Genomic DNA, 57,774 nt, shown 5'->3' on the forward strand with positions numbered 1-57,774 from the left:
TGTCCCATTCTTCATATTAGTAATCTGCGTTTTTTCTTTCTCTTTTCTCTTAATTGATCTTGATGGCATTTTCTGAATTTTTTCATTCTTTTAGAGAACTAACCTTCAGCAGTTTTTTGCTATTCTCCATATGAGTTAGTTAGAATTTTAGCAATGTCACTGATTTCTTCCCTTAGTGTATTATATCATGATTTCTATTTTGTTTGGATTTAATTTGTTGTTAGTTTCCTGGATCTCAATTCCTGGGATATATATATAATGCTTAGTGGTTACCACACAGTTTTTCTTAAAGTTTTTATTCAAGTTCCAGTTAGCTAACATACGGTGTAATGTAAGTTTCTGATATACAGCCGAGTGGTTCAACATTTCCATAAAATAGCCAGTGCTCAACACAAGTGCACTCCTTAATCCCCACCACCCCATCCACGTCTCCTCTGGTAACCATCAGTTTGTTCTCTATAGTTAAGAGTCTATTTCTTATTTTGCCTCTATCTCTCTCTAGAATATTACACTGAGTGAAATAAGTGAGAGAAAGACAAGTACCGTATCATTTCACTCATATGTGAAATTTAAGAAACAAAACAAGAAGCGCACATAGTTGTTTTCAATAAGAGAGGTGATATCAGTACACATTCTCCAGGTTTTTTGTTTTATTTTATGTTATTTTTTATTTTTTAAAATTTACATCCAAACATATTCTACAGGTTTTTAAAGGAATAATAAAAGGTACAGTGATCATAATAAGGCCAATAAGCTCGACACTTTAGATTGAAGGAAAACATTCTTGAAATGATATAAACTACCCAGGGTCCTTAAAAAATAAAGATACATATGCTCAATAGTTCATTTGCATCTCAAAGTAGTTGAATTTATTGTATTATCTTCATACACCCATCCAGAAAACGTTGGTGGTGAATTCTACTTAACATTAAAGAAAAATAATTCTTATTCTCCACAAACTCTTTTCATAAAAGTATTTTTCACAAAAGTAAAACAGAATTGAATATATCTAAACTAATTCCATCTGTCCAGCATTTCTCTGATACTGCTAAATTATGATAGCTTTTCTATACATTCCTTATAATTTTTTTAATTTTTTAAAATGTTTATTAATTTTTGAGAGAAAGAGAGAGAGAGAGAGACAGAGCTTGAGTGGGGGAGGGGCAGAGAGAGAGGGAGACACAGAATCCGAAGCAGGCTCCAGGCTCTTAGCTCTTAGCACAGAGCCTGACACGGGGCTCGAACTCACATGCTGTGAGATCATGACCTGAGCTGAAGTTGGACGCTTAACCAACTGAGCCACCCAGGTGCTCCGTTTCTCAGAATTTTCTATATATACAATTGTTTCATGATGAAAACTGTCAGTTCCACCGCTCTTATGCAACATGAGAGACTTTCTTTTTAATGTGAGCTTAGCCTGGTTGTGACATATAAGATCAATATATAACATCAGTTGCATGGTTTGTACTGGAAACTACCAAACAGAAATTGGATTTTTAAAATTCCTTCTCCAACAGCCTCAAATATACAATGTACCTAAGGAAGAATGTGACAAGAGAGGGGCAAGACACATACTGAAAACTAAAACCTATGTTGAGAATGTACGAAGAACTTAATAAATAGAAAGAAATATTGTGTTCATGGGCCAGACGACTCAATACCATTTAGATGTGAATTATCTCCAAATAGATCTTTAGATTCCAGCAACCCCATATAAAATGTGACCGGGAATGTATTCATTCTTTTTCCAAGGTGGTCTAAAATGTATATAGAAATGTAATGAAGATGAACTCACACAACTGCAAAAAGAAAAAATCTGGAGCACTTACACTATCTCATTTCGAGGTGTATTATAGAGCTGCTGTGTTCAAAATGGCGTGTTGTTTTCACGAAGATAGACAATCCTGTCAATGGGCTGGACCAGAGAGTCCGAAATAGACATGCACATACTGGCCAGCTAATTCTCATTGGAGGTCTGTAGGCAATTTCGTGGAAAAAACATAGTCTTCACCACAAATGGAAGTGAAGTGTTGGACATTCATATGTGCCAACAGCAACAATCCCACAAAAAAACATGTATCACAGCTCGTAAAAATTTATTTCCAAATGAATCATAGACCAAGACGTAGAATGTGAATGCATAAAATAGAGTAAAACATGAGGCAAGGTCTTTGTGATCTTTGCTTAGAAAAACAATTTAAAAAAATTTTATGTTTATTTATTTTTGAGAGACAGAGAGGGGCAGAGTAGGAGCAGGGGAGGGGCAGAGAGAGAGGGAGACACAGAATCTGAAGCAGCTCCAGGCTCCGAGCTGTCCGCGCAGAGCCCCACATGGGGCTTGAACTCATAAACCGTGAGATCATGACCTGAGCCAAAGTCGGACGCTTAACCAACTGAGCCACCCAGGCGCCCCAGAAAAAAAAAAAATTTAAATATAGCATCAATAGAGACACCAGAGTGGTTGAGTTGATGGAGCGTCAGACTCTTGATTTTGGCTCAGGTCATGATCTAACGGTTTGTGGGTTTGAACCCCATGTCTGTCAGTGCACAGCCTGCTTGGGATTCTCTCTCCCTCCTTCTCTCTCTGCCCCTTCCTCGCCTGTACACACTGCCTCAAAATAAATATAAATAAACGTTTATAAATAAATACAGAAACAAAAAAAGTGTCAACAGTGTGGTCCGCATTAAATAAAGATAAAATGCACCTCATCATGATTAAAACTTTTTCAGCAGGGGCGAATTTATGACCGGGGGGCGAATTCAAGATTTGAGGATGTTAATGGAACACCTGTATATGTCTCTAACCGGAGTCCTTGGGCGTGTCTCTTAGGGGAGGGTATTGGAGATGTGACCAGCTATCTTCTCTGGGGACTGATACAGGCCAGTTTGAGTAAAGCTCTGTCAACATGGGGCTTAATGTTGGAGTGGGCGATCCGTAAGTCATCTGGCTTTGATAACCTCTGTGCTTGAGCGCTACATAGGGGATAAAAAACTTCTCCCTTCTTCCCTTTTCCGTTCTCTGGCTGGTCTAACAATTAAATGGACATGAGACAAATTAACAGGAGAAAAACAAATTTTAATTTCATATGTATGGGAACCCCAAAGAAATGAGGTCCCTGATAGGTTTATATGCTATCCTAAGCTATGGAGAAGGGGGTAGGGATTTAATGGGCCACCGAGGGGAATTTGAACCAGGAGGCCCTGCAGAGTCCCCCTGTTTACCAAGCCCACCCCACACTCTTTGTAGTTATCTCCTTCATAGACCTTGTAGTTATCTCCTTCATAGACTCCTTGTAGTTAGCTCTCTTCATAGACCAGACCAGACCCTCCATCTAAATTCTCCAGGGCAGTAAGTGGGGAAGAAAAAACTCCTCTTCAATCCTTTGGGCCGGATTCTTTTCAGCTCGAAACAATCCACATGTCAAAGGGGTACGCTCTGGGACACCTGTCCTGAAACCCTTCAGTTACAATCTTCATATCTCTCAGGATACTAAACTTTCAAGCCTGGAAGCAAGTGTTACATTTCCACATATCCATTTTCTTGCTTCTGTTGCTGACTGGCTGTTTGAACTAGACATTTAACTGCTAGAATCTTCTGTGTTCTTATTTGCATAATAGAAGTAATAATACTTATGTCAAAATATGCATTAGTGGAAACATTAGATAATTTAATGAATTTAAGGTAAGTTGAACCAACCAAGGCTTTTTTGTTTTTTGTTTTTGTTTTTGTTTTTATGTTTATTTAATTTTGAGAGAGAGAGAGAGGGTGAGAGTGAGCTGGGGAGGGGCAGAGAGAGAGGGAGACAGAGGATCCAAAGCAGCTCTGTGCTGACAGCAAAAAGCCTGATGCTCAAACTCATGAACTGTGAGATCATGACTTGAGCTGAAGTCGGACGCTTAACTGACTGAGCCACCCAGGAACCTGATTTTTCCTGACATTTTCAATACAAGAGAAAACTTTAGGTGTGGATTTGTATATGGTAGAGAGGTAGAGACTAATTAAACTCAATATGGGCTGATGAAATGGAGTCTAAGCAACTACTGAATTCTCAGTGACAGAAGAGAGAACTCTATGGTGAAGAATGATGCTTTGCTGTATTTGAATGCTTCCCTCCTCTGAATTGTTTTTTCTTTTTTTTCCTTTCCTTTCCTTTCCTTTCCTTTCCTTTCCTTTCCTTTCCTTTCCTTTCCTTTCCTTCCCTTCCCTTCCCTTCCCTTCCCTTCCTCCCCTCCCCTCCCCTCTTCTTTTCTTTCTTTCTTTCTTTCTTTCTTTCTTTCTTTTTCTCCTACCTTCCAAGTTTCATGGGGAAAGAAATATTTCTTGTTTTATTTTTCCTTCTTTTTGCCTCCCATCATCCAACCGTCTATTCCAACAATGTTAGTCCTGAACAAGAAATAGTTTTGCAGGGTGCCTGGATGGCTGAGTCAGCTAAGCATCTGAATCTTGAATTCGGCTCAGGTCATGATCTCACAGTTCATGAATTTGAGCCCTGCACTGGGCTCTATGCTGATCATTGGGAGCCTGCTTGGGATTCTCTCTCTCCCTCTCTCTGTCCCTCTCCTGCTCACTCATGCATGTGGTCTCTCTCTCTCAAAATAAATAAACTTAAAAGAAAAAGAAATAGTTTTTCACCAGTTCTGATATTGCTGGTCATTGATTTTATTGATCTGTCTATTCTACTCGCATAAGATCTTGATAATGGCTCGCACTTGGACTACAAATGCTTGCGTGTGATTCTCTTGGCTCTATTTCGTCTCACATTCTTCCTGGAAGCTAACCAAATACTGCTACAGGCTACCCTGGTTTCCCTTTGATTATTCAGAAAGCTGGATGAATACAGAACAGTTTCTTGAACTGCTCTATGGCCTTTTTGGGTCTCCAGAGAAATGGTGCCTGAGGCAAGCTAGTACAAAGATGGAAAAACACCCAGGAGAATCAGGGACGTTACTCTGGACAGTGGTTTAGCGATACTTGGCCAGAATCTGTTTAGAAATGCCTTTGGGAATGTAATTATTTACAGCTTTCAAGGAATTATGAACTTCTGTGCTGTCACTTAGGTTTACATTCTATTTTTCCCAACGAAATTTTCTTCAGGGATAGGTATAAAATAGATGATTTTCAGGACCTAAACACTCTTGTTAGCTTTTGCAAGAATTAAAAAATACTTAAAAAGAATTTTTTTTTTAGTGAGCTAGCATTGAGATCTAAAATCATCCTTCAAAATACCTCGCCTGCTTTCGTGGGACAAAGCAATACATTTCTTCATCACGGATAGTTTCAGTAAATGTTTGAAGTCCGTTGTAAACCTGTCGAAGGTTTAAGTCATATTGAGATTTCCAAAATATTTGCAAAGAATTAATCTGGATGTATTGAAATTACTGACTTATCATTCTCTTCATTTTATTCCAGATTTTGATACTAGGGAAGATTTGGCAGATGGAGTATCGGGGGGTGGAATTCTTCCTCATGTAGCCTAAAACCAACCTAACAGCCACTCAGATCCGATGGTTAGAGAGTTACCCATGTCATGTGGGTTTGTTAGGGTCCCGCCAACCATGTGCTTAACTATTTATATGCTCGTATTCCATATAATTTCATTTTAAAGACTGTAACTTCTTTCGCAGTGTGTGATAATTTGGTTACGATAAAAATGGTTTAGCATACGTTAGTTTTAGTTATGCATTATTTATAAGCAAAGTTCTAGTTAAGAAAAATTAAAACATTTTCAAGTTGGCAGTGAATTTCCTTGTGCCCCGTTCTTGGGCTTGTCTACAATCCTCCATATTGCGGCTAAGATACAGCCTTGCTTATGCTTGAATATCTACAATAATGAAGAATTTCCTGTATTTCAAAATACTTGCCATCCTAGAATAGACTAGTTTCATCCGAGTCAACGAAGGTAAGTTCATGCTACATTCTGTTACACTAAGAGAAAATATGAACTCAAGCCAGGAACTGTGCAATCATGACCTGAGCCGAAGTCAGACGCTTAATGGACTGAGCCACCCAGATGCCCCTAACTATACTTTTATAGTGTAAAAAAATCAGGCTAAGGATTGGGGTTAAACATTCCCGAAGAGGACCAATCTGCCATTAAACTAACCTAAATGTTTTCCCTAGCAGATTGTTGAAATTGAGGTTTACCTCATCAGTTATTAAATCTGTGTTATGATTTTTTTTAATTTTCCCACTGGCCTTGGTTGCATATGTGTGCCTGATGCTTTCTGTGGTTCTAAACTAATCACTCAGAGAAGGAAGTTTGTAAAAGAAAGATGAATGTTTTGAACCACGCGTGTCATGGGCTATTTCATATTGCCTCATTTATTCCTCATTAAAATTCTGAATTAGGTCATGATATCTTAATTGTAAAATGAGTAAGATGAAGTTTAAAGAGATGAAGTGATTCTCTCAAGGATCCCCCTGGTCAGTTTATTGAAGGTGCCTCAATGTTTCCACCTCTTTCTCTGTAGTTACTATTCTAACCATTTGTACAATGGTTGGCTGAAGTTCTTTATTCATCAACTGTAACTTTAGTTTTTACACAAGAGGGGTCCTTAATATCTCTGTGATCAAAATGTTTTTATGACAATAACTCTCCTCTCCTGACGTTTCCCTTTTACATATTCTCACCGCAGCGACCATGTCTAATGTTGCATCAGATTACAGGATGAGATACATATTAAGAACTATTGTGGATTAAATGCCAATGATGATTTAGAAACAAATAAGAATTCTGATTTAAGCAATTTACATGTTGGTAAAACTGAACGGACATTGTTTCAAAATGATTAAAAATGAGAGAATTCCAAAAACATGTATATTAAATAGTCCATATATCTTTATTCACATAAATACTCAGAAAGACAGACTGGCTGTCTGTTAACCCATCGTGCATATTCTTTTCTCCCCAGATAAAGATTCAAAATGGTCTTTTCACTGCTGCCCTTTATGACATCCATCGCGTCCCTCTCAGTTGTCCCCATGAAATTAGCCCCAGATTGAGGGAGAATCAGGATTTCTGTCTGCCCACATCTCCAGTGTATTACTTTCACATCCTGAGAAATGCTTAGATTCTCTTGATCTAAGTCTTTTCTATATAAATTCAGAGATTTGGATTGGTCAGGTGAATTCTGCCTTTAATCTGTTTGCAGTCTTATTGTATAATAATTATTTTTAAATCAAATCATTTCAGGTAAATAAATGTATCTGAAAAATTCACATTGTTTCCACTTCATTATCAAAGAATCAACATCAATTGCCATGAGTAGATTTAGGTCAATGAACTCTACCTTCCTAAAACTTGTCAACGCTCTTTAGGAAAGGTGAACTGCTGAATACTCTGTAACTGATAATTATTTTCAAAAAAAGTAGGAACAAACTAAAAATTACTCTTTTGTGAAGTTAGAGTTTTGAATAACAATTTAAAACAGAATTGCTGTCCTACAGTAAGGACCATTTCCTAAATGTCTCTTTCTTAAAAAGAATATATATCTATATCATCTGTATCTAAATCTACATCTGTAGAGATATACTGCACATATATGTGTATATATGTATGTGTATATATAATAGTCTCCAAAACTATGAAATGCATAGATACTGATTTTGAGAATCCCTAGAGTTGATGGTTTCTATATAACTTTGCTACAAAAGCATTCTCTTGTTTTGTTTTGTTTTAAATAGACACTTGATGGCTCAGATATGACTGTCATATCAGGTCTGGAGAAATGTAGAAGGTGCACTAGCTGTCCAAACCCACTGGGGACAGAGAATTCCTCATCAGTGAGGAAGATAACTCCTGGAAGTCCATTCTGTCTCAGTTCTTGACTAATTTTGTACTGATTAAATAATGTCTTAAAATTATGTATCGGATACAAAAGATTCAAATACAAGAGCCATGATGTGTGCACCATTCAAATGTACTTGGGCAACTTATTTTATTTATTTATTTATTTCCTGAGAGAGAGAGAGAAAGAGAACAAGGGAGAGAGGCAGAGGGAGAAAGAGAGGACCTTAGCAGGCTCCACACTCAGCACAGAGCCTGATGCAAGGCTCAATCCCACAACCCTAGGGTCATGACATGAGTCCAAAGGACACTCAACTGAGCCACCCAGGCACCCCCATAATTGGGCAATTTAATGATTTTTATCCAATCTTTAATGTTTGTTATCACAAACAGTATTTGTATTTTTAAAATTGTCTTTAACACATGAAATGTAAATAGAAAAAGGAATGAAATTGCTAAATATTTTCCACAATTTTCAGCCATGAGTTGACATTCTTGTTTTCTTGTATACTTTTTCACCGTTCTTTGCTTTCTAAAATAACAGCAATTCCATTGGTTTAGTATGACCTATTGGCAATGTTTGGTCACATAGCAAAAAAAGAGTGTGCTTTAAACAAATTAAGTTTAGCAATTCGGTCTGGTATATTGCCATTTCCTGAGGATTCAGTGCCAGATAAGTCAGGGAATTTGACCAAAAAATGATAAAAATAGGAACTTTCAACACACATTTAAAATACATGCAACAAAGCATTTTTTGACTTAAGCTCATTTTTAAAACTCTTCTTTGCTACATAATAATGTAATTAACAATGATAAATAGGTTTTAATTTTTAAAATATTTAAATATTTAAAAATCATTACCAGTAAGATTGAGAAAAATACATCATTATTCCCATTATCCCCATTATAGAATTATTCTGCAATACTTTTATAGACTAAAAGACTTAATGAAAATGATAAGACAGCTTAATTTAATAAATTGAGAATAATTAATATTAATATTATATTCATGTCAAGCTACTTAGTAAATTTTATATCATTGTGTTCATACTGTGTCCAACAAATTTATGTTTTCTTTCCTTCAGATACCTAATTCATTTCAGTGTCACATACAGCAAACTCAAGTATATGGAGAGCCAGAGAAACACCTCAGAATTCGTTCTTCTAGGACTTTCGTATGACCAGAACGTACAAATATTTTGCTTTGTGCTCTTCTTATTCTGTTATGTTGCCCTGTTGGCAGGAAACCTGCTGATCCTCGTCTCCATTCGATGCAGCCCTCTTTTCCACCAACCCATGTACTATTTCCTCAGCCACTTATCCTGTATGGACATCTGCTATACCTCTAGTGTTACACCCAAATTCATTGCTGACCTACGAGGGGGGACAAAAACGATCTCCTACGGTAATTGCATGTTCCAGGTCTTTGCTATGCACTTCTTTGGGAGTACTGAGGTCTTTGTCCTCACAGTCATGGCCTTTGATCGCTACGTGGCTATCTGCAAACCTCTCCACTACCTGCTTATCATGAACAGGACAAGATGCAATCTTCTAGTCTTGGCTGCTTGGGCTGGTGGGGCTCTCCATTCTCTTCCTCAATTATCGATGACCATCCAGTTGCCATTTTGTGGACCTAATGAGATTGACCACTATTTTTGTGATATCTTGCCTTTGTTGAAAGTTGCCTGTACTGATACCTACATCACTGGTGTCCTTGTGGTTGCCAATTCAGGTCTGGTCGCTTTAGTGACCTTCGTTGTCTTATTTGTTTCTTATGTCATTATATTGTTTAGTCTAAGACATCGTTCGGCCGAGGGAAGACACAAAGCCCTCTCCACCTGTGGGTCTCATATCACTGTGGTCATCTTATTTTTTGGACCTTCAATCTTTGCCTACCTTCGACCTCCGACCACGTTCCCCCAGGACAAAATATTTGCTCTATTTTACACCATCATCGCTCCTATGTTCAATCCCTTAATCTACACCCTGAGAAATACAGAGATGAAAAGCGCGATGAGAAAAGTTTGGTGTCAAACATTATTTTCGAAGGAAGCACACAATTAATCCGAGGAAACATACAGCTAAGCATCTTTATAAACGAAAAGGGCCTGATGTGACAAGAAAAGCTAAGAAATATTTCTGGGTGGAGCCTGGGTGGCTGATTTGGTTAATCATCTGACTCTTGGTTTTGGCTCAGGTCATGACCCACAGTTCATGAGTTTGAGCCCCGCATCAGGCTCAGCATTGACAGCGTGGAGCCTGTTTGGGATTCTTGCCCCTCCCCCCCACCCTGCTCTCTCTCTCTCTCAAATAAAATTTTATATATTGTTTTTTATTTTTAATGCTTTGTTTATTTATTTATTTATGGAGAGAGAGAGAGAGAGAGAGAGAGAGAATGCACAAGTAGGGGGGAGGGACAGAGAGAGAAACTGAAATAGAATCCGAAGCAGTCTCTGAGCTGTCAGCACAAAGCCCAGTGCGGGTCTTGAGCTCACAAGCTGTGGAATCATGACCTGAGTCAAAATAAGATGCTTAACCAACGGAACCACTCACGTGGTCCAAAATAATTTTTTTTTTTTTAAATGCTGAGATGGGGCGCCTGGGTGGCTTAATCGGTTGAGCATCCGACTTTGGCTCAGCTCATGATCTCACAGTTTGTGGGTTACAGCCTGTGTCAGGCTCTGTGCTGACAGCTCGAAACCTGGAAACTGCTTTGGATTCTGTGCCTCCTTCTCTCTCTGCCCCTCCCCTGCTCGCACTCTCTCTCTGTCTCTCAGCAATGAATAAACATTTAAAAAAAATAAAAATTTAAATAAAATTTAAAAATGCTGAGAAATATTTCATAGACTTTATATAACATCATTATCATGAATAGAATGCATAAGAAAAAGAATTAGAAAGAAATTTAATGGAATAGCTAAATGAATATGAATTCCCACTTACCAGAATTAATTAAAAACTTAATCTTATGGAGTATTAAGGAGGTGTGGATAGAATCACCTGCAGAAAAAAACTGTCTGAGCCAAAGCAAATAAGGCAATGCTATTAAGTCAGTGAATTATAAAGGCAAAAAAATTTTAATGATAATTATAGTAAATAAACTGGGCTTATACACCAGTCCTCAAAATGATACATGTTCTGCAGTAGTGAAGTTGAAATCTACAATTAAAATAATGACTTTAACTCATCATGAATGTCTTTATGATAGAACATTCACTTATTTCTCCTCTAGTGGCACCCAGAAATCATCTGTGTTACAAAGTGATCAATAGTAGAACCTGTTTTAAAGTGCTTCCTGGTGATCAGTTCTTCTGATTTATATTAAAAATAACAAAAATATCTAGTTAAGACAGAACAAGAATCAATAATTTAAGATAATCCAAACATAACTATTTCTTATTCCACCTACTGACTAGAATATAAAACATTTGCCATAAAACTTAAGGGACTGAATAATAAAATGTAAGTGCTGACTAACCCCTACCTGCCTAAAATTGATAAGTGGAAAGTTATTTGATCCAGAACCAAAGACCTTTTCTGTTATAAAGAGAAAAAAAAGCCTAGAAAAAGACAAATTAAGATATAGTCTAACACCTAAAACAAACCAAAGTACATTTTGCAAGCACATTTTTGGCTGCATATGGATGTTTATAGCTGTTTTATTCATAACTGCCAAACCTTGGAAATAAGCAAGATGCCCTTCCATAGGTGACTAGATAAATAAATTGTCATCCATGTGGATAATTATTATTATTATACTGAATATTATAATTATATACTGAATAATATAATTATATATTATAAAGTGAATGAAGACAATCTGAAAAGACTACATAGTTACATGATTTGAACTGTAGGAATCCTGGAAAAGGCAAAGCAATGGGGCAAAGCAATGGAGACATCAAGAACATCAGTGTTTGCCAAGGGTTAGCAGGGGGATCACAAAGCATTGTTAGGTATGTTACTACAGTTGTGGATACATAAAATGTACTACACCAAGGGTGAAGTCTAATGGAAACTATAAATTTAGGGAGATAACGATGTGTCAATGCAGATTCTTCTGATTGTAACTAAAGTATCACTCTGGTGGTAGGGCTTGTCTGTGTGTGGGGACAGGGGGTATATGGAACTCTTTGTACTTTCTGCTCAATTTTGCCGTGAACTTAAAACAACTTTAAAAGATAAAGTTGGGGCGCCTGGGTGGTTCAGTCGGTTAAGCCTCTGACTTCAGCTCAAGGTCATGATCTTGCGGTTCGTGGGTTTGAGCCCCACATCAGGCTCTGGGCTGACAGCTCAGAGCCTGGAGCCTGTTTCAGATTCTGTGTCTCCCTCTCTCTCTGCCCCTCCCCTGCTCACACTCTGTCTCTGTCTCTCTCTTTCTCAAAAATAAATAAAGATCTTAAAAAAAGTAAAAAAAAAAAAAAAAGATAAAGTTTATCGGGGTAGTTAGGTGGCCCAGCGGTTAAGCATCTGACTCTTCATTTCAGCTCAGGTCATGATCTCATGTTTCCTGGGTCTGAGACCCACTTCCTGCTTTGCACTGACAGCATGCGGAGCTGCTTGAAATTCTCTTTCTCCTCTCTCTGCCCCTCCCCCTGCCCACATGTATGCTCTCTCTCTCGCTCTCAAAAGAAACTTAAAGCAAATTTAAAAATATACACTTTATTAATTAAAATATACACTATGGAACGGCAGATACATCAAATCATGTTGTAACTGGAATGAACAGACATCTGAAAAAGACTTTCTACAGAAACCAGAAAAAAAATTATGAAAGACCTTTTTTGCGTGCTTAATAGGGTTTAATTAAAGGTCACTTAAGAAACACAGCAAATATCATTGTGGAGAAGATGCTAGATAACAGAATTTTATTAAAAAGAAGATGGTTATAAAATGGAAAGTGTTTTAGAATATGTAAATAAAATGCAAGAGGTACAATGAGTCTGTAGACAGTGTATAAAGAGGCATAAAGAACAGAAAACACAATGAGGAAGGTAAAATTAACCAGAACTGTCACAGCAGAGAGGAAGTGGAAAGATGGTTTCAGGATTTATTCATAAAGAAATAGGGGCGCCTGGGTGGCGCAGTCGGTTAAGCGTCCGACTTCAGCCAGGTCACGATCTCGCGGTCTGTGAGTTCGAGCCCCGCGTCAGGCTCTGGGCTGATGGCTCGGAGCCTGGAGCCTGTTTCCGATTCTGTGTCTCCCTCTCTCTCTGCCCCTCCCCCGTTCATGCTATGTCTCTCTCTGTCCCAAAAATAAATAAAAAACGTTGAAAAAAAAATTAAAAAAAAAAAATAGACATTAAAAAAAGAAATAAAACTATCGCCAGATTAAAACTCTTCTTCTAGGCATGTTCTAGAATGTTTAATTACTTAGTTGGACCAAATAAAATTGTCACTAAAAATGAAATAATGGTTCAGATAATTAAACAACAGATTCATTTTAATGGCCTCTTTTAAATGGTGGTTATTTATTTTCATGATCATGCTTTCTTAATAACATGACTTTCTCTTTTAAAACATGATTAGTGGTGAAAATTATTATTTGCAATCAATATTGATCTGGTGTTAATGACGTTTTCTGATACAAATCTAGACACACATTCCATGTTAATGAGGCTTTAGCATTCTATAATACTAACAACTTTCATAGAAATCACTTTGGACTTCTTACAGTGAATGTTATGTTTAATAAGTTGAGAGCATTTTCTTTTTTTTTTAAAATAGAGATATAAATGATGTATAGCATTATATTAGTTTCAGATGTACAACAAAATGATATGATTTATTGCAAAATAATCACCACAGTAAGTCTAGCTAACATCCATCCCCACAGATGTTTGCATATTATTTTCTTGTGATGAGAGCTTTTAGATTCTACACTTTCTCACTCATTTTTATTACACAAACTCCTGCCAGAGGATTTGAAATTGTAGAGTTTTTAATTATTCCATATCAGAATTTAAGATACATCTCGAGATTTCAATAGTAAATTCCAAGCATATTTTGCTATCATTTGAGGCTTAAACTATTTACAAAAATTATATCCACTTCTATGTTTATGGATGTGAATATATTGACAAAAATTGCATGTTATAAAAAGAAAGAAAACATAAATGGAAAAAAAAAGAGAAAGACCTATTTTTGACATATAAACTCAAAGGTATTAAAGACTATCCTGTGAAAAGTAGCTAAAGCCTTTTGGGGCAAATTCTTCTTGAGTTGTTAACAGCATTCAAATTCATGCTTGCAACTTTAGAATATCTCAATTTTTTTAAAGTTACACGCAGAAAATATGCTATTTTATATTCATGAGTGAGCTTTGTACAGCGCATCAGCATAAACTGTCAAGGATTTCAGGGCATCAATATGGACTTAAAAGAAGTACTTATATGATACATTTGTATAGAATTTTAAATAAAATATCTTAAACATTGTAATGGCATATTCTCATGAATAAGTTTTTACATGGATTTAATTTTTTAATTAAAAAAATTTTAATGTTTACTTTTATTTCTGCGAGAGAGAGACCAAGTGCGAGCAGGGGAGGGGCAGACAGAGAGGGAGACACAGAATCGGAAGCAGGCGTCAGGAAGATTTTATTTTTTAACCGATTTAGGTTGGCAGAAACATTACACAAAAAGTACAGTGATTTCCCATATAGAAGTTCAGCCCCCTCACAATTTCTATCACCTAACATTTCATATTAGTGCGGTACATTTGTTACCACTGACAAACCAATATTGATGCTGTTTTCCTAAAGTCTGTAGCTTACTTTAGGATTTGCTCTTGGTGTGGTTGGGTTTTGTGGATTTTGACCTATGCATTATATCACATATCCACCACCGTCCAAAACAGTTTCCTTTCCTGAAAAATGCCCTGTGCTCCACCGACTTATCCTTTTTTCTCTCATCCTGAATCTTTATCACCCACTGATTTTCTTTTTTCTTTTTTTTTTTTTTTTACAATTTCCACAGTTTTTCTTTTTCCAGAAAGGGAATTCATAATTCATTTCTGTGATATCAATATTTCTGTTTCAAAACCTAAATATCCTCCTTGGGATTATCTCATGTATTGCTTTAATAATTAATATTTTAAAATTCACTATTGTCTATTGCTTGCACTCTCCCCTTCTGCCACATAAATATGTCAATCGTCCTTAATTTCGTTCATCTATGCTACAGTCCTAATAACTAATATTATAAACAAATTACTATAATTAGTATGATTCAAGGGGAACCTAACACCCTCAAAGTTAGGTGGAATCAGTATGAAATCATGTAGATTTTACCAAGAGGATACAATTATGATAATAAACCCAACCATCAAAGCCTTCCCAGTATCAGAGAACTACCTCAGAAACATGAATTTTCTCACCAACTCCTGTTACTGTTCTAGAAGGATGTCGGTAAACACATCATAAGATTTCAGAATATAACCCCAAGGACTGGAAGGGAGATTATTAGATTGCATACTATCCTTTACAACTTGAAGCTCCTATTATTACTTGAACAATTTCTTTAATAATTATTAATATTTAATACTTTAATAATTGATAATTCAAAATCATTAAATTAATAGTTTAAATTTAAATTTAATAATTTAATAATTAATATTCAAGTAATAATTATTACTTGAATAATAATTACTTGATACTTTCTGTCAAGTCAGGAAGAACAACTAAATTGAAGGTTAACGGTCAGATATGATGAGATGGAAATGCCTGATGAAGGACACTGGATGAGAGAAAGCCTGCCAGTCTGTGGTTGTGAGTCTATAGGGTGGTACAGAAGAGCAGAAGACACCAGGAGTCGACACGAAGAGGGGCAGGGAAAGCACTAGATCAAAACCACAAATTTTTAGACGAGACAGGTGGAGACAGAACGGTGAAGGGTATCTAAGTTGTAGACCTTAATATCTGTTTGTACCTTATGCTAAGCTATTCCTCTACGTAAAACCGACTTAACACCAACCGGTCTGTCTTCAGATTGCTTATTTTCCTGAAAGAAGTAGTGTTCATGCCCCCAGGACAGGATTATATTAGCTCAACCATAAGAAGATTATATTCTTGGGGCATCCGGGTGGCTCAGTCGGTTAAGCGTCCGACTTCAGCTCAGGTCATGATCTCACGGTTCATGGGTTTGAGCCCTGTGTGGGGCTCTGTGCTGACACCTCGGAGCCTGGAGCCTGCTTCACATTCTGTGTCTCCCTCTCTCTCTCTCTGCCCCCTCATGCTTGTGCTCACTCTCTCTCAAAAATAAATAAATAAACATGAAAAAATATTATATTCTTTGTAGGCTTCTAGGTATGCCCAAACTATGAAGAAATACTTGAAACTTCCATTCGTTTTTAGCCATCTGAGATCAACTTCTTGCGCCATAATTTCCCATGGTATTTTTCACTGCTGCATTCTTCAGCATATAAATCAGAGGGTTTAGCAAACATTTCCCATTTGTATAAAACACAGCTATCATCTTTTTTTTTTTAAGTTTATTTTTGAGAGTGACAGAGCGCGAGTCGGGGAGGGGCAGAGAGAGAGAGTGAGACCCAGAACCTGAAACAGGGTCCAGGCTCCTAGTTGTCGGCACAGAGCCGGTGGCAGCCAGAAGCTGCTGGTTGCAGCCCTACGGTGGGGCCTGATCATGGGGCCGGACCCTGGGGCTTGAACTCATGAGCCAGTCTCATGACTCAGGTCAGATCATGACCTGAGCTGAAGTCGGACCCTTAACTGACTGAGCCACCCAGGCGCTCCAATCACAGCTATCATCTTATCCATGGGGAAGGTGGTTGCAGGGCGTGTGTATATAAATAGGCAAGGACTGAAGAACAAGATGACCACAATGATGTGGGAGACACAGGTGGAGAAGGCTTTTCTCCTCCCTTCAGCACTGTGGTTTCTCAGAGAATACAAGATATTAACATAGGAGCACATCAGCATGACAAAACTCAGGGTACAAATGGCCCCGCTATTGGACCAAGAGTAGATTGATTACGTAAATGTCTGTACAGGCGAGTCTCAACAATGGCTGCAAGTCACAAAAATAGTGATCGATCACATTGGGACCACAGAAGGGTAAACTCAAGGCCAGAAAAATCTGAGCTAAAGAACGTACACAGTACCCCACCCAGGCCATAGCCACCAGCACAGCACAGACCCGTCGACTCATGATGGTTGTGTAGTGCAGGGGTTTACAGATGGCCACATAGCGGTCAGCGGCCATGAGGATAAGAATGAAGATCTCCAGGCAGCCAAAGAAATGGAACGAGAAGACCTGTATCACGCACTCACTGAGATAGTGGTCTTTTTTGAAAGGGCATCCACAATCATTCTAGGGGCTACGGAAGTACAGAAGCAGGTGTCAGATAAGGATCGGTGGGCTAGGAAGACTCACACGGGACTCCTGAGTTCCCCGGGGGGCCTTGACAGTGGTAATGATCAGAACGTTACCCAGCAACATGCCCAAATAAAGAAGCAAGAAAATGACAAACACTGTTTTCCTCCTAACAGGATCCCCTGTCAACTGGAGCAGAAAAATTTAACATTATTCAGCTGCATGATCATGAGTGAGAAGGGGAAGTCTGAAAAGATTTGTCTGTGAAAAAATAAAGAAATTGATTTACGGTGTGCTAGGAGACGTTATGGAATATTTTAAGCAAAATAATTCATGATACCGTGTGTGATTGTGGGATATTTTCAGCAAAAATAAATATTCCTATCAGGTACACTTTGTGGGTGTTTTTTTTTTCCATGTCAATACAGTATTTTGTTTTTAATTTTTAATGACCACTTCAATGGGCATTATGAGTCCCAAATTATCTTACTAGTGTGATACCTTTCTCAGCACTCCTCAATGTTTATTTACTTTGAGAGAGAGAGAGAGAGAGAGAGAGAGGGAGGGAGAGAAGGGGCAGAGAAAGAGGGAAACACAAACCAAAGCAGGCTCCAGGCTCTGAGCTTTCAGCACAGAGCTGGACACGAGGCTCAAACTCACAGACTGTGACAGCATGACCTAAGCTGAGGTCAGATGCTTAACCCACTGAGCCACCCGGGGAACCCCTAGCACTCTTCAAATATAGCCCCCTGCTAGATTTGACATGATTCGGATTGATTTTGCCAATTCAGTGATTATAAAATTATGTGGCCCCATACTATTATTTCCTTCTTTATTTATATTTTAAATACATTTAATAAATACTGGGGTCCTGTTTTGCATCGTATATGGCTCAACTTATAGGATTTGACTGTTCTTGGAGGTTCATGAAGATTCATGTGACCTCACATGCCACTCCCAATCTTATAAAGAATGTCCTTTTGATGCATATGTTTATATATCACGTATTTGTTACACGTATTTTTATAAATGTATTATTTGTAAATCCAACATCTTCTGCTTCTCTGCATACCTTCTCACATATAGCAGCTTTAAAGGAGGAACAGGAAATACAACATTTAAATAATATGCCGGAAATTTCAAACATATTTGTAATATGTAGGACTTGATCAATACAAATGAACAGAAGTGAATATTCTTTCATATTTGAAAATATCTCACATATCCCTGTTTCTGTTTTTCTTTCTCCAATTTCTGAATGGCAACCTGAGAGCCCTCAGAGCCTCTGGATATACATTTGTAAGTGAAAGGAGAGAGATAAACTTCATCGTTAATATACTCACAAATCAACTTTTAAAAAAAAAATTTTTTTTAATGTTTATTTATTTTTGAGACAGAGAGAGACAGAGCATGAACAGGGGAGGGTCAGAGAGAGGGAGACACAGAACCCAAAATAGGCTCCAGGCTCTGAGCTGTCAGCACAGAGCCCCACGCAGGGCTCAAACTCACGGACCGCAAGATCACGACCCTAGCCGAAGTCGGAAGCTCAACCGACTGAGCCACCCAGGTGCCCCACAAATCAACTTTTTAACGTAAGTGTCTCAGGCCTTGGGTGGCTGTGTATGGGTATCACCTGGCATTTGGGTGTAGGACCAGATCATGATTGTAGCCCCTTAAGCTGCACATTCACGGAATAGAGCAGAGAAGCAGAAATGAGAAGAAGATGTGATTTTAAAAAGAACATAGCATATGGTCAGTAACTGATTGATTCCTAATTCTTTTCAGTCCTGGAAAAGTCAATGATCACTTTGAAATGTTGGGGTGGTTGAGTGACTCAGTCGACTGAGCATCTGACTTCGGCTCAGGTCATGATCTCGCGGTTCATGGGTTCAAGCCCCGAGTCGGGCTCTGTGCTGACAGCTCGGAGCCTGGAGCCTGCTTGGGATTCTGTGTCTGCCTCCCTCTCTGCCCCTCCCCTGCTTGTCTCTGTCTCTGTCTCTCTCTGTCAGAAACAAACATTAAAAAAAAATACTAAATGTTATTTCTTTCAATGAAGATTTTTTTTTTAATTTGAAATGTTTTCTGGACCAAAATTTCAAGAAAAGCCTTTCTTTAACGTCTTGCTTATCAAGATGAGGTTGGAAGGGACACTATATGCAAATACCAATATAAACTGAAATGTGGTGTATTTAAATATAACCTGGGGGACTTCCTCTTCCTATTGTGTTCCTCCCCAATCTCATATCTCATCCATACTTCCAATAAATTGTCTTACAATATTTTCATGACCATCATTTCAAGAACAAAACCCTTTTCTTTTTTTTTTTCAATTAATTATGTATGTGCTTGTGACAATTTTAGAGACTCTCGCTCAAAAAATAAAAAATAAATAAAAAGGAAACTAACACGTGTGGTTATGAACCACGTATGACACTGGGGTGTTTCATACTATTTCTTGTATTCCTCGTTGTATTTCTGAGTTATATGATATTACCTAATTCTATAATACAGGAAATGAGGCTTAGAGAGTTTAGCAATTAGCCCAACATTCACAAAAGTTATGGAAGAGAGCAAGTTAATTCTGTTTCCTGAGCTCTTTTTAAGATTTGGCATCTAGGAAATAAAGACATTTAATAAAATTGGTAAGACTAATGTTTGAATACTATCCTTGCTTATACTTGGTAGTAGATTTCTCTTACAACCTTGGAAAGATTGGCCAGGTTTTAAATTCTACATATCAACTCCAAATAATTACAATAAAATAAAAAAAAGAGATAAATCCAAGGGGACATTTCACTTAATATCAAACTTCTTAATATAATAAATATTTGACCCATATCTTTCTATAATAACACTGAATGTAAATGAACTAAATGCACCAACCAAAACACATAGGGTATCAGAATGGATAAAACAACAAGACCCATTTATTTGCTGTCTACAAGAGACTCATTTTAGACCTGAGGACACCTTCAGATTGAGAGTGAGGGGATGGAGAACTATTTATCATGCCACTGGAAGTCAAAAGAAAGCTGGAGTAGCCATACTTATATCAGACAAACTAGACTTTAAATTAAAGGCTGTAACAAGAGAGGAAGAAGGGCATTATATAATAATCACAGGGTCTATCCATCACAAAGAGCTAACAATTATAAATGTCTATGCACCGAATACAGGATCCCCCAAATATATAAAACAATTACAAACATAAGCAACCTTATTGATAAGAATGTGGTAATTTCAGGGGACTTTAACACTCCACTTACAGAAATGGATAGATCATCTAGACACACGGTCAATAAAGAAACAAGGGCCCTGAATGATACATTGGATCAGATGGACTTGACAGATATATTTAGAACTCTGCATCCCAAAGCAACAGAATATACTTTCTTCTCGAGTGCTCATGGAACATTCTCCAAGATAGATCATATACTGGGTCACAAAACAGCCCTTCATAAGTTTACAAGAATTGAAATTATACCATGCATACTTTCAGACCACAATGCTATGAAGCTTGAAATCAACCACAGGAAAAAGTCTGGAAAACCTCCAAAAGCATGGAGGTTAAAGAACACCCTACTAAAGAATGAGTGGGTCAAACAGGCAATTAGAGAAGAAATTAAAAAATATATGGAAACAAATGAAAATGAAAATACAACAATCCAAACGCTTTGGGTTGCAGCGAAGGCAGTCCTGAGAGGAAAATACATTGCAATCCAGGCCTATCTCAAGAAACAAGAAAAATCCCAAATACAAAATCTAACAGCACACCTAAAGGAAATAGAAGCAGAACAGCAAAGACAGCCTAAACCTAGCAGAAGAAGAGAAATAATAAAGATCAGAGCAGAAATAAACAATATAGAATCTAAAAAAACTGTAGAGCAGATCAACGAAACCAAGAGTTGGTTTTTTGAAAAAATAAACAAAATTGATAAACCTCTAGCTAGGCTTCTCAAAAAGAAAAGGGAGATGACCCAAATAGATAAAATCATGAATGAAAATGGAATTATTACAACCAATCCCTCAGAGATACAAGCAATTATCAGGGAATACTATGAAAAATTATATGCCAACAAACTGGACAAACTGGAGGAAATGGACAAATGCCTAAACACCCACACTCTTCCAAAACTCAATCAGGAGGAAATAGAAAGCTTGAACAGACCCATAACCAGCGAAGAAATTGAAGCGGTTATCAAAAATCTCCCAACAAATAAGAGTCCAGGACCAGATGGCTTCCCAGGGGAGTTCTACCAGACGTTTAAAGCAGAGATAATACCTATCCTTCTCAAGCTATTCCAAGAAATAGAAAGGGAAGGAAAACTTCCAGACTCATTCTATGAAGCCAGTACTACTTTGATTCCTAAACCAGACAGAGACCCAGTAAAAAAAGAGAACTACAGGCCAATATCCCTGATGAATATGGATGCAAAAATTCTCAATAAGATACCAGCAAATCGAATTCAACAGCATATAATAAGAATTATTCACCATGATCAAGTGGGATTCATTCCTGGGATTCAGGGCTGGTTCAACATTCGCAAATCAATCAATGTGATACATCACATTAATAAAAGAAAAGATAAGAACCATATGATCCTGTCAATCGATGCAGAAAAGGCCTTTGACAAAATTCAGCAACATTTCTTAATAAAAACCCTCGAGAAAGTCGGGATAGAAGGAACATACTTAAAGATCATAAAAGCCATTTATGAAAAGCCCACAGCTAACATCATCCTCGATGGGGAAAAACTGAGAGCTTTTTCCCTGAGATCAGGAACACGACAGGGATGTCCACTCTCACAGCTGCTGTTTAACATAGTTCTGGAAGTTCTAGCATCAGCAATCAAACAACAAAAGGAAATCAAAGGCATCAAAATTGGCAAAGATGAAGTCAAGCTTTCACTTTTTGCAGATGACATGATATTATACATGGAAAATCCAATAGACTCCACCAGAAGTCTACTAGAACTGATACATGAATTTAGCAAAGTTGCAGGATACGAAATCAATGTACAGAAATCAGTTGCATTCTTATACACTAACAATGAAGCAACAGAAAGACAAATAAAGAAACTGATCCCATTCACAATTGCACCAAGAAGCATAAAATACCTAGGAATAAATCTAACCAGAGATGTACAAGATCTGTATGCTGAAAACTATAGAAAGCTTATGAAGGAAACTGAAGAAGACATAAAGAAATGGAAAAACATCCCGTGCTCATGGATTGGAAGAATATTGTCAAAATGTCAATACTACCCAAAGCTGTCTACATATTCAATGCAATCCCAATCAAAATTGCACCAGCATTCTTCTCGAAACTAGAACAAGCAATCCTAAAATTCATATGGAACCACAAAAGGCCCCGAATAGCCAAAGTAATTTTAAAGAAGAAGACCAAAGCAGGAGGCATCACAATCCCAGACTTTAGCCTCTACTACAAAGCTGTCATCATCAAGACAGCATGGTATTGGCACAAAAACAGACACATAGACCAATGGAATAGAATAGAAACCCCAGAACTAGACCCACAAACGTATGGCCAACTCATCTTTGACAAAGCAGGAAAGAATATCCAATGGAAAAAAGACAGTCTCTAACAAATGGTGCTGGGAGAACTGGACAGCAACATGCAGAAGGTTGAAACTAGACCACTTTCTCACACCATTCACAAAAATAAACTCAAAATGGATAAAGGACCTGAATGTGAGACAGGAAACCATCAAAACCCTAGAGGAGAAAGCAGGAAAAGACCTCTCTGACCTCAGCTGTAGCAATTTCTTACTTGACACATCCCCAAAGGCAAGGGAATTAAAAGCAAAAATGAACTACTGGGACCTTATGAAGATAAAATGCTTCCGCACAGCAAAGGAAACAACCGACAAAACTAAAAGGCAACCAACGGAATGGGAAAAGATATTTGCAAATGACATATCAGACAAAGGGTTAGTATCCAAAATCTATAAAGAGCTCACCAAACTCCACACCTGAAAAACAAATAATCCAGTGAAGAAATGGGCAGAAAACATGAATAGACACTTCTCTAAAGAAGACATCCAGATGGCCAACAGGCACATGAAAAGATGCTCAACGTCGCTCCTCATCAGGGAAATACAAATCAAAACCACACTCAGATATCACCTCACGCCAGTCAGAGTGGCCAAAATGAACAAATCAGGAGACTATAGATGCTGGCGAGGATGTGGAGAAACGGGAACCCTCTTGCACTGTTGGTGGGAATGCAAACTGGTGCAGCCACTCTGGAAAACAGTGTGGAGGTTCCTCAAAAAATTAAAAATAGACCTACCCTATGACCCAGCAATAGCACTGCTAGGAATTTACCCAAGGGATACAGGAGTACTGATGCATAGGGGCACCTGTACCCCAATGTTTATAGCGGCACTCTCAACAATAGCCAAATTATGGAAAGAGCCTAAATGTCCATCAACTGATGAATGGATAAAGAAATTGTGGTTTATATACACAACGGAGTACTACGTGGCAATGAGAAAGAATGAAATATGGCCCTTTGTAGCACCATGGATGGAACTGGAGAGTGTTATGCTAAGTGAAATAAGTCATACAGAGAAAGACAGATACCATATGTTTTCACTCTTATGTGGATCCTGAGAAACTAACAGAAACCCATGGGGGAGGGGAAGGAAAAAAAAAGAGGTAAAGTGGAAGAGAGCCAAAGCATAAGAGACTCTTAAAAACTGAGAACAAACTGAGGGTTGATGGGGGGTGGGAGGGAGGGGAGGGTGGGTGATGGGTATTGAGGAGGGCACCTTTTGGGATGAGCACTGGGTGTTGTATGGAAACCAATTTGGCAATAAACTTCATATATTGAAAAAAAAGAAATATCTGGGGAACTGGTTTCCTGTTTTAAATTTTCTATCTATCTATCTATCTATCCGTTTGGGGGGAGAGAGAGAGAGAATGGGGGAGGGAGAGAATCCCAAGCAGAGTTTGTTTTGTCAACACAGAGCCTGATGTGGGGCTCTCTCCCCCAAATTATGAGATCACGACCTGAGCTGAAATCAAGAGTTGAACGTTTACCTCACTGAGACACCCAGGTGCCCTGGTTTTCTTTTTATATTCAGATGGTTACTGCTATAGAAATATAGCAGTAATAAATCAGATCAATTCACAAATCCTTTTATTTTCTACATCTCCACATTTTCACCTCTTTCTTGTGGCTATTGTCCCCACTTTTGGAAAGGGATAGGGAAAAAGGATGAAGCAAAATACTAACATATTTCTCCCTATGTGCAAACTCATCTAGATGAAAATGTGGATAATCTTGGAAAACCTGTATAGGCACAGAAAGTTTTCTGTATAGATTTCTCCCTTAATTTCTTGTCAGGGTCCATTTACTGTGGAGCCAACCAGAACCTTGATTGAATAGTCATCATTTAGGGGCACCTGGGTGGCTCAGTCGGTTGAGCATCCGACTTCAACTCAGGTCATGATCTCATGGTGTGTGATTTCGAGCCCCGCATCGGGCTCTGTGCTGACAGCTCGGAGCCTGCAGCCTGCTTCGGATTCTCTGCTGTGTCTCCCTCTCTCTCTCTCTCTCCTCCTCCCCTGCTTGCACTCTGTCTCTGTCTCTGACTATCTCTCTCAAAAATAAATAAACATTAAAAAAATTTAAAAAAAATAGTCATCACTTGATGTACTTTGAAAAATGATATAATACTGTAGGGGGCTTACTTTGATGTTGGTTTTTACATGTGAGTGAAAAGGTAAATTGGGAAAAGTAAGCTGATCAATGAGAGAAGCAGATGTCTAAGACACTACAGAGATTAGGTTTTCTCCTCAAGGTTGGCATTTATCCATGTGACACTCTTTGAGCAAACGTGTGTTGTGTGCCTAATGCCAAACACAGACATCAGTGTCATGATATTCAGTGTCTTGAAAATATGGGCAGTCTAGCAGAGGAGAAAGAGAGAGAGAGATGCAAAAGATCAAACGGAGGTCCTGAAAGGTGGTACAAGAGTATCTGTGATAATTAAGAGAACGTGCTCTTTTTGGCCAAGAGGAATGAGAAGTCCTCCTGCAGGAGGTGTGTTTGAGATCAGCTTTAAAAAAGGATAGGTCTGAAATAAGAGAGCATGCTCACTGGAAGGAAACCACAAGCAAGAACCAAAGGGAAAGAACTACCAGGCTTGAACGGGCAAGAGTTGAGAAGGTCAGTTTGGTTGGGGTTTAAGGAACAATGCTGGGGAAAAAAGCTGAAAATCCAGATGTGACCTAATGTGCATTTTGCATGACGTTGGGGATAATAACAATAATAAGAATAATAATATCCTCCCAGAGTCTTTGGAAGCATTGGGCATAATAAAGGAAAAGTCCTTGTGCAGTCCCTGGTACTGAGCACACGTGCAGTAATGTTACTATGACTGGTTTTAGGAGGGCAGGGGGAGGCTGTTCCCTGCATTTGAGCTGAGAAGTGCCACAGTTGAGGCTGTGTGGTGGCTAAAGCAGGAGCCCAAAGGGATGGGCGGGTGGGGAGAGAAATGAGGCGGCTGAGAGACCAGCGAGGTAACAGGTATGCTCTCTGCCTGACAGAATCCATTTCTGGACTTGGCCCCTCTCTTGAGTTGGAACTCAGGGATAGACGATAATGAGAGAATTGGTGAGAGGGAAGAGGAAGAAGAACCAGCGGAAAACAGGGGAGGCAAAAAGCCCTCATCCTTCTTGACCTTTGATGAGAAAATCATTTTTTGTTTTCTTATTGACTCTCCATCCCCATTTGCATATTCTGTCTCAGAATCTGGAAATGGCTTGCACACTGTCAGGGCTGGGGGCATGACTCAGGGCTGAAATTAGGTTTGCATCTTCTTTGTCTGGCAGAAGCATGAGGAGAACCCTGGTTGCCTGGGGACTCCTTTTCTCCCCGGAAATGGCTGCCTCGGCATTGTGGCTTCCTGTTCGTACTGATCAAGCTGATCAAGTCCCTTTTACGTCCTCACATTCTCATGCCCATTTTGAAGCCTGAAGTTGTAAATGATACTGAGTTAACCACAAGGTAAGCTTGTCTTTCAGGGACATAACAAAGTGGGGACCCTTCCTTGCAAGAATATTGATTCTATCATGTTCTTTCTGTCTGGCCCGGCTTTCCTGTGAACTTACTTACGTGGCTCCTCAAAATGTAGTCGAGTTGGAGGCTAATCCAGGCAAAAGGCTGACTGGATGCAAAGGAGTGTTTCCAAATGGTGCTTACTTCGGCATTTCTGTTACACTGGGATTCTCACTGGGGATGGGCAAGAATCTTACAGCTTCAGTAACAGAGCTATTTGCAGACCTTGCCCAGGGTGGAGAGCCACTAGCTCAGACATGGCTGTGCACCTTGCTGAAACCAGATGTCTTCTTTAGCTTCCTGGCATGACTTAGAGGGCGCATATATATATATATATATATATATATATATATATATATATAATAAAATAATAATAAATAATAATGAAAAACATATATATATAAATAAATATTATTGTGGCTTATTTGGCTGGGAAGGTTAAGTGTAAGAGGCAGAAAGCAGATGTCTGCAGGTGTTTCTGTGTTGACGTTGCCTTTGTATAAACTGATGGAGATTCGGCATATTTACAACCAAAGGAATTCAGAAAAAAAAAAAGATGTCATAGGGGATTCTTGATAGGTAAATGTAAATGTAATTGCTTATATTTTTGAAGTACTTTGTGAGGCAATTTGTATGAATTTCTCATCTCTTTTGTAAAGGTAAGGAGACTGAGTTTGGGAAGCTGGATATTCAGTTCAAATGGACTCACCAGCACGCAGTGGAGCTAAGATTCAAACTCAAGTCTCATCATTGGTTCGCTGGAACTCTTTTTTTTTTTTTTTTTTAACATTTATTTATTTTTGGGACAGAGAGAGACAGAGCATGAACGGGGGAGGGGCAGAGAGAGAGGGAGACACAGAATCGGAAACAGGCTCCAGGCTCTGAGCCATCAGCCCAGAGCCTGACGCGGGGCTCGAACTCACGGACTGCGAGATCGTGACCTGGCTGAAGTCGGACGCCCAACCGACTGCGCCACCCAGGCGCCCCACTCTTTGTTTTTTAAATTTGCTTATTTATTTATTTTTGCGGGGGGGGGGGGAGGGCAGAGAGAGAGGGAGAGAGAAAATCCCAAGCAGGCTCCACACTGTTAGCAGAGCCTGACAAGGGCCCCAACTCACAAACTGTGAGATCATGACCTGAGCCAAAAATCGAAGAGTCTGATGCTTAACTGAGTGAGCCACCCAGGTGCCCCACGTTTGCTGAAATTCTTAAGTGTGATACTATACTACCTTGAGACATTGCATAATAAAAGAAAGAACAAAGTATACCATTATAGAATGCTTAATGAATTGTCATTTCTTTAATAAATAAAGAAAATAATATCAGTTAACACCTACTATGGGTAGCTTAATAGTGATTGGTGGTTTGCTTTAGGGGTACATGCTGTGTAATGCATGAGATTCTTATTTCTTGTTGTATCCTAACGGTAACTTTAAAAGGTATATGTAATTATTTCCACTTTACAAAGTTGAAAGCTGAGCTCTGAAGAAGTAAAGTGACTTCCTTAAGATCACCCACAGTTTGTTGCAGAGCTCAGCTTTCACCCAGATCCACCTGCCTATCTTGCTCATTTCCGCTCTTTCCACTGTGTCACGATGCCTTGAGGTAGCGGGTTAATAGGAAAGCAGCACTCAGCATTAAACTTTTTCCATGGGGGAGGGGAAGGAAAGAAAAAGAAAAACAGAAAAAGAAAAAAGAAAAAAAAAGAGGTTCGAGTGGGAGAGAGCCAAAGCATAAGAGACTCTTAAAAACTGAGAACAAAATGAGGGTTGATGGGGGGGAGGGGAGGAGGGTGGGTGATGGGTATTGAGGAGGGCACCTTTTGGGATGAGCACTGGGTGTTGTATGGAAACCTATTTGGCAATAAATTTCACATATTGAAAAAAAACTTTTTCAATAAAAAATACAGATATAATGTATAATATATTTTTGATAACAACAGGATTCTATTTATGAAAAAGAATACAAGAAATGAAAATGAAAGACCTTTATTTCTCTTGAACACAGACATGAAAAACTTTAACAAAACATTAGTAAATCAGATCCTGCAATAAAAACCAATACACCACAGTCTAGGGGGTTCATCCGACCAATAAAAGCCTTGTTTGACAATTAAAAAACAATCAATGTAATTCATCATATTAACAGACCAAATTAAGAGAACCATGATATCATATCAGGAGATGTAGAAAAAGCTTTCAACAGAATTCAACATCTTGTTGTGATTAAAATCCTTGACAATCTAGGAATAAAATGAACTTCATTAGCCAAATAAAAAATATCTAGGGATAACGAAGAACTAATACAATATTTAATGGTAAGAGACTAACTTATTCTCCTCTGTGATCTAGAACAAGGCAAAAATGTCCTTTTTCACCACCGACTACTCAACATTGTTCTGAAAGTTCTAGCTGATTTATTAGACCAAAAAAAAAGTCATACAAAGTAAAAAAACAAGTAAAACTGTCTTTATTTCTATGCAACACAAGTGCCTATGTTAAAATCTCAAGGAATCTACAAGTATCTCGTGAAACTAATAAGTGAGTTAGCAAGTTCATAGGATACACTATCAACATGCATAATTGATTGCCAACAATAGAAAAATAAAATATAAAAATTTTTAAAATTATAATAAAACTTGTTTGCATATAAATTTAATGAAATATGTTCAAGATCTGTATGCAGAAAATTATAAAACAATATTGAAAGGAATCAAGAAGATCTCAGCAAATGGAGAATATACACAATTCATAACTAGAAGACGCAGTAGTGTTAAGGTGTCAATCCTAGCAATTTTTATTTTTTTAAATATCAACAAGGTGATTCTCAAACTGATATGAAAAGGCAAAGCGACTAGAATAGCCAAAATAATTTTAAAAAAACCCACATGTTGCAGGACTCATATTACTATTAATTTAGAATTAATTACATATTATTAGAATTAATTACATATTAATTTAGAATTGCTATAAAGTTACAGTAATCAAGATAGTGTGCTATCAGTGGATGGTCTGGTATTGGTGAAAAGCGTATACACAAAGATCAATGGAACGAAAAGAAAAAGGTGATTTGGTGGAGAAAAGATAGTGTTTTTAACAAACAGTGTTAGAACAACTGGATGTCCACATACAGAAAATGAACTTACACCCGTGACACAGTTTACACAAAATAGCTCAAAATGCATCATAGATATGAAAGTATTTTAAGGGACCCAGGAAGATACACTTAGATTCTTTTTCGAAGGGGAAGAGCATCCACGGAGTAGATGAGTTTTTTGAGCAAACAAGTATGTAGCTAGAAGGAATGGGAGAGTGAAGGCAAAGGTATGTAAGAAAAGAGAAGAGGGATAGGGGATCCCATGGAGAAAATTCTGAGGTCTGAAGGAGATGTAAAAACATACTAAATCAAGTTTGAGGGAGACCTCTAACCACAAGAGAAAAAGATTGGAAAAAGAAAGGTTTAGTTGGATTGTAGGAAATAGACTGATGACGAGGAGATTCCCAGAATCCCTTGGTAATTTGTATTTCAGAAGCAAAACATACTAACAACTTGTGCCAATTTTCAAAGGCTATGACCTCTGGTTATTTTTATACTTTTTATAAATAAGACCCCCAAAGAACCACTAATGTAGAAAATAACAAATGATTATAAACCCATCAACTCTTAGGACAAAAGATAGCATTTCTGTCCTTCCACAGGCTCGTGCTCTATCTCGTTGTGTCACCTCTGTTTTACAGGAATCCTATGTATTATCACATTGTTATGCCCCAGTTCCTTCATATGTGAAATGAGGTTGGTAATATTATTTATTGCGTAGAGTTGTTATAAAGTGAAATAAGCTCAACCCCACCAGTGATTCGTGGCTGACATAAAGCACATGTTTACTAAGTGTTTCCTACAGTTAGTGGAGCTCAGAGGGCAAAGCAGAATCAAACATCAGTTTTGAATATAAATGTAAACAGAAGAAAGGTTATTGAAAATGACATAAGACTAGAGCAAAATTATAGAATGTTCATCTCCACTGTTGGCAAATTATTTCAGTGAGCCTTCCGTAACCCTCAAAGGACATGAAAGAAAGTTCTGTCTGTAAGTTTCCTTAAGGTTTGCCTAAATGGAAATTAATTTACCTTAAATGGAAATTTACCTCAATGGCAATACATCCTTAAAAAACTTACCTCAAAGGGAAGTGTGTTAAAGAATACATGCATCCTCTTCCCCCAGAGAATGATAAAAACACTATATGGGAATGGAAGGGTATCATTTCTTAACATAATGGCCAGATCTAGAGTTTGATCCCCAGATGATAGCAAAGGGTAAAAGAAAGTCAAATTGCATCAACAGCAGATCTCAGTCACTAAGGACCAAGGATCTCAGTCACCAAGGACCAAGGATCTCACGCTGCAGAGGTACCTTTTTTTGCAGGGCATTTGCCATCTGGTTGTGAATCTGCTGTAGTAACTTGGATCTAAGAGGATAATGACCGGTGAATTGATTACTTGGGGACATAAAATAATTAACTCAAACTAAATAAGCAATACCTTGGGAGGAAACACAGGTACTTGGAGGATACAAACAATATTTGAAATTTTATTTAGCATTGGCTCCAAGGCTGAAGCCCTGAGGAATAATGCAGTAATACAAATACTGGGTCTGTATAAACTAGGATTTGACTAGTTTTGGAAAACTAAGTACTCGTCTTGCCTTCAAGCTTTTTTCTTTCCTGAGGTGTGACCTCCTATCATTTGTTTGAAACGAAGTTATGATAGGTGGTGGTAGTTACAAAAAATGCATGAATTTTCTAACTTTTTATGTGTGCATCGAAGGAAATTAGGCAGTGAAACTCATGGGTAACACTCACTGAGCTGATTAAAATTCCAAATCAGAAACTTGAAAGGTAGTCATCCAAATAGTTAAAGAATGCAATTTCAGTGAAGAGGGGACATTAAAAAAATATAAAAGGACAGACTCAAAGTCAGTGCAAAGAAAAAAAAAACGGTGAGTAATTTTTTACCATTATTCTGCATAAATCTGTAATACTTTTGAAAAAAATATTTTTAACTACTATGTTAGGAAAACATTAATTAGCAGCTAATTTTAAAGTAGACTTTGCTGTGAATTCTATAGTCTAAAACTTTTTGGTTTAAGAGAAGACTAAATTGAAAGATCTTGGTTGTCTACTGAGGGTAGCATGACACATTCTAGAAAACTGAGATCAAAGTCATGTGCGAATTCTGCCTTTTTTATTGGATGACTGCACATCAAAAGGACCAATTATTATAACTTTAGGGAGATGGTCAGTAAGACATTGACCACAAATAAAGTAATTTTATTTCTGGAAAAGACATAGGATAATCGAGGCTAGTGCCTTCATTCTTCCTAAGAAACTTATTATCCAAGAGTGTATGGGGTCCCAAATGCAAGGTGTGGCCATATTAGGGCATGCACTCAAATTTTTTTCTCCAACTATTTTTGTTATGTGGCCAATAGCTAAGCATGCAATATCGCTACTCATGCTTGAGAGAATAAGAAATATATGGCTTCCCACAAAAACACGTGAGCTGTACATTTGTTTCTTTCTAGAGTTGGCTTATTTATTCCAGAATCCTGAACTGATTTGGCTTGTGGTTTTTCATGGAGACTTGAGCCTATCTTATAGTTATGTGTTTCCATTGACACATTTTCCATTTAAATGTGAGTGGCTAAAATGGGACCATGAGCCATTCAGGAGAGATCCTGGTTTTGTCTGGAACACTCAGAGATGTATGCAAATTTCCGAGTTGGGCCAGCCAGGGTTCGTGTTAAATTTATGTTGTTGCTTCATTATTTCTCCCTTGAAAGGATGTAGAGTGAGGTATTAAGAAACACAAGCACCGGAGTTGGAAAACTCAGGTTATAAACCCTTGTTTGCTATATACTAATGTGCTACTATGTACAAGTGCCTTAACCTCTGTAAACTAGAGTAATTCGAAGTTATTTTTCTTTGTGTACATTAATTTTAATACAGTAATACTGTCATGTGTGCACTATTTTATTTTTTTAAAAGATGTTTCTCATCTATAATCAAAGCTGAGTCTCAGAACCAGTCTGAATTATATAGAGCAGGGTGTATTTTCCCAGGTTTCAAATGAAGAGAAACTTCTTAAAAGAAATTAACTGCCTTGCGAAAGTCCTATATGAAGTTAGTGGCTAAATTAAGGTGTGTAACCAGGGATTTACCTCAAATTACAATGAATGATTCGATTATACACATAATATTTTTAAAGAGATTAAAATATGTGCCAGGCAATCATAGTATAGTAGCCGTATATCTGTGAAGAAGTTGAACTGATGTCAGGAAATTAAGCATAGCTGTAGCCTTCTGAACCGAGACAAATAGAGATTAAGTAATATTACTAGCGAAGTCCTTACAAATGCAGACGGACTGATGAAATGGCTTTGCTTGAGAACATTCTAAGCCTTTCTTTACTTATAGACTTAAAATTATGTAAAAAGCCTTTATGCTTGACCAAAGATAAGAAACATATTTCAAGTATGTTTAATGAAGGATTCAAGCCAGTAATATATTCAGTATTATAATTTTATGCAAATTAAAATAGCCTCTTTAATTTATTGGCTAATCTCAGTATAATCTGATTTGGAGAATCATCCTGAAGTTATTTCTCTATAATTTTTTCTTAAACTCATTCAAGTTCTTAAAATTCCACTATGGAAATTAATGTTTTTGTTTTAAAATTCTGTCTGCCTTACAGCGGGATTATTCATTGCGTGGGTGACCATGTTAATTTGTTCAGTAATAGAAAGGGTTGAAGAAGAAACTTAAATAGGAATTGATAGAGAAGCCAGGTATGGTATAAAGTTAGGGCTGAAAATACATAGGATGAAAATGCAAACCTCATGAAGATATCTGGTCAAGGTTGAGCATAAGATTTTAAAAATAGTTGGTGACACACATTGCTAAACAGTCAGTGCCATGTTTTCAGGAGCATCTAAGATTTGATTGTGTATTGATCACAGGCAATCATGTTGACTAAGCTAGACATTGATCACAATTTGCTATTAGGTCGTGGAGTCTCCTTAGAGAGTCATTTTAATGGAATACTTGATTTTTTAAATATTTATTTATTTATTTATTTATTTATTTATTTATTTATTTTTCGGGGGTGGGGGGAGGGTCAGAGAGGGAAGGAGAGAATCCCAAGCCTGCTCCACAGTGTAAGTGTGAAGCTGGATGCAGGGCTTGATCTTATAAACCATGAGATCATGCGTGACTTGAGCCAAAACCAAGCGTCAGTCACTTAACCGACCGAGCCACCCAGGCGGCCCTTTGAATACTTGATTTTTATTCTCTGACATATTTGAATGAGGCATATTAAACCTAGTAAATTCCTTGAATAGGATATGATTATCATTCTACCCACGAGACACTTCTAATATGGCCTCATGAATTGTATATTTCAGATGATTTCATGGATGCTATCTACGTTGGACCATGGATCAAAGCAATAATGTCACTGTATTTATTCTCTTGGGACTTTCCAAAAACAAGAACATCGAAACCCTTTGTTTTGTATTATTTTTATTTTGCTACATTGCTATTTGGATAGGAAACTCACTCGTAATAATTTCCATAATGGGCAGTCAGCTAATTGAGCAACCCATGTATTTTTTCCTTAATTACCTCTCACTCTCCGACCTTTGCTACACATCCACCGTGACACCCAAACTAATGACTGACTTGTTGGCAGAGAGGAAGACCATTTCCTACAGTAGCTGCATGACACAACTCTTTAGCACACATTTATTTGGAGGCATCGAGATCTTCATCCTCACGGGGATGGCCTATGACCGCTACGTGGCCATCTGCAGGCCCCTGCACTACACGGTCATCATGAGCAGACAGAGGTGTAACACAATCATCACAGCCTGCTGTACCGGGGGGTTTGTACATTCTGCCAGCCAGTTCCTTCTCACCATCTTCTTACCCTTCTGTGGCCCCAATGAGATAGATCACTACTTCTGCGACGTGTACCCTTTACTGAAACTAGCCTGTTCTAATACACACCTCATAGGTCTCCTAGTCATTGCCAATTCAGGCCTAATTGCTTTGGTGACCTTCGTCGTGCTGATGTTGTCTTACTTTTTTATACTGTGCAGTGTCAGGGCTTACTCCGCGGAGAGTCGCAGCAAGGCTCTTTCCACCTGCAGTGCTCACATCACAGTTGTGGCTTTGTTTTTTGCACCTGCACTGTTCATCTACATTAGACCAGCCACAACGTTTCCAGAAGACAAAGTGTTTGCTCTTTTCTATACCATCATTGCCCCCATGTTCAACCCTCTGATCTACACGTTGAGAAACACAGAGATGAAGAAAGCCATGAAGAAAGTGTGGTGTCGTCATATACTCTTGGAAGGAAAGTAGTTTTGCAGATGCTTTTCGGATTTTCAGGCCATGGTTCCTCGAAACCCAGGACTTGGATGAGATCCATTGTTATCAGCTCCTGGCCTTGCTGCTTGGAGAGATAAGTGGGCAAGCAGGAAGCACACCCTTCTGTCGTTTTATGATCCTATGGTAACAGCTCACCAACAAATTGAGTATCATTCTTATTCAGATGTTCTTCCACTTGACATAGTCATTAAGAATTGTGTTTATGTGATATGAAATTAATGATATTTTAAAGACGAAAGATTATAGCACTATTTGGCTCTTGTGCCGGAAAAAAAAGGATAAAATGGAGCATGCGTGTTTTCACACCTTAAAATGCTAAAGAGCTGAATAAAATATCACCTTCCATTTTTCAGCTTTTTACTCAACTCTAAATACAGAAAATTGCACTTCTTGTTTTTGTATGGTTCATGCATTCCCACAAACTGAGCGGTATCCGGTAATCAGTAACCAGATGAAGGGTTAGAAATTACCAGTGCACCTGAAGTCCTCCTCATTTCTCTGCATAATTACTAACCTCCCAAAGGTAATTGGTATCTTTGTCTCTGAATCAACTGGTTTTACATACTCTTGTATTTTGTGGAAAAATAATGATGCTGATCACACTCTTAGTGTCTGCTCATTACGTTTGTGAGATTCATTCGTCATGTTTTGTGTATTTTCTGAGTGTCTTCATTGATATATACTGTTTCATTGTATGAGTATGTAACAGTTAATTTATCCATTCCCTTGTTTCTAGACATTTGGGTAGTTTCCCATTAAGATCATTATGAGTAGCTGCTTTGAATATTCATGAACATTTCTTTTGGTGAATATCGACCCTCTAATTGTTTCTTTAACAAGCTTTATATTGTAATTAAGACTTAACATTTTAAGGCAGTGGTTGTATGCTTGTATTAATACTTTCCTAATACATTACTGGCATAAAACTATATAAATAAAAAAATTATCAATAGAAAACCACTAGAATGAATGCAATAAATGGCTTAGAAATATGTAAAACTTTTGGCACTTCTAGGACCCTCACAATAGGGTATGTAATATGTTAATTAATACAAACCAACCTGTCTATCATAGATACACAGCTCTTAGAAAGAAGAAAACTCTTAGAAGATCATTCATAACTCAGAACAACCCCCAGAAACAGAGCATTAGGTTATGTTAGCAAGATTCACACATAAGTGGTCACAATTGGGAAATTGTAATATGTAAGATATTCACTGGAATATATGAATTTGTTTGTCATAATGAGCATGACTAGCAACATTCTTTATTTAGCTCCTGAAAGTGAAAAAAAATATTTTGGGGGGCTCCAAATAAGGGCAGTGGTTCCAGATAAGAAAGGTAGGCTGTACATAACATGCCATCATTGGATTGTCACCCATCCATATACATGTGCAGAAATGCACAGTATAGTAAATAACATCTTCCAGGGACTACTGTCTCTGCCATAATTAGAATAAACAGGCTTGAACAGAACAAAATGAGAGAGGTAATGTTTAATTTTTGTTTAAAAGTACCTGATCACACAGCAAAACTACCGATAGAGGAGGAAGTAATGTGAGAAACAGCTTTAAGCGGAATACGTCATACAATGACAGCTTTTATGGCAGTTATCAGAGACAAATAGAATATGATTATAGTTATTATATAAAAATAAAAAAATAATATGAAAAGCATGATATTGTATTAGGATTCTCAAAATTGTCCAGGGTGTTAAAATAATTTAGGAAATAAAAAAAAGAATATTTTAATTGTAAACTTGATGGATAAAACAGAGTAGCTATATCTTAAGAAAAACTCAGTAAATAAAATTTCAGATGTTAACAAATTACCAGAACACAGAATTAGAGAGGAGAGTGATAGAAAAAAAAATAGATCTCTTAAGAGACATCATGAATGAAGTAAGAGAAAGCAACCTATGTTTGTCAGACTCTAGTGTTTGGGTAATAGTGAGACAAAAATATTTTTAAAAAGACAAGTATTAGTAATTTTTGAGAACTGATGAAAATAATCTTTAGAAAATATTCAGAGGAGGGAGAAAAAGTTGCTTTTTTTAAAAAATTTTGTAAACATTTATTCATTATTGAGAGAGACAGAGCATGAGCAGGGGAGGGGCAGAGAGACAGAAGGAGACACAGATTCTGAAGCAGGCTCCAGGCTCTGAGCTGTCAGCACAGAGCCCGATGCGGGGCTCAAACCCACAAACAATGAGATCATGACCTGAGCCAAAGTCAGACGCCTAACTGACTGAGCCACCCAGGCGCCCCAAGAGTTGCTCTTACGAAGAATCATAGAAAACACTATTACCAATTAATAATAATTTAAATCATTGAGTAGAAAACAAAATCATTGAGTAGAAAACAGAAGATAATGGAATTGCATAATGAAAGTACTAAAAGAAAAATGTCACCCTTGGCTTCTGTATTTTTGTAAGAAGAGTAAAATGAGGACTTTTCAGTTCAATGAAACAAAAGTGAAAAACAACCAAGAATTGACTACAAACCTACACTCACTAAAAGAAGTTGTGAAGGATGTTTTAATTAAAAGGGAAGAAGTCTGAGAAGAAAGAGGATCCCTGGAGGAACGGATAATGACGGAAATGGTAGACTTATTTATAAACCTAGAAATTGTATTAAAATAGCCATCTTGTCTAAAACATGAGATGAAACATAGAAGAGAGGACAAGATCCTGGCCCACGACATATTATGAGATGGAAGAAAATGATCAGAAGAAAAAGGTTGTAAGTACCATGTACCATTCAGCGGGACGGGGGTGGGGTGGTGATAATGTCAGGTTCAGACACTTTTTAGCATCAATGTACAGCCATGATTTCTTACATGTAGCTAAAATAACAGGAAAGAGACAGGCCGGTAGGAAGGTTGTTCAGCAGGTAGACAGGTAAAAATACACTGGGGGAATGAAAGGAGACCCATCCAATTAAAAAGTAAAAAAAAAAAAAAAAAAACAACAAACAAAACCAAGGAGGGAAAAAATAGACATATTGGGAAAAGTTGAAAAAAAAAAAAGGAGCAAAAGTCATGGTAAGAAGGTAGTCCAAATATATAAGACAAAATGAACACAATGGACTAAATTCTCTAGTAGGAAGACAAAGATTATCATAATAGATTAAAATATAGTCCTGCGCTTTTACAAAGGATATTACATGGCATGAAATTTGGAACTACAATCATGAAAAGGAGAGAGCAGGCAAACGCATTAGCACTTGACCCTCCTGATGCCTCGGAAGCAGACATTTGCCGAGAGCCTCTTGGTTCACAAGGCCTGACTATATCGGAGCACCCCACTCAGCACCAGCCAGCCTACAGCCATGCAAGTTTGTTTACTAAACTCTTCTGTGAAAGACCACTGCATACTCCAAGCCTCGTGCAGCCCCCCATTTAGCTGCTTCTCTGCACTCAAGCTAAGCAGAGCAGTCCAGAAGCCTGCACAGTACTGCATTCGAGAGGCACGTCCCGCTTTGCTGGGTGACTGGCTTTTCTGGCAGCATCTGCAATCTCACTTTTTCCAACCATGTCTGAATCCCAACCTTGGCAACGGTTCTCCTCTTCCAAGTTCATTCTTTGGGTACTCTTCCTCAGTCCTAGGTTACTTTTAACACTTGTATTCAAGTATCACTGACCTACAACAGACAGCACATATTTAAAATGTCCAATCTCATTAAGTTGTGACATAAGTATACACCTGGGAATCCACCACCATAATCGAGATGGTGAGCGTATCCCTCCCTCTGAAAAGTTTTCGATGTGCTTTGTGTCTTTATAGACGAATTTGTGTCCTCTAGATCTTTGCGCAAATTTATCATACAGTATATATTCTATGTTGGCCGGCTTCTTTCTGTATAATTATTTGGAGATTAATCCATACTGTTGCATGCCACAGCCGTTGATTCCTTTTTTATTGCTGAGTAGTATTCCACTCTGCAAATTCCACAATCTTGCGTTGTTTCCACTATTTGGCTATTACAAATAAAGCTGCTCGAAAACATTCATGTGTAAGCTTCTATGTGAACATATGCTTTCAGTTCTGTTAGGCAAATATTTATGTAGGGAATGGTTGGTCATCTGTAGGTATACGTTTAACATTTTAAGAAACCACCTAACTGGTTTTTCAAGGTGGTTATACCCGCCTTGTGTACCTCCCCACAAGAAGTTTATGAATGTTCTCATTGCTCTTTCGCCCTTCATATACTAAGTTTCTTAATTTTCGCCATTTTGAAACCTGTGAACTGATGTTTCGTTGCTACTTTAATTTGCATTTTGTAAATAACTAATGACATTGAGCAGATTTTCATGCACTTATTTTGACATGACTAAAATGCTGTAATGTCTTTTGGTGAAATGTCTTTTCAAACATTTTGCCCATCTTGAAGATTTTCATCTAAGTGGCTGAATTTTTAGACATAAAATAGTTTATACTATTCTTATGTAGACTTTTAATATTGCAAAATTTGTAGTAATGCCAATTCTCTCATCCTTGATATTGATAATTAGTGTCTTCTTTTCTGTGCTCCTGATCAATCTGGCCAGAGGCTTATCAACTTTATTGAATTTCTTTAATAGATTTTTGTGTTCAATTTTCCCAATTGTTTTTCTTTTGTTTTTCATGGATGTTTACTTTGATCTTTATTATGTCCTTTTTTTCATGCTGGTGTACTTTGCTCTTCTTTTTCTAATCTTAAACTGGCAGCTGAGGACATTAATTTGAAACCTTTCTTCTTTTCCAGTATAAATATTTAGTGCAATAAATTTTTCTCCACGTCCTGTATTCACAGGATCCCACAAACTCTGATATATTTTGTTTCCTTTCCCATTCATATAAAGGGACTTCCTAATTTCCCTTTTGATTTCTTCTTGACCCATGAGGTTACTTGGAAGTGTGCTATATGATTTCCAGATATTTGGAGATTTCCTAGATTTCTTTCTATTTCTAATTTGATTCCACTGTAATCAAAAAAACATACTTTGAAAGACTAGAGTCCTTTTATTATTGAAACTTGCTTCAGGACCCAGAAAATGATGTGTCATAGTAAATGTTCTGAGTACACTTAGCAAGAATATGTATTCTGAAAGAGTTATATGAAGTACTTCATGTAGACAAAAGTCAAGACAGTTGATGGTTTTGCTCATCCACTATATTTTGCTGATTTTCTACTTGTTCCATTAATGAGTTCTGAAATATTCAACTATATTGTGAATTTGTCTATTTTCCCTTAAGATTCTATAAGTTGTTGTTTTATGAATTTTGAAGCCCTGTTATTGGGGTCACAAACATTTAGGTAGTTATGACTCCTTGATCACTGGACTCCTTTCCCATATGACATGAACTTTTTTATCTTTAGTAATATTCTTTAATCTTAAATTATCTTTGATAAAATAAAAAAAACCTTTACATCTCTTTTCACTAGCATTATTTATCTTTTCTATCCTTTTACCTTTAAACTATTATTTGTACCTTCATATGTAAAATACAATTTTCTGTATCCAAAATGTAGTTAGGTTGTAGAGGTTTTTTATTTTTGTTTTGTCTTTGTATACTACCTGACAAGGTCTGCTTTTTAATTTTACTGTTTAGACTATTTCCATTTAATGCGATTATTGATAAGGTTGAGTGTCAGTCTATCATCTTGTAATACCTTTCTATTAATTCTATTTGTTCTTCTCTGTTTTCTTTGTCTTCCTTCTCTTGAATCAATTGAGTTTTCCTATGATGCCATTTTATGTACAGTATGATAGCTTTGCAATAATATCCTTCTATTTCTTTCCTTCCAGCCTTGATGGAATATTTTTACACACTTGACGTCTACGTATGTTATGAACACCAGACATATTGTTATCATTTTTGAAACCACCTCTGTTACCTTGAACAAACTATTTAAACTCTAGAAGATTCCTTTTTTTTTTTTTTTTTTTTTTGCTTTGAGGAATAGAGGCAATAATTACCATGAAATTTTTTTTTAAGAATTAAATCAGATAATGCATTTAAAATTCTTAAAACAGTGATTGACATATAGTAATTAAAAAAATGCTTATAAATGTTATGATTAGCTTACTAAGTGAATTGTTCTGATCTAGCTGGGATGCTACAAAATACTGATTTTCTGAAGTCTTAAATGAACTCATATGTATATAGACTTTTTGTGCAAAAAGGGAGTCCACCCGAATTTCAGTGCACATGATCCTGAATCTATACACCTTGCAGCCCTGTAACCACACAAAGGAAAGTGCCTGGTAATAATTAGAATAGATGTGTACATATTTTGTTGGTTCCGAACTTCATTATGCTCTCCAATACTTTTCACCAAACCTGGTGGGTCCTTTTCCAATCTACCGATAGGAGCGGGGAATTTGTTTTAAGTTTTAATTAATTTGCTATTTTTTTTCTTTGCACAACCCAACCTTCCATTGGAGCAATGACAGTTAATTACTGTAGAGTGTGGCTACTGGTCCAGGGGAATAGTGGGGTGACAGTCTTTGACTTAATTGTTAACTGAATATTATGCATCTTATGTTGCTTTTGTTAATGACTTTTGTTAGGACTCTGGATCTCTCTCTCTCTCTCTCTTTTTCTTTTGCCTTCTCCTCTCTGGAAATAGGGACCTCCTCCAAAAGAATCCCAGTGCTCCCATAGGATTACCCAAATTTCCATCCTGCTTTTCAGAGGAAGAAATTGATCAGAACTGGCAGAATTTCTTTATCTACTTTGGATCCGAATAACAATAGCAGTCTCTAGAGACACAGTGCCCAGAACTTGGCTAATGCTAAAAGAGAAAATAAAGATAAAGCCTGAAAATTCCTATGAGCCTAGGGAATATGACCTAGGGCAGCTGATTAGTATTATTTGCTGAGGATTTCTTAAGAAATGCTTCTGGGAAAACAATTTCTTAAAATTTCAAAGTCAAAATGTTCTTATGATCTCCTCTCAGTTTATGTCTCTTGCAGAGAAAATTTCCTGCAGCCATACACTCAAAGAAGGTGAGTGACTCCTAGGGCATATATATATATATATATATATATATATATATATATGCACACTGCACATATATTTTGAAACGTTCTTGTTTACTTCTGCGTATGAGCAGGTGCCAGGGAGATCTACTGGCATTTAAAATCCTAGATCACTCGTGGAGTGAATACATGCTTCTGTGTGAATCAGGATCATTTTCAGCAATATTTAAATCTTCATTCACTTAGCAAAACAGTGCTACTTTCCTCCTGGAAATTCAAGGAAAGCAGTGCTTGTAGATACTTTTAGAGAATGTACTTAGGTTTGTTTCAATCACTGCTTTCTAGTTTCATATTTTCAACCATAAACGCAAGTGAAGCATTACCAACTGTAACTGAAGGGGGGTATGTGTGACCACGACATTTTCCTGAGTAATTTAAAACTACCTTGAAGACCATCTACAACTGATGTGCAGGTAATCACTCTTAAAATCCTTCTTTTAGGCTCACTAGATCTATTTGACATTTATTGTGTTGTTTTAAGGATATACAATCTTACATGGTATGTCAAAATTTAAGCAAGACTAAAGAGATTTTGCAATATTTATTTCTTACTGTGTCTTATAGAGTTTGTGCTTTTGAAGAATACATGTTACAAATAATAAAATTTTTAGGTTGCCAGTGACCTTCCAGCCTTCCACCTTTGAAGAAATTCCTATCTTTCAAATGACTCATCACTTTAAGTTTTCTAGATTCATCATAATCAGGAAAGGTAAGTTTGTAGTAAGACACATGTTGATCACATCAGTAGAAATGTATGTAATTAGTATATACAGACCCCAGTTGACTTGTAGGAAATGTAGTTTTACAAAGCTGGTCTTAACTCCTGGGGTGAACAGGACTGTGAAACAATACTACAAAAGGCACAAATTGACTTTTTCATTTAATTTTGGTAACATGAAAAACAGTCAACGTATTTAAAACTACAGGTAAAGAAATTCCCCCAGGTAACCAGTATTTCACCCAACTGATTTTATTTTCCACCAAAATATTATCCACATTGAGGTTTGTTCTGATGGTCCTTCTAAAATCTCTGTTGCAGTTTTGCTTTTGTTTATTTCAAGGGATTTGATTCAGGATGTATGTGTATTTGGAGGACAATTTAATTCTTAACCCTTTCACTCAAAGAACAGAGAACATAAGGAAAAGGTATATAATTGCAATGTAGTCTCAATTTTCTTTGGTGATTATGTTTCATAAACTCATGCATTCCTCATTTTTTCCTTGGGTGATGTGTCTGGACCACAGTTATAGATGTTGAAGTCCAAGATTAGAAAGGATCAATGCCCTGCAGAAGTGAGAACTGCTTGTGTGAATGGGGAAATCCAAAATGGTCTCATTTATTCTTGTTAAAATTCCACCATGGATAGTAACAGAGTACAAAACACATAAATTTGGGGGAATAAGGTGTGGCAATAGTCTAAATTCATGCTGGATGATTATTGCCTCTTCTGATCTGGAAGGGTTTTTTAGATTTAGATGTCAGCTTCTATATAAAGCTTAAATATCGAGATTGAAGACAAAGAAAAAAAAAAGTAGGCACATATCAGTTCACATGATTTCACTTGATATCAAACAGGTGACCGCTGAAAGCCTTAGGTGACCAATAGCATCAGTTTACCGAGGTATAAGCAACGCTTGAATACAAGTCGTTTGCTCTCTAAGTTCCTTTACCCTCTGCGTCATTCCTTAAATGTTTTATTTAGTTTTGAGAGAGCACAATGAGGGAAGGGCAGAGAGAGGGGAAAGAGAATCTGAAGCGGGCTCTGGGCTGACAGCAGCCAGCCCGTTGTGGGGCTTGAACTCATGGACCGTGAAATTCACGACCTGAGCCGAAGTTGGAGCCCAACCGGCTGAGCCGATCAGGTGTTCCTCCCTCAGTTCGAATCCTGTCTATATTGCTTTTGTAGGATCACTTATTGTTTTACTCGGTAATGTCTCCTTTGCTTCATTTTTGTGTTATGCTTTGAGGGTCTCAAAACATGCCATTTATTTTTCTTACTACAATTTCTCTCTCTGGACGTTGGTGCCGTTGTCATTCTGGTGCCCCCAAGGAGTGACGATATTTCCATAAACACACAGATTGGAATAGTTACAGCTGCGGTGGTCAGATTGAAAGGCTGATGGTTTCAAAGAGGACATGTGCTACACCACGCATTCACTCGTAGAACTATCGTATATTTTACAGCGATCTGGGAGTCTGTCACCTCTCATGAGATGAAAATTATGATATTTCCTCCCCTGCTGTCTTCTCAGATGCGTGCCCCTTTGCTGTGGGAAACTGCACTAAATGAACAAGAATTAGGGGATGAGTTCATAAATTTTTCAGTGTATTGGCTCTCTGATTTGGGACATTCACTTAGTTTTTCTTAATCTGTTCTTTCCATACTGAAAAGAACACGGTGGGATTCGATGAATACTAAGATTTAAGTCATTATCATAACAGGACTTATTATTTAGTAATAATTATTATTTAGTAATTATTATTGAGTAGTAATTATGTAGTAATAATTATTTAGACCTGTTATTTAGTAATTATTTTAAAAACTACCTCGGTTTCAGATTTTATGTATATTTACATGAAGGAATGCAATATAGGTAGGGGTGCTCGGTCGGTTAAGCATCCAGCTATTGATTTTGGCTCAGTTAATGATCTAGCAGTTCCTGAGATCGAGCCCTGTGTCTGGCCCTGCACTGACAGCACAGATCCTGCTTGGGATTCTCTCTCTCTCACTCTCTCTCTCTCTTTCTCCGTCTGTCCCTGTTGCACACTCCCTCTCTCCAAATAAATAAACATAAAAAATAATAAAGGAATGCAGTATAGTATTTTCCTAAGTTAGTTATGATTTACAACTGCAACTCTAACAATGTACACAAAGATATAAGAAACACATTAACTTTTATGAAGGAAGCATAACTTGTGCACAATTTTGAGGCTAAGACCTGTTATCTTCCTGTTAAAAAAGGGAGACTACAAAGTCTTCCATTTCCATTAGTGCTTTCTTTTTTTTTTTAATTTATGCCCATTATTAAGTTTAATGACGATGGAGTTTACCTTAAAACATGCATGTACACTAAAACCAAAATAAGAGATGTACATATTTTTTCTAATTCTTTTTCAAAATGTCACTGATAAAACTGCTCTGTGCTGTGTTTTCAACTATTTTTGTGCCATAACATAGCCAGCAAGATTGACTTTTGGTTATGTGCTACCCATTCCATTCCCACCCTTGTATTTCAAAGAATATTACTTGCAATCCGAATCACTCAAGGCACAATTTAGGCAAATGTGCTTTTGTTTTTGTTTTTAAATGCAACTGCATTCCTTGATTGTATGCCTTCAGGCAATTCAGGAGAATGTTCCATATCATGCTGGGGAAAGAGCGTTACCTGGAATGAAAAGCCTGTTGTGAGTAATGAACACAAGGGAAATGAGGAATAAGATAAATTTTATGCATTAAATTAATGCCACTGTTATCTCAATGTTATAAATAAGAGTAGTAGAACTTCTGTTTGGAAAATAGTAATTTTTAAATCATGATATTTTCAAAATTTAATCAAATGTACTTTTAACACTATCAGTATGACAGACTATTTGAAAAAATTAAAAAATCATAGCGGAAGCAGTTGATTCCCAAGAAAAAAAAACATAATAATATTGATTTATGATTTACCTTCTGTGATTTGTTGAGTTAACCTTTTGTTTTATTAGAAATTTATTTATGATTGTGTTAATATTATCAATGTTTTCATTCAAATTTTTTCTTTCCAGATACTCAGTTATCTGTGCATAGCACACAATTTATGGGAAGTCAGAGGAACATCTCAGAATTCATTCTTTTGGGACTTTCCTATAACCAGAACATACAAATTTTTTGCTTTGTATTCTTCTTGTTTTGTTATGTTTCCATTTTGGTGGGAAATCTCTTAATTCTCGTCTCCATTCGATGCAGTGCCCTTTTTTACCAACCAATGTACTATTTCCTCGGTCACTTATCCTTTATGGACATTTGCTACACCTCCTGTGTGACACCCAAACTGATAGGTGATCTGCTGCTGGCCAGAAAAACCATCTCTTATGGTAACTGCATGTTACAGGTCTTTTCCTTGCACTTTTTGGGAATGATTGAAATCTTCATCCTTACAGTCATGGCCTTTGATCGCTACGCTGCCATCTGCAAACCTCTCCACTACCTGCTTATCATGAACAGAGCAAGGTGCAATCTCCTAGTCTTGGCTGCTTGGGCTGGTGGGGCCGTCCATTCTTTTTCTCAGTTTTCTATGATATTCCAGTTGCCTTTCTGTGGCCCCAACGAAATCAATCACTACTATTGTGATATCTTCCCTTTGCTGAAAGTTGCTTGTACTGATACCTACATCACTGGTGTCCTTGTGGTTGCCAATTCAGGTCTGGTCGCTTTAGTGACCTTTGTTCTCTTGTTTGGGTCTTATGTTGTCATATTATTCACTTTAAGAAATCAGTCGGCTGAAGGAAGACGCAAAGCCCTCTCCACCTGTGGGTCTCATATCACTGTGGTCATCTTATTTTTTGGGCCTTCAATCTTTGCCTACCTTCGACCTCCGACCACGTTCCCTGAGGACAAGATATTCGCTCTATTTTACACCATCATCGCTCCTATGTTCAATCCCTTAATCTACACCCTGAGAAATACAGAGATGAAAAGCGCGATGAGAAAAGTTTGGTTTCAAATGATATTTTTAGAAGAAAAACACAATTGATTTGTCCTATTCAATATGCTAAAAAGTTTATGCAGGAGTAAAAGTGGACTCGGAATCAGAGAGCTCTGTTGGTGTTCAGATCACCGAAACCAAATCGTTCACTTTATGAATGTCAGAGATGATGAGCCGAAGCATTGTGAGCAAGGTGACAATTTTACCAGCCGAACTGAGATTGGCTTAGGGCATCTGCATATTAAACATATTCCAGGCTGAGTGAACGGTGGGGCTGTCATACCCAGTAGTCAGTTATGGAGCTGTGAGGCTGACGGCGAATTTTAACATTCATTTGCATATGAAATTGATACACGGGGATTTGACAACATTTTGGCCCTCTGGAGAAATGAACAAGATTAAAAGTGCTTTTCCGAAATTAAAACAGAATGTTTTTAATTATCGAATTTTATTTCCTGTAGAATATTCATCCGAATCTCATGTGATGACACTCTGCAATAAATTATGTGATGAAAAAAAATCAGGCAGATAATTTGCTTTAGAGTTGCCAAGAAGAAGGCGTGGCTACACTGGTCCTCTGGGGAGTTACAGCAACTTTTCCCAATCCCATCTGCCTTAAAATTTCATAGGCGGGGACAAAGGGACAGGTGGTAATTTACATTTCCGTTATAGTGTTTATTACATCATATATGTTCAGAATGTGGAAAGACAGAATGAGAAAATTAATAGATCTTCTCTCTTTCCAGTAAAGCTCAATTAGTTGAATGACTTCAAGACTGTGCATTTGTGGGGGCGCCTGGGTGGCTCAGTCAGTTAAGCGTTCCACTTCAGCTCAGGTCATGATCTCATGGTTTGTGAGTTTGAGCCCTGCATCAGACTCTGTACTGACAGCTCAGAGTCTGGAGCTGCTTCAGATTTTGTGTCTCCCTCTCTCTCTGTCCCTCCCCGACACACACTCTGTCTCATTCCCTCCCTCTCTCTCTCTCTCTCTCAAAAATAAATAAATATTTAAAAAACTAAAAAAAAAGGACTGCATTTTTGGGGGTGGCCGGTTGGGTGGCTCAGTCAGTTGAGCCTCGGACTCCTGATTTCAGCTCAGGTCATGATCTCACAGTTCATGAATTTGTGTCTGCAGTTGGGCTCTGCTTGCAATTCTCTCTCTTTCCCTCTCTCTCCTTCTCTGTCTCTCTTCCCCTCCACTGCTCATGCTCTCTCTCTCTTAAAATAAACACATAAAACTAAAAACCAGAGACTGAATTTGGGAGAAACTGCACATATCAGCTTGTCTTGATATATAGACAGGAGAGATGAATTCAATTTCCATCCTAATGAACAAAAATGGAGCCGTTTGAAAAAAAAATTTAAATAAATCTTCCATTTGCATAGTTCTTGCATATATCTTTGTTTCCATTTAAGGTGAGAAATGAAATAATAACAACAAAATACAGTTATTTGTGATATTAAAAGATTTACTACCATGTCCATGAATAGAACACATTATTTGTAGGTATTGAGAAAAGCAAATTTAGGAGAAAGATTTCTCAAGAGAATTAGAAAAAAAAATTATAAGAACATATTTTTGTACTATCAATAAGATACAAATAATTAAAATCTTTCTGGAAAAAAATAGACATTCACAAGAAGGTGGGTAACACTGTAGTATTATCAAGGGAATTTTTTTGAAAACATGAACTATATTTGAAAACAAAATGCAATAGAATTTCAAAAAATGATGTCAATAGTAATACAAAATGAAAGGGAAGGACAGGGAGAGAAAATGATAAGAAATGCAAATTGTAGCAAATTTATATGTGAGAAGAATTCTATAAATTGCAATTTTGACAAATTACTAATAAAAAATGAGTCTTGGGGCGCCTGGGTGGCTCGGTCAGTGGAGCGCCCGACTTCGGGTCAGGTCATGCTCTCACGGTTCATAGGTTCGAGGCCCACATCGGGCTTTGTGCTGACAGCTCAGAGACTGGAGCCTGCCTCAGATTCTATGTCTCCCTCTCTCTCTGCCCCTTCTCTGCTCACACACTCTCTCTCTGTCTCTCAAAAATAAATATATGTTAAAAAAAATTAAAAAAACAATGAGTCTTGTGCTTGCTTAGACGACATCACTTACTACCAAGTATTAGGAGAGAGTGTAACAATGTCTACAGGTTTTGAGAGAAAAAGATTGACAGGGAGGGATAAGCCTTATTCTGTGTCCTACTGTCTTTCATTTATGCAAAAAATAAAAAGACACCTGCATATCAATTGGGCTTCATAATTTTACTAACCACATATTCTTTTCGATCAAATATTTTACTTTATTGATAAGTTGCAGAACACCATAAGGGATAAATCAATATAAAAACCTTAAAGGGAAATCAGAATATAAATAATTGGCATATTTTGCCTTCATCCTCACGGGCCACATTTAATAGCATTTAGGACAAGGAGTCCTCACACTTTGAAATGCATGGCAGTCTACCAAGTTTTTTATGGCATGACTCTGGTCAAATCAACAAACATCTATGCATCATCTGTTCTTCATTTATAATATAAAACTGATAAGGAAAGTCATTAATGTCACTTGAATATGAAATTATGAATTGAAATTGCATTTGAGAAATAGATTAGTGGTTAAGATACATGGAACAGGTTTTAATTAAGACTTTAAACATCTACAACAGAAGTCATATAACTATTTCCATCTTTCTTACTCAATGGATGTGTCTTTTTTTTTTTAACATTCATTTTTGAGAATGAGAGACAGAGAGAGACAAAGTATGAGTCGGGGAGAGGCAGAGAGAGAGAGGGAGACACAGAATCTGAAACAGGCTTCAGGCTCCGAGCTGTCAGCACAGAGCCAGATGTGGGGCTTGAACTCGTGGATGGTGAGATCATGACCTGAGCTGAAGTTGAACACCTAACCAACTGAGCCACCCAGGCGCCCCTCAGTGGCTATGTCTTGATGCAGATTTCTTCTGTTTCGTGAGGAAAGGAACCCACCAAGAAGATAACATGTTATTTAGAGAAACATAATTTATAATGAATTCTCCAAATGGCTAAAATTGAGGTTTAACTATACAAGATAGGCAGCTAGCAAATGCTTGTTTAATTAACCTTCAGAGTTGCCCAGATTCTGTCTAAGCTTTACCTATTCAAAATGTGTTCTGTGGATAAAACCAGCTAGACTATGTGCTAATACATCACAACAGCCTTTATTGAAAGCATATTCTTCTCCCTCCTGTGATTCATGAGTTAATATTAGCTCATTCATCATTTTTAAGTCACAGACTACTTATGTTACATTGACCTCTCAAATTCTACTCTAACTATTAAGATTCTGTAGTGAAATCAATCCCCAAGGCGCTTTTGATTCCCATTTTCACTGACAATGTGAGCAAGAAAAAAGGTATTATTGATTATTTAACTATATTTCTCATTGACATCAATATACAACATTTTTATTAAATGCATTGTATCACCAAAGAAACTGAAATTTTCTACTAAGGTATTTTCCATTAAGAATTTCATGCACAGAGGAAAATGCTATAACATTGATTAATAAAGTTAAATAAGAAATTCATGATAAGAAGATATAAAACTCATAGGATGTTCAACTATGTAAAAACAAAAGGCAGAAAGCCAAGATTGAAAGCCATATTAAAATATTCCAAAAAGTTGAATGTAAGTTATTACTGTTGGAAGAAGAAGTAGAGAAACTGGTTTTATTTGGTCTTTATGCCTAATTCAAGAATTAGTGATGCTATGATGCCTGAAAGAGTGGTTTGAAAAAATGTACATGTGTACACATATGATATATATTGATAGTGTTTTTATCTGGCTAGACGGATACTAAATGTACTTTTTTGAATTGCTATTTTCTAAAAAGCCAGTACAGCAAGACACATGTGGATATTTTCACCCTGGAGGATGGTGAGTCCATAGGAACAAATGTCCTTTTTTGATGAGGAAGTAAAGCTAGAAAGATTCAGGGGTAGGGGTTGCAAAACAGACCCTGGATATGGCTGCCTGGTGGGGAAACTGGAAGCCCAGAGGGGATCTGATGGAAGTTCTGGGCTGAGAACAGGAATAACTGTGAAAACATGACCTAGACTGGAGAAAGTATCTTTAAATAAAATGTCAGAATGTCTTAAATCAGGTTTCAATGGTCAAAGGTAGAAATTTCAGTTATGAGAAGGATCAGTTCTGAGAATGTAACCACAGAATGGTGAGTACAGTTAAGAATATGGTTTTGTATACTTGAAAGCTGCTGAGTGTAGATCCTGAACATTCTTACCACACACACACACACACACACACACACACACACAGTGGTCAACTATGTGAAATGAGGTAATAATGTCTTGATAATAATTCCACAATACATATGCGTATGAAATCATCACAATGTATGCTTTATGTTTGTCAATGATTCCTCAATAAAGTTAAAAAAACAGGTTTCCTTAGGAGGGTGGGGAATAGACTGGACCAAAATGAAATACCTAGACTTGTTTTCAAGTTAATTCTTTGAGGGCAAACCCAAATTCGCACTTTGCCCTGAGTAGCTTCAGTGCCTTGGATATGGTTTTAGGGTTGTCTTGTTATGTATTTTTCCCATAGAAATAAAAGATACAAAGAAACTTGTAAGAGAGAGAGAGAGACAGAGAGAGAGAGAGGTGGGGGCCAGGGTTGGGGAAAGAACTGTAAAAGAAATATCCCTGTAATCTCCATATGAACCAAAGAGTAGAACAATGACATCATCTCCAGAGTCAACCATAGATGCCTTCCTGTCCTCACTCTCTCCCCTGCCCCCAGAATTACCTATTCTCTTGACTTTTATCTGCATCTCCTTGCCTGGCAACCTCAGGCAAAGTATTTATCTTAGCTGTTACAGAGATTTTTTCATGGGTAAAATAAGAACACAGGGTCCTCGTGAAAATTAAACAAGAGTACTTAGGACATGATACACGGCAAACCCTCAGTGTGAATTTGCATTATTGATTCTGCTCACACAGCACATTAGAAGTCAGCTCAACTTTACATACAGACAGAGAAAAAGGAGGAAAGACAGGTGTGCAGGAATGATAGAAGGACTTGGGAAACAATGAAAACGTTCAAATGCAACTTTTGTTTTTCAAATTATTATTTTTTAATTTTCTAAACCAAAACTAGTACATAATAATACTAAGCCTTATTAGTTTACAAGTTTTCCAGAAATTTACCTATACTCTTGGAAATGAAATAAAACTCATTGTAATTCTCGTAGAGAATACAATAGGACAGTTTTTGAGGACAGGTGAAGACCATTAGCCACCGTGAAGGCCAGGGCTGTCCTTTACTCCTGTCCGTTTGCAGAGATTAGAGAAAGGATAGGCCCTTGAAGAAAAAAATCCCTCAAGTTTGTTTTCATGACACAGTTCCTCAGGTGCGGAGAATTCAGTCATCAGGGCCCAGGAGGAATTTCTAATGACAGATTCCTAAATCACACGCAATGTTAATTGTGGCTTGCATGCTGTTTATAATCCAGATCATATGTATCCTCATTGCACTTGGTCTGATAACTCAGATCTAAAGGAAATCTACATGGTGGACTTATGATTTGGGGAAGGTAAATCCAAACTCCTCAGAAAGAAGTCAGTGCGGTAGAATAAAAGAAATGTAGTTTTATAATGCATAGTCTATTAAGTATTATTCATGCGAGCTTGGACATCTCTAGGAGTAATTTAGAAGATGAAAATATAGACCGTGATTTGATCCCTGTGAATATAAAAAATACGCTGCTTGACTTCAGACTGTCACTCAGAACATATGACTTCTCATCGTTTGTGTGAATGTTGCTTGAGTGATTGGTGTCAGTTGTCTCTGAAATGATACAAGGTTGTTTTTTTTTTTTTGTTTGTTTGTTTTTTTTCCTGAGAATGGCTAACGAGTTATGCCAAGTGAAATGTGAATTCAAGAAGCTGAAATGAAATAGCAGAGGCGAACGACTAGAATTTCAGGGAGGAAAGAGAAAACGCTGAAAAGAAGAAGTACGGATGGAACCACAGCAAAGTGGAGGAACGTGTGTGGTGAATTACTTCTCCTCCCTTCCTGTTTTCCTGCCTGAATGTGTGCTATCAGCTAAATTTACTTTTGCCTCCGTGTTATAGCTAACAGACTGTCATTTAAAGTTAAATACAGGCATCTTCTCTGAATTTTATAGCCTAATTTGTTTTGAGCTTGGGGCAGCGATAAATTCAAAGAGCTGCCCATTGAGAGTGCAATATGACATTTGAAAGAGACAGGCAGACAGTGAAAGGGAAATGATGCTTAGGTGGATAGCAAATTTCAAATGAAAAAAAATAAAAGGACTCTTAGAACTCTCGCTGGAAAGTTGATAAAGTATTGATCTAGAAGAAACGGGTTCACAGGTCACCAAGGAAAATGATAAAACTCAAATTCAGAGGACAAGTACACCCCCTCCAGTAACCACTATTATGATAACTGATTTCCCCTTTCTCCTTTAACAACAACAACAAATATCCCCAAGCGTTATGTTAACTGAATACCCTCCTCAGGTCACTGAAAAATCAAATGAAAGTATCTCAAAACTTGAGTCTCTGTTTACCTTACCTCTGTTTATTTTTCTTGCCCTCCCTTATTGACTGCAATAACTGTAGTGACAATAATTTCAATTATTATAGACCATTTGAAATCATTGCCATTATTTCTTTTAATCATTTACAAACATTTACTGATTATTGGTTAAATAATGGTAGCTTGTATTTGACAAGAGACAGAACAAAGATAAAATAGTTAGAAATATTTATTGAGTCCCTACCATGTATTGGGTGACTTACCCATTTTATCCAATTAATTCTCACAACAGTGTTGGGAGGTAAACGTACTCACCAGCGATGGACTCATCCATTGGCAGTATGATGGTCTGAGGAAAAACAGTACATGCCAAAGATCATACAGATTAGACGGCTAAAATTCAAAATTAAATTTGTGCAAGCACTTCTTAACTATTTCAAGGCAGAATATAAAACAGTCTCCTCATCCTTGAGGAATTTAGGATTACAAAAAACAAGAATGTATAGGGTTTATTTTGGCATAGGGCAAAAATGGAAATATTGGGGTCAGTGAGACAATCTTCTAAGTAATTACAACATCAAATATTTATTGAGTAAACACTAAGTACCAGTAACTGTGGTAACTACGTAACATTTTGCTAAGTGCATTGCAAAGTGAGATATATATTATTTCAGATTTTGACTGTACTATTTGCATGTATGGTCTTGGGCTAATTATTTAATTTCTCTATGAGTCAGCTTCCTTTTTAATAATAAAATAAGTTTGTTAGTGATATTTCCTTGTGAGAATTATTGTGAGTGTTTAAAACTTTATGGTAGGCACATGGGAATGCTCAAATTGGAAGGTAATATAAGAACTATTAGACTTACTGATAGCATAGTAAAATAACGGAATGGGTCCATGGGCTCGTTCATGGCAGTCAGAATATAAACCCAAGCAAGTTCACCTCATTATGTTCAAGGTTTCCCCAAACTTTAACAAGAGCAGACAGCCCAAGGGTTATGCAAAATCTTAACCGAAACAGATAAATTATCAAGACTGGATTTATCCTTTTTAGGATGGGGACCCTGAGTACAAATGCCTAAAGGGAGGGAAGAGCTATAGCAGAGAATAAATTACAATCTCTTTTTTTCTAACCACTGCTCTTACAAAGGGACTATTTGTGGCTAGCATCACTCCTCATGTATGAGAGCATCACAAGATTCAGTGCATTTTATTCACTTACGTGAGCATAACGTTCTTCCTCTTGATAACTGGGCTACATATGCAGGAGAGAGGAACAGAGGGAGTTTATGGTTTCGTTTGAGTATTTTCTGTATGGTATAGACTTAGAGACTTTGGCTTCATTCATCATCTCTTTGGCCATCTGCATATCAAAATTACAATAGTTGAAAGGGTTTAAGGACCATGATTTTGGAGGTTATTTGGTTTTGCATGAAATAATAAGAGAAAGGGGGTTTTAAACATTACATTTCTTCTGTTGTTTTGATTCTATACCCTTTATGTATGAACTCAGGCTCTAGATTCAGAAAACTCTGGTTTCAAATTCTGTTTTGCTAAATACTAGTTGGATATTCTATGTATACTTTATCAGGAAAGCTTCAACTAATTTCTATCTCCGGAAGCTGTTATTACTCTTGCACGTGTGTCAAACTGCGCTTACTACCGTATTCATTTAGATGGTGTTTTTTTTTCAAAGTTCTCATTCATCTATTTTTAAATTTGAAATTCAGAACTCTCTGATTTATTTAGGGAACAAATAATTTGTCTACATTTTAGACAGTTGAAAGTATTGAGGGGAATGAAGTTCAGAGTTCACACTTAAAATTGATAACTGAATCAAAAGTAGAAACTAGTGGGAAACCTGGGTGGCTCAGTCAGTTGAACCACTGACTTTTGATTTCAGCTCAGGTTATAATGTCATGGTTCGTGGGATCGAGTCCCATGTTGGGCTCTGTGGTGAGCATGGAACCTCCTTGGGATTCTCTCTCTCTCTCTCTCTCTCTCTCTCTCTTTCTGCCTCTCTCCTGTTCATGCACACTCTCCCCCTCTCTCAAAATAAATAAATAAACATTAAAAGAGAGACTAGAGATCTTCTTGCACTCTAAAATTGAGAAGCTAGAAATATAAGTGGTAATTTATACTTGGTGAACCACACAAGTTTGGGAACATTGAAATGAAAGAAAAAGAAGGGAAATTAAGTGCTTCCTATGGACCCGAAAATAAAGAAAATTGGAAATTGAACCATATATTTAGCAATATTGTTTGGTTAGAAGGTTAGACCTAATTTAGTTAGTTGGAAAATTGATTTTGTATCGAGTGAAAACAGATTGATTGATTTTGCCTGCATAATCCAACAACTAGTTTCTACAGAGAATTAATTTCATGTTTGAAGCAAAATTTTCTTGCGTCGTTTTGGCAGAAGGGAAGAAGAAAAACAATTCAGGTGGTTATTCATTTCTATGTACATGATTAAAATGATGGTTTTATTTATGTTCATTCAAACGAACAAGCAATTACTTTAAGAATTGGCTGAACCAATATTTTAAATGTTATTTTTAAGATTGTATATTTGTTTACATGTAAGAAGACATTATGATGGCATAATTGGAGTCATGAAAACTTACTTTTCAATGGTTCTTTCTAAGCTCTTTTTTTTTTCTTAAAGTTTATTTATTTTGAGAAGGAGAAAGCATGCATGCAAGTGGGGGAGGGACAGGGAGAGAGAGGGAGAGAGAGAATCCCAAGCAGGCTCTGCACTGTCAGCCCAGAGTCCAATGTGGGGCTTGAACTCATGAACCAGGAGATAATGAACTGACCCCAAATCCAATGCTTACCCAACTGAGCCATGCAGGCACCCCTCTGTAAGCTAATCGTAAATCTTAAAATTGTACCAAAGAAATAAATTCATTTGTTTTAAGGCCCTTTTGTAAATGAATGTTGTAATTGGTGGGTGGCACAGTTAACTTAATCTCTTTAAAAGAGAGTTATGGGAGAATTTAAAAATTAATCGAGAAATTGTCGCTACAAGCTTAGAGCAGAAGATATATCACAAAATGTAAAGAAAGATAAGTATTAGAGATGCATTTTGAGGTCAAAATTTATACACAAAACAATTGGATCATGTGGTTACCATTCTATGTTCTTTTTTTTCCTTTTTAAAAGTTTATTTATTTATTTACTTACTTACTTGTTTGGAGAGCATGAGCCAGGGACGAGGGAGAGAGAGAATCCCAAGCAGACTCAGTGCTGACAGCCTGTTCGTGGGCTTGATCCCACAAACTGTGAGCTCATGACCTGAGCCAAAATCAAGAACCAGACTCAGCCACCCAGGCACCCTTGTCATTTTTTCATTAGCCCAGAGGCCCCAAGTAAGTTAGCAGAAAGTATGGCCAACCCCAACTAACTTGCATGCCTTTTCACATATCAAATCTTGTAGGTTTAGCATAATTGCTGAATGATAAAGAGATTGAGATTGAACCTACCCTTATTCCTTTTATGTATTTTCTATATACTTTGTTAAAAAACTTTTTTTAAAAGATTTTATTTTTTAAAATAATTTCTATGCCTAAGATGGAGCTTGAACTCACAACCCCAAGACCAAGAGTCGCATGCTCTACTGACTGAGCCAGCCAGGCACCTCCGTATTTTCTATATACTTTTAATTAAAATCACTCCTATTTATTTATTTTTTAAATTTTTTAATGTTTATTTATTTCTGAGGCAGAGAGAGACAGACAGAGCATGAGTGCGGGAGGGACAGAGAGAGAGGGAGACACAGAATCAGAAGCAGGCTCCAGGCTCTGAGCTGTCAGCACAGAGCCTGACGTGGGGCTTGAACTCAGGGAGTGTGGGATCATGACCTGAGCTGAAGTTGGTTGCTCAACCGAGTGAGCCACCCACGCGCCCCCAAATCACTCCTATTTAAAACAAAATGATTTGGTTAGTACAGGTCTCAAAGTTATTTTACCATTCTAAATAATCCACTTTCTACATGGGAGTAATATTTATTGGACTTAATTATTGACAACTTTACTGATTTGGTAACACTAGCACTAATATAATAAAATCAGCAATGAAAACTCCTACGCTTAATAAAGCAAGAGCCATTTTTTGATTGTTTGAGTTTCTCCACCGTTTTGTGGCAAAGTTCAGGCAGATTTCCTTATTTTACAAGTGAGACACTTTAAGTTGAAAAAAAAAAGTTGGTAGGTATCTAAATTCACAGACTCGTATAATTAGTAATGGAGCCTGGGTCTCAACCATTTGTTTTCCATATAAACACTTCCCAAAAGTATTTTCTTTGAGTTATGTGGCAACAAGATTCTTTGGCAAAGGGCATGCATGGGACAGGTATGGGAAACAAATTCGTACTATAATTCAACCCACTGTGAAGAAAATGACTTGCAAATTATGATACACTGAGTCAAGAGCAAAACCATAAAGGTGAAACTGACTTCTGCTTTTCTTTTCAGTTTTAACTTTGCTTCATTCTGTGGTTCATTTAAGTATGTGATTTTTATTGACCTGCCTATAGAAATAAGTGTACTTTTGATATAAAATACCGTCATCTTACTGTCACGAATCACTAAGACAAAGATAAACAAGCCATCAAAAAAAGTATTCAAACCAATTCAGGGGCCTCCTGCCAAGAATTGTTTGTCTTTCACTTTGTAAAAGTATACGTATCATATATGGATCATTAGTTTTACTTTCTACCTCATTCTGAGGCTATTTGGGGGAAGCATTTATTCTACTAGTGACCACTGTCAAGCTTCACATTTACTTCCATATCATTTAACAAAAACTTTGATGACTTATACTTGCATCTTTGAC

The 57,774-nt window shown here is 37.2% G+C and overlaps 3 protein-coding genes and 1 pseudogene across 3 annotated transcripts; 3 read left to right on the forward strand and 1 right to left on the reverse strand.

Moving 5' to 3' along the window:
* Positions 1-8,915: 8,915 nt before the first annotated feature.
* Positions 8,916-9,851, forward strand: LOC122200407 (olfactory receptor 4P4-like). Its single transcript, XM_042905982.1, has one exon. The coding sequence runs from the start codon at positions 8,916-8,918 to the stop codon at positions 9,849-9,851; it is 936 nt and encodes a 311-aa protein (XP_042761916.1).
* A 6,285-nt stretch (positions 9,852-16,136) lies between these two features.
* On the reverse strand, positions 16,137-32,984 carry LOC122201304 (annotated as a pseudogene).
* Positions 32,985-33,696: 712 nt separating this feature from the next.
* Positions 33,697-34,626, forward strand: LOC122200468 (olfactory receptor 4P4). Its single transcript, XM_042906090.1, has one exon. The coding sequence runs from the start codon at positions 33,697-33,699 to the stop codon at positions 34,624-34,626; it is 930 nt and encodes a 309-aa protein (XP_042762024.1).
* Positions 34,627-45,480: 10,854 nt separating this feature from the next.
* Positions 45,481-46,463, forward strand: LOC122200510 (olfactory receptor 4P4-like). The gene has a single exon (XM_042906175.1). It carries the CDS (start codon positions 45,481-45,483, stop codon positions 46,414-46,416), a length of 936 nt encoding a protein of 311 aa, XP_042762109.1. The 3' UTR covers positions 46,417-46,463.
* The last annotated feature ends 11,311 nt before the right edge of the window (positions 46,464-57,774 follow it).

Source organism: Panthera leo, chromosome D1 (genome assembly GCF_018350215.1).
Source record: "Panthera leo isolate Ple1 chromosome D1, P.leo_Ple1_pat1.1, whole genome shotgun sequence".
Lineage (NCBI taxonomy): Eukaryota > Metazoa > Chordata > Mammalia > Carnivora > Felidae > Panthera > Panthera leo.

Bases quoted from the DNA above. Each gene is read 5' to 3' on its own strand.
- LOC122200468 (XM_042906090.1), top strand. From the start codon at position 33,697: ATGGATCAAAGCAATAATGTCACTGTATTTATTCTCTTGGGACTTTCC.
- LOC122200407 (XM_042905982.1), top strand. From the start codon at position 8,916: ATGGAGAGCCAGAGAAACACCTCAGAATTCGTTCTTCTAGGACTTTCG.
- LOC122200510 (XM_042906175.1), top strand. From the start codon at position 45,481: ATGGGAAGTCAGAGGAACATCTCAGAATTCATTCTTTTGGGACTTTCC.